This window comes from Acipenser ruthenus, chromosome 1 (genome assembly GCF_902713425.1).
Source record: "Acipenser ruthenus chromosome 1, fAciRut3.2 maternal haplotype, whole genome shotgun sequence".
In the NCBI taxonomy this organism is placed as follows: Eukaryota; Metazoa; Chordata; class Actinopteri; order Acipenseriformes; family Acipenseridae; genus Acipenser; species Acipenser ruthenus.
This window is the reverse complement of record NC_081189.1, coordinates 104,292,625-104,364,713: the sequence shown is the minus strand read 5'-3', so window position 1 is coordinate 104,364,713 and position 72,089 is coordinate 104,292,625. Positions and strand designations below refer to the sequence as shown.

Below are 72,089 nucleotides of genomic sequence, written 5' to 3'. Positions count from 1 at the left end.
GGTAAATACAAGATCTTGTCCAGTTCGTCAGCTGTCTGTCTGAACTGTAGGATTTAAACAGAAATTGTCCCTATTCCCACAGCTTTAACTCACGAGACATTTAAAGAACATATATGTTTTGTTCAATAAAATACAGTTTTATCAATAACATAGTTTAATATACATGCTGGTTTATTTAACACTGAAAGAATGTCATTGTTACACGGTTGCAATTATGATGAATGACATTGTACTTGGTTTGTATATTAATCACATAGTAAATGCAACTGTTAAGTATTAATGGACTGTCCAGAAAATACCTATTTTCAAAGTGTTTTACTTTCAGTGTTCCTTACTTTAATTTGTAGAATATCAGCCAGCCTCTTCAGTGCACATCATTTTCACAATACGCAGGTGTTAAACCAACTATGGTAAGCATAAATTCACTATCACTTTTTTATTTTTTTTATCTGTAAGTGTATATAAAGCACAAATAATTCAATGCATTTACTACTATATGTTAGTGCTTACAGTTCATGGATTCTGCATTGTATACAGTATTTCGTGTAGCGTTGTTTTTTACCGTATTGATCCAGAGATGAAAAGGAAAAAAACAATGTTGGTGAAATAAAAGGTATCAACATCTGCACGGTAACTATGTATAACAATACAATATTGAAAAAAATAAAACAAATGCCTCTGTTATGTTTAAAATAATAGCTTTTTTCAAAACACAGTGAATTAACTTGCACAGAGATGCAGCAGATAAATGGCTGTGGATATGTAGGTCAGCACATCACATGGTGGGTGTAGACTTGTAATTCAGTTCATACGAAGTTCAGAGGCTCCCTCTCCAATGGATATGATCTGTGCTGGGTGGCTAAGTTGTTTCATACTGGAATTTGAAGGTATTTCACCTCTGGCTGTCTGATTACAGACCTGGTCACCATAGCGACATTACATGTGAAAATAAAAAACAAAATTCCCATGCTCCTGTGTCTAACACTGTGCTACCGTATGTTTTATGAGAAAGAAAGTGATGGTTTTGGAGAACAGAATAATAAGTATACCCCACCATCCTTGAAAGAATTAAAAGTCATATTTGAGAAATAGTCATGCATCCCTCAAGAACAGTTTAAACACCTTGCAGACTCATCACATGGAATCATATTGGTCTATGGAGGTCTACAGTCTTTTGACAGTGTTATGGCAGGTACTTATAGTTGTGTTTATGCAAGTTAAGCACCATAACCAATCACTACTTTTACAATAGCTAAATGTGCTTTCAATGTCTGGTTTCATTCATGTGACCTATTGTAGAGGAATGGAAGGATGCGATTCAATAAATCTGCAAGGAGCAATTGGGTTTATTTATTTTTACACAGTGTATTTGTATCTTCTAACTAACGTCTAAATCTCATCTGTACGTTTCTTTCAGTTTGTTGCCATCTACAGTTACAGTCCCCTGAAAGACAGCCCCAACATTCATCCGAGTCGAGAGGTGGCCTTTAAGGAAGGGGACACAGTCTGGGTTTTTGGAAAACCCAGACGGGATGGCTTCTGTGATGCAGAGGTGGGTGCACTGCAAATAACACATGTGTATAGAATGGCTGTCTGTGATAAGATATCCTAATGATAGAATTTGATCTTCCTGAACTATATATATAGTCCTTCTGTGAGTGCCTGAAAAGTAACTGTGTGGATTCTTGCATCATTGTATTTTATCTTGCTCTTAATTGTATTAATACTTGTACTGTGATTCTTGAAATGTATTTTTCTTTACAACTGTAAGTCGCCCTGGATAAGGGCGTCTGCTAAGAAATAAATAATAATAATAATAATAATAATAATAATAATAATAATAATAATAATAATAATAATAATAATAATCCTGTATATTTACTGATGTGAATGAGCACACATTACTTTAGTTATATCTCATTCATAGAATGGTGATAAAACTGATAGAACAAATGATCCTATGCAGTGACCACGTAGGTTTTTTTAAGTTCTAAGACTTATATTACAATGTCAGACTGCAATTTAAGCTGATATTGGGCTCTCAAGTGCATTTATAAAACCAACATTGATTTGTATATGTTTCATTAAAATATAACATTTAAAACATAATTAATACTTTTGTTTCTCAATACATTATATTTACATTATGTAACATCCCCCCACCCACCACCACTACATGATACAGGTTGCAGACAAATTGCACCTGTGACACAATGAAATAAGTCTTAATAAATTGCAAATGAGTGTGTAAACAAACATAGAAGCTCTTAATAATGCCTCAAACACCTTGATAATTCGTGTGTTTCTATTTGTTTTTAAAACATTGAAAGAAAAGGACAGTGCAACTTCTAGAATGTTTTCACTTGATTGCAAAGTGATAGTCCAGAATTACGGAACTAGAATGGTAAAGCCAGACTAACTCTCTTTCTGGTGAGAGCTGTGCAAATAACAGTAGGAGCAGAAAAAAAAAAACACATCTATAATCTTATACATGAAGGATACATGTAAGTGAGTAACAGGCAAATAAACAAAGCATTTCTGCTTAAACTGAAGATCCTTAATTCATGTAAGTAATGTTTGAGAAATGTAATGTCTTCTATTGTGTGCACACCTTGTGTGTCTGTAGAAATAAACTAATTGGACAAATAGAACTATTCTCCAATAGGAAAAAGAGTACTGCTGAATGAAAGTATACGTTGACATGGAAAATTAAAAAGAACAGCAAGTAGTTTCAAATTTACAATTTTTTTGCTGTCAGACGTGTTTTATGATGTGTTACGTATTGCAATTACTCAGGTATTGATACAGTCTCTATTAAGGTGCTTTGACCTGAGTAATACAAGCCAGATGAGCCCAATTGTCTTTATATCTAGTGAATGCCTACTGTGTAATTCCAACAATGCAAAAGGAAATTTGATCCACAGTAGCTAACAATTATAAAAGCTACAGTGTGGCTAGCAACTAGAATTAAGGAACATCATCTGCACTCCTTAAAATCACCTTAAAAAATAACTACTCAGAATAATTACAAACATCAAAATGTAAAAATAAGGACAGTATTAGAGATACAATAAGTAAACAATCTTGAAAATAGTACATTGTTTTGAAATTGTACGGTTGTTTCTTTTTTTTGGTGTTTTTTTATTTAATGTTTGCAATAATTTGTAGTACTCCATTTATTAGTTGTATTCATCTTTTTAATGTAGCCTGTGAACTAGTCTTCCTGTCTTTTTTTTCTGTGATTTCCTTATTTCTTGCAACCTGGTACAATCAGATCATCAGCTCATATATTTAATCAATGTACAAAATCTAGACCAGAAGGTGAGAGACTAATGCATTACACAAGAGAAGCTGTGTTTGTATAATGCAATGAGGTATCGGGGATCTGTCTGTCATTCTGGTAACCTTAGGGAGACATGTTTTCATTTAGATCTAGGACAAAAGGAGATAATCTTCCAAAAAACATTTTCGATAACATGTACTGTAGTAACTTTGGTTTTACTACTTCTTACAAGGATGGCTTTGTATTGTGATTGGACATTTCCCAGCTTTATTGTAAGGGCAACAAGTTGGCAAGGCAGCTTAACTCTTAGTTCCATTATCAAGACAGAAAACAGTTAGGCTCCCTCTGAGACTTTGTATTTTAATTATGTGTTAGGACTAGCAATTACAGTATGCATTCAGTTTGGATGTTTCCCCATTCTGACATCACAAAGGTAGCTTTGTTTGTGCTCAGTGTCTTTTGGACACTTTTGACAGTAAATCATTGCACACTGCACAGTATTATGTTAGGCATGCAACTTTGCCGGTAATGTGCAGATTGTTAATGATCTACCTGCATTATTGTAATGCATCGTGTTAAAAGCCTTGTACCCTACAGGTTAATCTGAAGAAATATAATTGTGCAGTCAACCATGACAACCAGTTTTATACAGTACACATTACCAGGCAATACACCATATTTGGTATTACAGAAAGGAAATAGCAAGGTTGAGTTATGTTTGGTTTTCCTTGATCTGAAATTTGCATCTGAACAGAGCTGATTCAAGCCATTTGAGACCCACGGTGTAAATGATTTATTTAAACTGTGAGAGAAATGCAAGCTTTGATGTCACATAAATGTTTGTGGTCTCTTATTTCTGATACAGTTTTGTGCTCTCTGTTGATTTACGATTTACGTTGAGTGTCTTTATAAGTTATGGATAGGCATTCCACTGACTTCATTTTAAAATTGTGATCAACATAAAATTAGCACTCTATAAGGAGGTTTGTAAAATGTAATATTAAAGCAAGAATTGCTTTCCTTGCAAGGAAAAGTAGCTCATTTACAGTAGTCCCATTTAGACTACTTTCAGATTTCTGTGTGTGTGTGTGTTTTTTTTTTAAACTTGACTTTAAATCCCTTTGAAGATAGCAGAAGTTGATTGGAGTTATTTTGTTCATTATTTCATGGTACTTTTTGCTGGCATTTTTTGTATTTACTTATTTTTTTTATAAATGTAGAGTGACCAATTATTCTTTTCATTTATTTCTCCCCCAATTTGGTATGTCCAATTATGTTTCTTGTCCTCACCGCAGCGGGTCCCCACACAGCACAGGCATGTGAGTGTCCTCCAAATTGCTTTGACGCTAAGTAATCCAGAGCAGAGGCCGGCGGGCTACTGATCCTGGAGAACAGAGATCAGCCCTGCTTTTTATCCACTCTGAATGTGCTTGGTGTCTGGCCAGTAGGGTTTGCTGTTGCGCAATGAGAAGAAAGAGTCCATGCCGGTTTCCCATCCCCTACCCCAGGAGCCAATGTGACGCCCCATCGGAGTCCCCAGCAAAGTTCAGCCTCTTTGCACAGACTGGATGTGAACTGGCACCGTCCAAACTGTGTGACTCATCCTGCGCGCCCAGCGGCAGCGCTTTATAACTGGATGAGCCACTTGGTGACCCTCTGACATTTTTTATTAATTTGCAGCGAGTAACATAAAAGGCAATAAAAATGGAATTATATATCATATAGTCTTATTTTTTATAATGCATACTGGGATACTGTGTGTTGACAATACAGCTTGTGCACACAGATTAAATATGATTAATCCTAGACCTCCGAGCATATAGTCTCAGAACGGACACTGATAAATATGTGTAACCCTCTGAATCGTTTTAGCTTCTTTAAAAAATATTCTTCCATATATATATATCTATACCTTACTGCAAGTATAGGATTGTTCGAATACAATTTATCTCGAAACTGCTGCCCCAGGAGTTGCTGAATGTCTCATATAAAATGTTTACCCACCAGAATTGAATTAGACCTATACAAATTCTTATCATTGCAAGTTAGACTGGCTTTCTGATTTCATTAATGTAGATAAACACCTTGGATACAAAATATTGTCCATCTATTAAAAGTAGCTTTTATAATAATAATTCAACTCTTAAGCCAATGAAACACAGCATAACTTTTTATGGAAGATGCTGCCAGGAATAATGCAGATACCCCAGTTTACTCATCCAGACTTTAAACAAGAGACGCTCCTGATGTGGAAAAGTTAAACTAACATTGTTACAGAACATCATTAGCCAGGTTCCCATGTAGGCTATTCAAAGTTTGGATAAACAAACTGTCATTGCAAAAAGAACATTACACTATTCACTGTGTTTATTAACTGTCAGTGTATTTCTGTAATAGAACAAGCAGCCTCCTCACCATTGCACATGGCAGGAATAGATAACGAAAATCAATTGTTTAGAATCATGGAATGATTCTTGTGTTTCATATGTTCAGCAGATTTGTTCATTAAGCAAGACAGAAAAACAATATCTTCTTGTGATCCCTCCTCCTGCCATACAGCACTGTGTACTATAAAATGCAAAATGCATTCTAAAGCCAAGAGGATCTAAAGTGCACATACATACTGGCAAGGAAAATTAAAACTGTAAAGGCTGTCATCCAGTGAATCCCGCAGGCATTTCTCTGGCATAATAAATCAAACACAGCAGGGGAGTAACAGACCATGTTACATAGCTCTGACACAATAGGAAGGTTAGGCTTTGTTTTTCATTCAGAATCCTTGTTGGTTGCAATTTTGTACGTAAAGGTTGTTAGAATTTTTTTTTTCTCCTTTGCATGAAATGGCATACTGTATCAGATTTTTTTTTTTTTTTTTTTTTAAGGCTAATGGAAGACGAGGTCTGGCCCCTATAGCGTTTCTCGAAGAGGTTAATTTTGGACTGCCAAGGAAGTTTAAGGAAAAAACAGTAAGTAGCCAAGGTGCTTTATTCATGTCAGCGACCTTGTTTAAAATGCACAACAGCGGATATAAATCTGATACCACGGCACTCCTGAGACAGTGGTTAGTTCAATTGTTCTTTTCATTTTTAGTCAGAAAACAATCTCTGTGTGTTCTCGAATCCAGCTCAGCTCATCTGTCTCTGAAATAGTTGCAGGATATATGATGGTATTCTGGTAATCGGCTTGCTTATAATGATAATGGATAGCAGCTCTCCAAGCATACTTCACATACTGCACCATGTGTGGCCAGGATATAGTGTGCAATAATGGAGTGTAAATATTCTGACATCAGGGACCGAGTGAGACACCATGTGCATTGGGGTGAATGATCTGGAACATACATTAAAATAAAACTAACTACTTAGTTTTAATAGGTTATGCTTGTACGGAAAGGAAAAACCCAAGCCTAGAACAAAAACACACTTTTCTGTTTAAGGATTTCTAGTACATTGTTGGCTTTGGGATATGGCCTGGAACATGATTTTGGCATATATGTTATTATTATTGTTGTTGTTGTTGTTGTTGTTGTTGTTATTGTTATTAATTAGTCATTTAGCAGACGCTTTTATCCAAAGCGACTTACAGAGACTAAGGGGTGAACTATGCATCACTTACAATAGGACCTTGGTTTTACGTCTCATCCAAATTTTAGATAGCATAACCTCAATTTATACAATGGATGAAGTCTAAATCATTAATCCAGTTACTAGTAATTATGTAAATTAAGCTAATTCCTAAAAATGATATGAGTGATCCCACATTTATGTGTTCTTTATGATTTAAACAATTCACTTTTTTAAGTAATTACATCATTGATTAAAGATATCTGCTATATATGCTAAATAGGCTTGCTTAACAAATATGACATCAAGAATAATTGCAATTAGCACTACCATGTACTGTTTTAACACATTCAACTCCCATCTGTTAAGCAGAGGAGCCAATCACATCTGAGCTCAGCTTAGTCATTCCTTTACTTATTTCTGTATGATTTGTATCCAGGATGTGTCTAACCATCATAAATATATTTGGCTTTATGCTTATTAAAAACAAAACAAAACAAAACATAAAAAACTCTTAGCTAACCTACAGCCAGATTCTCAGCATCAATAATGCTGTAAACCCATTTTGTTTCACATACACTATGTGACAATAGCAGAACAGTGAACCTTGCATGTGAATTAAGTGATAAACTTTAATTGGTTGACAAGGCCTGTGTGTATCTCTTAATAAAGCTGGAGATTTTGCAAACTATAAGTATGTATGTTTTAATGCCCTGTTTCATTCAGCTGGGGCTTTGCTGCATGCACGATAAAAAGCAGGGAGCTAAGTGCAACCTGAATCAGAACATAAATAAATGTAACCAAACCTTTTGCTTTTACTCAGAGTTCATCCTGCAATTAATGAAAATGCTGAGCATCTGCTTGTGTGACAGCAATGCTTTAAAGATTTAACATGGTACTATCTTTTCAGCGAAGACCATCAGCTCCCACACCAGGGTTTGATGAGATTTACTGTGTGGCCAGCTCCTCTGAAGTGCCATCGATTAAAGCCCTAGAACATAAGTTACACAGCAGAAAGATATAGTATAATTGGGGTAAGTGTTTTTATTTGTTTGTATACACTGCTTCAAACAAATCAATATTCTACAAGGTTTATACTCTACTTGGTGCAACAGTTTCATTGGATCATTCAACTCAGCTCTTGGGATTGCAAATACTTAATCAATTTGCATTAACAGAGTTACTGCTTTGAAGTTAGACCTTAAAAGCATATAGTTGTGCTAGTATTGATTCCCAAGGGCTTTAGTGAATGATTAACATGCACAACATTGTTTTTTTAGTTGCAGAGCACATTAATAGGACATCTTTTACAGTTAAGTGTCTAATGGTTATGAATGATTTTTTAAAATTTTTTATTTTTTTTATTGTGATTATTAATTCTGCATTATTTTTGGACAGCCTCCAAAAATTAAATGGGGTTGAAAAATGAGTGGAGAACCTGTGAACACACCAGTCTATGCAGTCCTCCATGCTGAGGTCCACTCCTGCCCCTTCATGACTGCTGCTTTGTGTCTATACAATGTTTCTGACCTTCATTTGACTCTAAAGCTTGGTGCTACTGTTCAATGGCGATAAAGGTCTTGTGCTGGAGCTTTGCCTCCCCTACGTGCTAAAACTGTGTTCACACAAGTGTTGCCAACTTACCTTGACAAAGATTACATTATTATTCCAACTGTTATCTGTTTACTGAACTTTACCACTGCTTGTGATGAACTTTCTGCTCAATGCATTGTCACTGTTCATATACTTTTTAGTTAAACCATTAAGTAAAATTGCTGCTGTAACCATCGTCAGGGTTTTAGTATGTTATTAGATAAAAATGCAGTCTTTTTATTATTCGTACAAGTTTCAGAATTGGAACTAAAATATAGGTACATATTTACCAATATGAGCTGTCCTATTGGGTTTCAGCACACCACAAGGCTCTTGGGTTTATCTATCACATTGTTTAAGAACAGTGAGATTTGTGTCCAGATGTTCACATTTGCTGTCAGTTTCATATTAACTCAGGAATGCCTGTGTTTATCTATAGCATCATGACCTAGTATGTATACTTTGAGAAGTGTAGAGAATTGAAACAGATCACCCAATTGTTAATATAATAACCTAAGTTTATGTACCTAATAGGCAAATCATTGAACTGTGAAATAACAACCTATACAATTATAAAGAAAAAGAAAACCTAAATTAATATACTGCATTCCATTATCTTGGCACGATTTTTTGGAACCAACAAAAATACTGCAGGTTACCAGTTTAATACTAAACTAGTTTTAAATGATTCACGTGCAAAACCTCTAAATTCGACCTTGTCTTGAATCACTTACATAAAAAAAAACACTGATTGACATTATATACACTATGCCACCAACTCAACAAGCCTTAAGTGGATTCAAAACCGTTTGTGCTCCAACATGCAACATTTGAAACGATGCAAGACAACTGATAGATGCAACTGTCTGTTATTGACAAAGAGAACTGATATGGTGCTCATTTTAAAACTTAATTTACAAACTAATTGAAATGAGACTAACTGAACATAATTTAATATGTCAATATTACCCTCTTGAATTGACAGTAAAAATTATAATAGATTGTTTTGTCATTGGCACACAGTTAGCATGGTTTTCTCACAGTGGCCTTTCTTAGTAATGGCGTCCCTTAACATTAATCCATTAATCTGGCTGTAATGCTAGTTTTTGGTTATACCAAGCAGAGTGTTCATTTACATAATGGATTATCGGTTAAATCCTTTGGAAATCCTTTAGTGCCTTATGGAGGCAGAGAGTGAGCAGACTTTAGGATTACACTACAACACTGTCATGCTGTCCATTATTCAAGAGCTTAAGAATAAAATACATCTGGGGCAATTTTTGAAGCTTTGCACCTTTTTTTCTAAAAGGAGAAAACTTCTATTAAAGTTACAAAACTACAAACGAACAACTCAAAAATTATATTTAAACACTGTTATTAATTATTGAGTTATACGGTATGTTGGTAATTCTGTAACATTTAATGAATATTATTTTCTACTATCAAGAAAGTAAATGGCTTTAAAAATATCCCCTATTGTGCCTTGGGTTTTTGAAATAATATTAGTATTAAGAGTTTTTTTTTTTAAATTTAGATACAGAATCACCTATATTTAACCCTACATATGTAGGTATTTGTTATAATTCAGTGTCGTTTTTGTATGTAAACCCCATTTCCTTCACTGGATTGCTGTTTAGTACTGCAATGTGCTGAAAATATGTATATACATTTTTTTAATGTAATGAGTAAATCTGTACCTTCATTGTTTTTAAGTTTTGTATCACAGATGTATAATTAACTATGCCTAAATGAAATGCAAATGTGTGAACAATGTACTTAAATCAAATGTATTTTTGTATGTTGAGTTGTAAATGATTTATATATACATTTTGTAAAAACTGTAAAAGTATGCATTTTATTAAAATACAAATCTAAAAAAAAAGAAACCAATTCAAATTAAACCAAGTTATCATGTCTTACGTAATAATTGTTTTTAAAAAGTTAGTTCTTTCTGTCCTGTACCATACACATGACCCATCTCTGTATAAAACACAATATTTATAATAGTAATAAAAACACAGTTTTAATGAATAGATTTGGGTACAGAAAGAACTGTGCTCAAAGAATCTTCTCAATTCAAAAATATGTATATTTAATAAGAGTGAAATTGCTCGCATCACTTGATTTTCATGGTGTGGTATCCGAAGCAGAATCAACAAGTACATTATCTGTAATTGACAAACCCAGGACCTGAAGACCCAAAAAGCTGTCTAACAGGGATGAGCAATACTTGAAGATAATATCCTTAAGGAATAGAAATAAAACAAGCGTTGAATTGATAACAGAACTGGCAGAAGGCACAGGTGTTGTCCATCAAATCAATCGACTTTTTATATGAAATATAGTATATATATTTTTTTATAAGTAATTATAAAAGTGTTACGTTGTTCCCACTAGTTGTATTGTATGTATCATTTTCATACTCTGTGCCGCTTCGGAACCCAGTGTTCCAGCCGGTTTTGTCTATACAGCTGTTTATTGCACGGAACGGGAAATGAAAGGTCGGTTTGGTTGTTTTTTTTTTTCAATAGTGTTATGATGTCCTCACTTAGTTGTATTGTGTGCATTATTTTCATACTCTGTGCAGCTTTGGAATGCCGTGTTCCGGCCGGTTTTGTCTATAAAGCTGTTTATTGCACGGAATGGGCAGTTAAAGGTCGGTTCGGTGGGTTTTTTCAATAGTGTTATGTTGTTCCCACTTAATTGTATTATGTGTATAATTCTCGTCGTCTTTGCACCTTCAGAACCCAGTGTTCCGGGAGCTTTTGGGTGATAAAAAGAGGGTTCTGGCCCGGAACGGGTTAATGACAGCGCGTTATGAATCGGTTCTGATTGTTAAAATATTCTCCTCACGTGTGTCTAACTTTTTATGCTGTTTTTAAAGCAATTGCATTAATTAAAGTACCGTTCCGGGCCGTTCCGTCTCGTTCCGGCTTTTACCCCATCCCTGATGTGAGCGAGGTCTCTGGGTCTCTAATCAACTCTCCCGGTGACAGGGAGGACAAAACGCCGGGATTAGGAATCAGTTACCCGACCGGGAAAGAGTTTCTGCAGGACTAGGAGAATGGAAAGTTACGATCCAGACACAAACTGATTTTTTTTATATCAATATTATATAGAGCATTCCATTGCAGGCATGTGTTTGATTGTATTTATTGGCATTTTTCAAGTGCAAAGATGTCATATGGAAACGTGTTTGGAATCATATTGATCGAATTCATTTCTGTATTATATCACCTCTTTCACCCAGTAATGTGCTAACCCTAAAGGTAAATGTTTCCTGATTTTAAAAAAATGTAATCCTACTGATTAATCCAATTGAGAGTTTCCTTTCTGTACCAAATGCAAGGAATATTTTCAAACACCAGTATATTACAACTGAGGAAGTCAGCACTTCCGGTCACTTTTTTTTTTTTAAGTAACAAAAACGCTTATTCACTGCCAAACATGAACTACTTTAGATGGCTGCAGTATAGGATACTGACCTTGGGTTTAGGGTTTCGGCGTTGGTAGAAGTTTATTTATTGTTTTTATTAACGATAATATGATAACCATTCAGAGTGCAGTGGCCTGACAGGAACATTTGGTGGTACCTTTGTAAGACAGCTAATAAAAGACTCTTAAGTGCCGTGCGTCGTAAGTCGAAGCGTCATAAATCGAGGAGCAGAAAAACGTGTATGTGTTAAGGTAAAAGTCAGAATAGAGTAATCCGTTGCATATCTGACTGCGGTGGGACCAGAGTAAGGGCGGATATGTAAAAAGTTGGATGAATGAATCCTGTTTTAAATACCATTATACACAGCTGTAACAATTACTGTGTTCATATCATTATTGTTTTGAGATTCAGCTTTTATTAGGGAGCTCCCCTAAATTCCTTGTTTAGAAAGATACAGGGTATTAGCTTCTGACAGAGTAGCCGTCTGCCATGTGAGTGTGCGTGCATTAGCTGCTGAGTGACAGGCAGGAGATCAAGACTGAGGTTGAAGTTGATACGCCCCGCAAACAACAGGATTTATTTTCATATCAAAACACTGAACAGCTCACGTGACACTACCAGCAATGGCAGCGCATGGAGCACATAAGAAGAACATAAGAAAGGTTACAAATGAGAGGAGGCCATTCAGCCCATCTTGCTCATTTGGTTGTTAGTAGCTTATTGATCCCAGAATCTCATCAAGCAGCTTCTTGAAGTGTAATAAACTCAGTAACTTTCTAATTATTGACTCAGAGAAACGGCACACGTACACTTACTCCAATTAAGTGTTCTTTTATTTTTCTGTACAAGAAGGTGCTCATGCTAGCCTGGACCGGAACTAGAATCTGGGCAGGACGTGGCTCCCCATGACCCATGACCCCTTCAGCTATTGGAGCTGTACCAGGGATCATGTTACAATAACTCAACTGGAATAAAACGTAACTAAAACCCAGGGGACTAACTATCAATATTCCACATGAAGGATCCCAGAGTTTCTGCTTCAACAACATTACTGGGGAGTTGGTTCCAGACTTCCACAATTCTCTGTGTTAAAAAGTGTCTCCTATTTTCTGTTTTGAATGCCCCTTTATTTAATTTGCATTTGTGAAAATATCTTTTCAAATTTTGAATGCTTGAATCAGATCGCCGTGTAGTCTTCTTTGTTTAAGACCGAACAGATCAAATGCTTTTAGCCTGTCTGCATATGACATTTCTTTTAAACCAGGAATGATTCTGGCTGCTCTTCAACACAAACACAGGGTACGAAAACTTTGGTAGGATTTACAATCTCCAAACTAATTTTCTCTGTTCAATAATAAATTAACGTTGCTGAAGAGCTTGCTCATGGTGTATAAACAGTTGGGGCGGATATATGATGGGCGGATGCGACTGATTACTGTATTGTCAAAAACTGGTAAAAGTAGACATTTACCAAGAAAAACGATAATTGCCTGAAATACACATAATGCTTTATTTCAGACATTTACTGGTAAATCTCAAGAATGGCCAAGTGGCTTTGGCTAATGACCAAATGTCTAGCAAGAGTCTACATACTGCTGTAAGTAAGTACATAGATCTATTTAGTGCCTGTATTTGTTGCATTTTGTGTCATATAACAGAAAGTGTGATTTTCTGTTGAAAAAATGAAGGTCCTAAATGGTTCAATTTGTATTTAACAGAATGTTATTTTTCATTAAACTACTACGTATTTGGAGTACAATATCCTTCAACACCATGTGAATTGTTTTATATGCAGATTTACCAGAATGTTTATTGTTCTTCATAAGTGTATCACAATATTGTTCACTACCATGCTGAGTTGCTAAATTGTGCATTACTGTAAGCTCATTAGTGATTATTTTGTTAATGGAAAATGTGTATGCAGAAATAAATATATTGTTTGACATTCATGTTTTTTTTGTTAATGGAACATTTGTATGCAGAAATACATTATTGTTCAACATCAGTGTTTTTTGTTAATAGAAAATGTGTATGCAGAAATAAATATATTGTTTGACATTAAAGATTATTTTGTTAATTGACCATTTATATGCAGGAATACAGACATTGTTCGATGATATACCTGCATTTACCGATACGCTTCGGTAAATCATACGTTTAACCGGCAAATGTCTGAAAAACAGTTTATTTCTTCATAATTACGGACATTTACCAACTTATTTGGTAAATGCTGACATTTACCGGTAAAGCTTAAGATTGACCAGATTCTGACTTTCAACGTAACATATATATTACATATGTAGGGTACGTTTATAATAGGTTTATAATAAATATATGTGGAGTCAGAAAAATGGTTATCAATTAATAATAATACATGGATAATACACAGTGCTTTCTTATGGAAGGTTCCTTTTTTATTATTATTTGTGTAAGGCTATGTCTGTTTTTTTTGGTGGCCAAAAGAGGCAGGCTGCACTGTGTTTTAAGACAACCTAAAGACTTGTATTATAATCCAGGCCTGTCAATGGAACGTGAAACAAGCAATGTGATTGGTCGAGCAAGGTTCCAGCTGTTCGTATATTGGATAGATATGGACAACTGGAGCCTTGTCACATATTCAAAATCACTGCACTGCCTCACAGAATTTAAAGTACTGGTAGCCATCTTGTTTACAGTTACAGATGTACAGCTGTAAGTTCAAACTGAGTGACCAGTTATCAGCAAAAAAATCCCTAAAGTACTAAGCAGACATGCCGATTTGGATGAAGAACTATTTGGATGAACTGGAAGATAGCAAAACGTGAACGCTACAGAAAATCACAACAGACATTTCTGCACACTATCCACCCCTCTCTGATACAGACCTTGAAAATCACCGTTCCACTGAAACATTAGCATCTGTATTTTTGTTTATGACTAAGTCGCCCTGGATAAGGGCATCTGCTAAGAAATAAATAATAATAATAATAATCTTGCACTCAGAAAAAAATAAATAATTCAGTGACGTCTCAACTTCACCTCCTGGTGGATCTTTTCAATGGCAATGTAAAATTCCACACTTTAATTCAAAGTTATAAATGAGACTACTTTTGTGGTCCCTTTATTGGTGTAAGGATATTTAATTTTAAAAAAATAAATAAAAAATTTGCCCTAAAAAGTATTTCTGCGGACACTGTGTTGGGCCTTATTGCATAGGCTACATATACCCTCCCGAATTTTAATATTAATTTGGTTATCTGCATTTGGAACGAGAATTTCTCTGGCTAAAAGAAAACTACACGGAAACACACTTGCAACCCAAAAGTACTACCAAAACAGTGTGAGAAAAATGTGAGACTTATTTTTCATTTTTCAATGAAATTGCCCCGAAGTGTGGCTATTATGTGTTAAGAAAACGAGTTAAGAAAACTGGCAAAAATCGGTTTTAGTATGCAAGAAGCAATGTGAAAGATTGAATAGTGTCACTTTTAAAAGTGACTTTAAAATAACAATAAAAAGCATTACAAAACTGGGTTTAGAATATTCCGTATGATTTATGTCTAGTTCTTAACTATTTCATTTAACAGTGAGGCATACGAATAAATGATGAGATATGAATATGCATTATACATACACACCTTGTAACTTTTTTAGTCTGATGAATGTATAGGTTTTGTGGTAATCCAGTGTCGTGTGTTCTATTTTTCACTGACCTGCAGTGCCAGACATCTATCCTACAATTATAAATAGACCACTGCATAACATATTTGTTCTAAGGGCAGGTGGGGGGTGTACCTAGCAAAAATGATCTCAGCAGAACGCCACAGCATTACAATCAGGTTTCTGGTGGATAATTGTGATTAATTTCCTATATTATGAAATGAAAAAAAAAAAAAAACTGTACTGTCGTAGTATCCTGCAACATTTCTATCAAGACGACAAATATAATTCATAATAGGTAAACGTATTATTATTATTATTATTATTATTATTATTATTATTATTATTATTATTATTATTATTATTATTATTATTATTAATAATAATAATATTAATATTATTATTATTAATAATAATAATAATAATAATAATAATAATAATAATAATAAAGTATGTATGCATTTGTTTATTTTAATGAAAGAGAACACAGCGGTTGCTTCCATACTTCACAACTAACTTTACAGCCTACAGCATTCAGTAATATTGTTCATGACTGTAATATGACGGGGACTTTGGAGCGTTTCTTTTATTAAGTTAATTTTGCTACTGCTAGTTTTTGTACACGATGCTGATATGTCCGAATTTGATGTCATTTCTTTACAATAAGTACCACAAAGCAGAAGACCAATACAAAACAAGGCATACGCACATGCATGCAATTTGCTGAATGGAGGCTTCTCTGGTGTTTTCTATCCAACATGCCAGTAGTTTAGCGGTGCAATTTCAGTGGTATGTAGGAGTGCTTCAATATTGGGACTAATACGGAGCATTTGGCAGAGGATGGTTTAGATGTCATCCAGCACCATGGACAGCAACCGTAAACCCGCTGACAGTTTACAGCGGTTACTTATGAAGTTTAGATACTGTTTTGGATTATGTTCCAGTTTGGGATACTGTTGGTTAATTCTTACGTGACATTAATAAATAAAACGTGTTTTAGTGGGTTTTTTTATGCTGCCTCGGTGGCGCGTTATTGTGTGCCGCATAGTGTTTTTTCATTTATTGATGCTTACCTGCCGATACTGAAGGCATGCTGCAATAATCGCTGAGAGAAATGGTGCGATATAAAAGTACATCTGGAGCCCGAGATTACACCATTAACACTGCTTATATTACTGTTAATAAAGTGTACCGCACACTAAATGCTGCATCCATGTTGCGTCACAATGAAGCTAATAAATAAATACTCAAATAAATACATACATATACATCAATAACGTTAATGACAAATAGACATTCCAGTAGTTTGTTCGCACTGTGGGTGGGTGCCGTGGAAATGCTGGAAGAATCATAGACAGGCCTACTATGTAGAAAGCGAGCACCGCTGTTGGTGAATTGATGTGAAATGTTTGTTTGAAGTATTCTTCATGAAGAGGGCGCTGCTGCCTCCAGTATATAACCCCCTGTAGAGGAGTCGCGTTCTATTTATTATTTCAACATAAGGCGGCAGCTTTACGGATCTCATGTTTGAGAGGCCCCTGACATAATACAAAAGACACGTTTTAACTGATGTGGGGACTTTATCTGAACATTGGACACAATGTCAATGTCTGGTTATCAAGGCAAGAAGAGCATCCCTCACATAACGGTAAGATACATTTTGATGTATACGTTGCCTCTCCTATCGTCTCTTTTACTCGGATTAAATGTTTGTGATGGCCTTAGTGGAACCTATGTGGTCAATAAGCAGTTATAGTAATACCTGTGGAAGATGTGAGATTAGATTCACAGTCATTAAAGGAAGCAGCTATGGGAGTAATGCACGCCAAGACAGGGTGTTGTGACGACGGCTGTTGATTGCGTTTAAGAGAAAGTTGAGATGTGTCAAAAGGAAATTGATTAATGTGTTCCCGGTTTCGAGAAAGACATTATTATTTCTCTATTTGAGTTTTGAAAAGGGTGTTAATTAAAAGCTGAAAGCTAACACTGGTTCACAATGCCTGATTATACATATACACATATATATATATATATATATATATATATATATATATATATATATATATATATATATATATATATATATATATATATATATATATACTGTTAAAGGTTCTCTTCTCGGTCAATATATATTCTATTACGTCTTAAATCACAGTCGATAATAAAAGAATAACACAACCAAAAACATATCGATGTTTTTTGAGGTTCAGAATGCAACGACATACAAAATAGAATTGCAGTAACTAGAAGCGTAAACAATTTAGATTGTTCTGTCGAATTCAACATGAGGTTTGGAGTTGATACAATACAGGGGACAGAGGGTGAAATAACCATAAGCAAATCTTACTGTATACCCTCGTATTTGTTCTTGAATATAGCACACAGGAATGAGAAAATGTAATTTAAAACAACAGAAAATATGCTAATGTGTTGGGTATTAATAAAAAAAGTGTAATACAACATTTTGGCAATATGCATTACCATGGACAGAAATCGCCATAGCAAAGGCAAAACCCAGCTCGTCTATAGAACAATGGTTCCTGCACAACACAATGCTTAGCCACATTTACGAATGAATGATGCTAATTTCTTCAACCAGAAATTGATGTTTTCATGATGAATGTCTTCAAGATAAGACTGCAACCTTGGTTAACGTTGAATCGCAGCATGCATTGTTGGAATGTGATCATACACTGCAGCCCCTTTATTTACGGTTGGTCGCTCGATTTGGGATTATGGTTGTTGGAAGTTTTTTATCAGTCTGTGAATGGGTATAAAGACAATTCATTAGCTGTTGAACCACGCCGCTCTATCGGGTTATCTATCCAACCGTTTGTTTAACGATCTTTACTTGATTTGCATATTATACGAATACATAGTATGAATTTCTCTTGGCCCATATTGTGGTTGGACAAAGGTTGGACACCTGCCGTAACACTGTCAATACGTCGTAGTGCTAATTCATGCGTTATGCTATTGATTTCATATAGTCCTGGATACGGAAACAACTGCTTGTCAGCCTTCTTTAATGTCTGTCAAAACTGATGTCTTGCAAATGGTAGATGCAGCTTTCTTATATTAGAGAATACTTCAAGGCAATCTATTTTGCATGGCAAATGAATCAGTCCTGGGAGTCAGTGAAGCTTGCATTTGGTCAGATTTGTATTTGTTTGACACGTGGTAAAATAAACTTTCCTCAAATCTAGAAAATCTACTGCAATAGATTTAGATTATTTATTGTTTTCTTTTTTTCTCTCTATTTGTTCATATTTTTTATCTAATAAACCTAATTAGTAAGTGCTTCTGCAAGACGATTGACTGTAGCAACGGAAACTGAAATATTTTCTGAACATGGTTGTTTTGTAGGGATAGTTAGTTTTAATTTCCTAGCTGCCAGTAAACTGCTGAAGGAGCCTGTCATCATTTTGTGCAACGTCTGTCAGCCAGTCAATTACTCTGCCTGTCTGTTCCCTTTCTGCTATGAATAACAGCTTGTACATTAGAATTTACAGTAGTGTGGCAATTAGGTTTTACCAGAATTTTTATTGTACAAATGAGACAAAATCAGTTTTACTACTGCTTTGATTTTTGTATAAAGAATGAACAGATTTACTGATTTTATTCTGTGACTGCTGACTTTTGCCTAGGTCGAATTTATTTGTGAAGCTGTACTCTCTATACAGTATCTTAGATAAATATCAGGGAGGAGTTACAGTGTGATGCCTGATTAGGTGTGCAGTGAAGCTGAAGGCTGCGCTTACCATGTAAATGTAGGGGAGGGATTACAGTAATCAATGTCAATTGGATTTAATATGAGATTATTTAAACTAACTAAGGTTGCTATTAGAATATAAAAACCAGGTCACACCCTGTTGACTGTCTGCACAGCATACTGCACAACATACTGTATCAACATGATTTAGATTTGCTTAAAGATATTTCACACCTAAAAGAAATAGATACCACCAATATTCTGTGAGTCGTGTCAGTGATTAAGAAATATCTTTAGACAGTTTCACTCTTAACGCACAGGTATTTGTGTGTTTATTTTTTATGGATTTGTTTGACTATATTTTGTTTTTGTTTTCCTCTTACACCTGCATGGATATTGAAGCATTTTTCGGCAACCATCAACCTGCACTTAACAAAGTTATTAAAGTGGCTGTACACCTGTCAACTAATACAAGTATATATTACAATGTCCTACAATGGAACAATGAAGATTTATGTGTTTTTCTCCCAGGTATTACTCCGTAAAACAACTATACCTACAGTGCACTGTTTTCTTTAACCTGTCCTGATAAATTCTCTGAATCACCCTTTACACTCGGTACACTCGGTACAGAAAGAGGAAAGCATTATCCAAAAGGCTCAGCCTGTTGGGGATATATAAGAACTTTTCTAAAACTGAATCACTGACTGTGTGACTGTAACCTTTTGTCTTAATTCTGTTCTTGTCAAAGCCTTAATGTGCAGGCAGCATTCCTTCATGCTGAAAGCAAATTGGGAATTAGACTAGTGCAACATCCAACCATGACAGTTGAATTGTTTGTTTTGTTTGATTCTTGACTCTCTTTTCTACCTTTAGTTACAGCTTCATACAATATATGTGCTTTTTTCACTACTAACCCTTGTGTAGCTCACCCCCAATTCATTTCTTTGATCTTCCATTAATACATGTAGAATTTCAATTTAATTTCATATTTACAGTGTTAATGAAACATGGACACAACGTTTTTAATTTTAAAAAATACAGAAAACAAGTGACAAAAGGGCAGATTTCCCTTCAACCGGGGTCAAAGAATGTGAAGGATTAATATACAATTAAAGGGCTGCTGCATTTAGATCAATGGCTTTAATCAATAGACCTTCATGAAAGCCAATCCAAATAATTGGCTGATCTCACAGACTTTGATTAGCACTAATCGTAGACTACCTTGCCTTCAATTTGCTTCTCTGAAATTACAGTAGAATGTATCCCAGATATTAATGCAGCATACAGATGCAATACAGCCTGAATTATAAGCATGTGTACAAATGATGTTCGGACTTGGTACAAGGTAATTCCATTTGGAAAGTAAATAAGAACAGAGGTGGATCAGCAAGCCTGTGGAGCAGGTTGAGCCATGCGACCATCAGCATAAATTACAGCCTTTTAAACACTGTGAATAAGAGCTGTAATTTAAAAAGCAGCAGGAGTGAAAGGAACATAATCTGGGTGAAAAGAACTAGGTCACCAGCTGGATAATGATAGCATCATTCCTGAAGTAACTGAGATACTGGAACATCCCACAAACGATTCGAAGAACTTCATGCATTTTAACCATATTGTATCTTGCCATTACTGAGGTTTATTTTCCTGGCATACCGTACTACTAGCGACTGTTTCATAACATCATGAACTTCGTTTTCTGTGGAACACCTTCTGTGGTGGGCACAGTTTGCGAGCTAGACATGCTGGGATTTCTAAAGGAAATGTGCTTGACATAATCACGTAATGTTTCATTTGGAAGTATTTCGGGAATCCTCCTATCCTAAATAAAAGCCCTCTCAAGCTTATAATATGCAGATTTGTCTCTACATTAACATGAATTGAATAATGTATAATCATGTGGAATGTGGTAGGCAGTTTTTCTAAGCAGAGGCCCATGAATTAAACACTCTGTTACCAGTGCTTGGGTTAGTCCTGTCTCTTTGAAGGGATTAAGCCAGTAAATATCTATGATCTACTGTATACCTGACTAATAGAAAATGCTGTACTTCTGTTATCTGTAGCTATCAGTTCAAGATATGCAGAGATATCATTAGCTTATTAAGCACCTGATGAATGAAATGACTTGCTACTGGCAAATTAAATATTGTGTTCAGTAAAACAGACTTCAGATTTTGACTGTTTCAGCCAATTTGTCTTCTACTCTAATTAAAGTTTATCTAAATTATTTATTTTCTAAAAATATAATTTGTTTCCCATTGAAATTCAGCATTTATTTTTAAAAAGTAGCAAGTACCTTCAAATTACTTTTTGACAGTTTTCTTTTTACTTTGCCTTATTATTTGTTGCCATGGTTATGAGTAGTTCTGTGTGATTGCTGAAATATTGAGTGTTTTTTTCTTATAACCTGGGAAAGCATTTTGCACGTCCTTATTCCGGTAATGCTGTCTCCATGGCTACCAGTAGCCTCTATTGACCGTCTCAGTGACGTTGCATAAAAAAATCCAACTCAATCAGTTTCTGCCTTTTCACCTATTAAATCCAACAAGTACAACCCAGACCATACAGTCAATCTGATAGTGTAAACACAGTGTTGTGATTACTCATTCAATTGCTGTGTTTATAAAACCAGCAAAAAATACATAAGCTCCATTTTTGAAAAATAGACAGATAAGAGGCTGTGCAGGCCATGGTACAATAGGTATGTTCTGGATAAAGAAGTGTTAAATCTAGAAGATACTGTGCTTTATAGTCAGGGGCCACAGCTGAGAATGAAGGTGCTAGGGTAACCACGCTATGGGTATCATGACTCTATACCACTTTAAAATCGATTCTGCGCTATAATAAGCTCCCTTATGGCACAGCAAATTAAAATATCCCTGTGATGATTTGGAGAAAAAATATACCTGGAAAAGAATAATGATGATGATGAATGCATTTCTTTTTGCTTTCCAGAGTGACCGATTGCTTATTAAAGGAGGTAGAATCATCAATGATGATCAATCCTTCTATGCAGATATCTATTTGGAAGATGGGTTGATAAAGTAAGTTCTTAGCTACCTGTAACTCAGTGATTTTTGGATGATGATGATGATGATGATGATGATACAGTATATGCATCTTGTAAGCACTGTGTCTGAAAGATGTTTACTATTTAATCTGTTTAAAAGTTGAACATGCTGTAAAATGTATTACTTGCATAATGTAGATACAGTTTAGGGGTGAAGAAAGAATATACTTATTTCAACATTTTAAGTACAAGTTTATAAATCGCTCTTAATTTTAAACCTTAAGAATTAAATTGATCTAAAAAAACATATGAGTTGAAATATTCAATATAAAAATCACAGACAAAATCTATTAAATTGGGAGTTGAAACTGGACAAAGTAGTGCTAATTGCTAAATCATATTTCCCCTCCAGGCAAATAGGGGAGAACCTGATTGTCCCTGGTGGAGTGAAGACCATAGATGCCAATGGGCGGATGGTGCTCCCTGGTGGGATTGATGTGAACACTTACTTGCAGAAGCCATACCATGGAACAACAACTGTGGACGACTTTTATCAAGGGACCATGGCAGCACTGGCAGGAGGAACCACCATGATTAGTAAGATTAGAATAGTGTGCCTGATTCATAAATAATACAATTTAAAAGAAATGGCCCAGGGGGAACTTATATATACATAAATCACACATTACATAAACAACGTAACTCGACTGAGCAAAACAGAACATTAAATTCAAGTTGAAATGCAAACGCAAAGCAGATTTTTACTTTCAAAATTAATAAAAGTGAGTTTTGAAAATCAGATCTTTAGACAAATTTCAACACCTCTCAATGTATGCTACTAACAACCAAACGAGCAGGATGGGCTAAATGGCCTCCTCTCATTTGTAAACTTTCTCATGTTCTTATGTTCTTATTAACTTCCCCTAATTTCTGTCATTATCACATTAGACAAATTTGTTTTATACTAACATTATCAAGGCAACTATTTATTATAGAATTTCAATTAAATATGTATGAAGTGTCTGAGAGACAGTTGAAGAAAAAAGCAACAGGGATAATTCCTGAGTAACCAGCTGGACCCTAGCAACAGGACACTATGAAGCAAAGCTTTTTAATTTTTAATTTTTTTTTTACAGTGCCTCTGTTGCATATTTTATTTGGCTATTTGTTTGATTGTAAATGTTATTGTTATTTCTAGGGATGCACCGAATCCAAGTTCTTGGGATTTGACCGAATACTGAATCCATCTACAAGTTTACTGCATAACTTTACTCCATGAAAAGTGTGATGTGAATGTGCTGTTTCACACGGGGGTATGTTTGCATTCAGCAGCTGCATGTGTTTAGTGTGTGTTTGCGCCACCAGTAATTTAGGGAGTTGAGAGCTGCGACAGAGTTCATCAAACGTGTTCTTGTTATTAAATACAACAGTTACGTTCAATACCAGATTCGTGTCTTTTATTTAAAGAAGAACTGCACACATTGGAGGGATCCTAAGTATTTGGCCGAATCCGAACCCCGCTCAAAAAGTAGGTATTCGGGCTGAATCGGAAACCGAATCCTGGATTCGGTACATCCCTAGTTATTTCATTGTTACAGTGTTTAGGAAAAACTAAGGTTTATATTGGCATTTATCAGAGGCATTTTATCAGAGGCATTTTAAGATTAATATGTTGTTTTGGGTGACTGACTACATCTTTGCAAAAACAGTGTTTTTATTCACTTTTTAAGAAAGGTATTGATGCGTGGTTCCGCCCTGTGTAGTCTGACAAAATGAATTGTGATACTTTAAGGCCACTGCCCCCATATACAGAACATTTGCCACTAGTATTTAATGAGTTCTCCATGTAGAGTCTCTTTACATTTCTTGAAGAACTAATAATATGTAGTGTTTGAGAGAGACTGGTTTCTGCTGTCCATTCAAAAATAATTTCTGTGTATTATTATTTTAACTATTAATTGTGCGATTAAATATTAAAGTGTTTATTCAGAAGAACAGTATAGCAGTCATTGCACATTGAATTTGTCACTTTTTCTGAACTTAACCTATAAATATATAATAGTAATAATATTGTGGCTAAAATGATTTCTTGTTGTATCTTGCACATCAAATACGTAATAGCTGTGCAAGAGTGATGCTCTGATTTACTTTATGCTTTTATGGGGTTGCGTCCAATGAGCAAAGGCCAAATTAATCTATGTAGCATCATTTAAAGCTAATTTGTACACTGGTTAAGTGCTCACTTGGGTTTTAGACTTTAGGTTCTGTCTCCCTCAGCAGGTGTAAAATAAGTACACAAAGGGTTGGTCCAGGTAATCCCCTATCTTAAAAAGTGCTGTTTGAAAAGCCTTGTGAAGTTGGGGGAATACAGTGGTTGTTATGTAGTTATAGGCTAACACAGAGGTTTTTGTTGTTATTTTCAGTTGATCATGTTGTCCCAGAGCCCGGGGGGAGTCTGCTGGCTGCCTTTGAGAAGTGGCACGAAGCCGCAGACAAGAAATCGTGCTGTGACTACTCCCTCCACGTGGACATCACACAGTGGCATGAGGGGGTCAAGGAGGAGCTGGAGATCCTTGTGCAAGATAAAGGTTAGTACACTGGGAAGCTTATAGTGTCATGTCAGGTGGAATGAGACTTATTAACCTCTGGGAATTAAGCACTCCAAAGAGTACCTGTGACAGGGTGGCTGGGTGGTGACGTCAGGTCAGAAGCAGGAACGAAAAACTGACACCAAATACTGCAGATTTAAACAGAAAAAGATGCGGCAACGCCGTTTTATTTAAACACAAAAATAAATAAAAAGTTTAAACAGAAAAAGACTGTGCTCGCAGAGCAAAATAAAAGGTTTAAATAAAACAATTCACGAACACAAAATAATAAATACAGGTCAGGCTGGGTAGTCGCTGTCACTGTTCCTGTACGTTTCTTGTTTTAGTTTCGTTTTCTCTCGCTCCTCGCTCTCTCTTTCCTCTCTAACACCCACCACGAGTGCAGCGAGCTGCAGGCTTTTATACAGGTGACCATCTGCCGATTTAGCAACAAATTAATCACTTAATTCGGGAGATGGCCACCTTCTTGACAAGGTTTTCTAATTATTCCTGGCAGAGGACGAGTACCCAATAACAAACAAAACACACAACTTTCGTCGTCATTTAAAAATACAATAAATAAATCATAATAAACAAATACAAAATAACACAGGGGCGGAGGGGGAGACCCCGTTCTAAAAATAAACAAACCCTGTACAGGGCTGCTCGCCCTGTTACAGTACCACATACAGTGCCGTTAAAAAGTATTTGCCCCCTGTCTGATTTTCTGCATTTTTGCATATTGTTGACACTGAATGTTATCAGATCTTCAACCAAAACATAACATTAGATAAAAGGGACCCTGAGTGAACAAGTAACACAAAAATGTGATACATATTTCATTTATTTATTAAAGAAAGTTATGCAACACCCAATAACTGGTTACGCCACCTTTAATAGCAATAACTGCAACCAAATGCTTCCTGTAGTTATTGATTAGTCTCTCACAGCGCCGTGGAGGAATTTTGGCCCACTCCTCCATGCAGAACTGCTTCAACTCAGTGACGTGTTGGTTTTCGAGCATAAACTGCTCATTTCAGGTCCTGCCACAACATCTCAATGGAATTTAGGTCTGGATTTTGACTAGGCCATTCCAAAACTTTAAATTTCTTGTTCTTCAACCATTCTGATGTAGACTTGCTTGTGTGTTTCGGATCATTGTCTTGCTGCGCTTCAGAATTCATGGTTCCTTCAATGATGGCAAGGCGTCCAGGTACTGATGCAGCAAAGCATCTACAAACCATGACACTACCACCACCACCATGCGTGACCGCTGGTATGAGTTTCTTACTGTGGAATGCAGTGTTTGGTTTTCGGCAGACATAACGGGGCCCATGTCGGCCAAAAAGTTCCACTTTTGACTCATCTGTCCATAGAACATTGTTCTAGAACTCTTGAGGATCATCCAGGTGCTTTTTGGCAAACTTGAGACAAGCATTCATGTTCTTCTTAGTGAGCAATGGTTTCTGCCTTGCTACTCTGCCATGAATCCCATTTTTGCCCAGTGTCTTTCTGGTGGTGGAGTCATGAACACTGACCTTAGCCGATGCGAGAGAGGTCTGCAGATCCCTGGATGTTGTTCTAGGGTTCTTTGTGACTTCCTGGATGATTTTACGCCTTGCCCTTGGAGAGATTTTGGCAGGACGACCACTCCTGGGAAGATTCACTACTGTCCCAAACTTTATCCATTTGGACAATTTGGCTCTGACTGTGGTTGGGTGGAGCCCCAGAGCCTTAGAAATGGCTTTGTAACCCTTTCCAGACTGATAGGCATTAACAACTTTTTTCCGGAGGTTGTCAGGAATTTCTTTTGTTCGTGGCATGATGTGCCTCTAGAACCTGTGTGCTGACAACTTCACTCTGATGGTAAGGGCCAAAGTTAGTCAGATTTATATTGGGCAGGGCTGGCCCAAATTAGGCCTGGTTGTTAACCAAAGTACTCAAACAGCTGACCCTAATTATCCCTTTAATTGGGTTGAGCTAACTAGGGGAGCAATAACTTTTTCACACCTGAAGATTGCATGTTTGATTACCTTGCACACCAAACAAATGAAAGAAGCACCAAATTTTGGTGTCATTTTTTCTCAGACTCCCTCTATATACTACTACAACCCACAAAAAAATCTGACCAAATACAATGTGAAAAATGTGCAAAAATGCAGAAAATCAGACAGGGGGCAAATACTTTTTATCGGCACTGTACCTCACCTCACCTCTGTTTCTTCAACAGCACATATCATATAAACCGACTGAGAAATCAATTTTATGTAACACCTTGTGGAAAGTGTACCTTTGACATATTGGGGTCAAGTGAAATTTCTACTGATTCTCCTATTATGACTCTGCTGTTATGAGCCTTAGAAACATTTTATTTCATATACTGTATTGATAATACTTAAAAACCCTAATAATCTGAAAGAAGAGCATAATACTCTACACTATCTTGAAATATCTACAAATATTAATTCCAGTATAATGTAGTTTTAAATGCTCAAATAAATGTTTTTGAACTCAGTTAAATACTTGTTGTTAGCTAGGAGCAGTTTGCAGACAATCATGGTGTTTCCATGCAGGTCAGTTTACACGTGAAATGGTGATGCGCGTGCACGTTTGGGAGAATTACTCGGGTAAATGAGCGAGGGATAGGGTAAATCTCATTTACTAGTGTAAATGATGAAACACACGGGAAAACCACGCCCAGTTTCGCATAGAAACCCGCATTTCACATGTAAATGTTAATGAGCATGTTTATCCTTAACTATAAATATTGCAAGGGAGCAGGTCAGTTGTTACTGTGGATTCCAAGATGGCAGAAAGTAGTGGCTGATGGGTGATTTTATGGTTAGCAGTGGAGTAGTTCACCTTAATGCTAATGCGGGCGGCCATTTTTATTATTGTTTTTTGCTGTGTCTGGTCTGTCATGTTGTATATATCTTGTGGGTTTATAGTTCTGTATAAAACCACTTGCCACGAACTGCGTTATGCATTTGTTATACTATTAAAGCAGCTGTTTGAGAATACCCTTGCTTCCCGTCCTTTTTTTGATCCCAGCTATGTCCAAAGACAATGCGGGTCTGCCCTCCACGTTAATAAATATAGTTTGTGAACTGGATGTCGTAAGCCAGCTCGATCGCCCAAAACAGCACAACAACATCCAAGTTGTTGATGCCCTCTCAGAACTGACCAAATAAAATTGCAAATGAACGTATTGATTGTGTTTTATTTGTTTGCATCATTAATATTTAACACAGCAGTAAATCCAACACAACTTAAAAGAAAGGAGAGAATCTCTGACAGCAAGAGCCTCCTCAAATTGAAAAACAATTTTGTCAACAGCAGTAAAGCACATTATTAACCAAGCAGGCACAGGGTATTTTGCTTTATTACAGCAGTTTAGATTCACTTGTGTACCTGTTCTCTGCACATGGAAACCACATTTTCACAAAATGTCACTAGTAATCTTCAAAAACAGCATGAGTACTTTACGCATAGTTAATTTACATATCAATCCCCACCTTTCCCATTCATTTGCATGACGTCGGGTGAAAAGCCCGGTTTACTCGAGTAAAATAAACTGAGCGAAGGAAACCCAAAAAAGCATTTTACACGAGACATTTTTCTCGTGTAAATGTCTCGAGTTAAAAAAAAAATTGCATGGAAACCCCATGAATGTAAAAAAAAAATAAACCAGAAATACCAGTGACTGAAATGATATGATGGCCTTGACAAGTCAATAAGACATCTTTACCTTACAAATCTGTGTTGTCTATCTTTACCTTACGAATCTGTGTTGTCTATATCTGTTGAGAGGTTCAGAGAGTTACCTGGCTGAGCCATTGCTTTGTTTCCGTGATGTCATCTGCATTAGTTGATTTTTACCATTTCCATTAATAGTAATTAGAAAAAACAAGGTTATTGGCAATTAGCATTGTCATACAAAGGTCCCAACACCAGATTAAACTGTACATGAATATTTGTACATTGGTGTTGGGAATTAAAAGAAAAATGTTGATTTACTGAGCAGACTGTTTTGTTTTCCCTTGAACAGGTATCACCTCCTTCCAGGTTTACATGGCATATAAAGATGTGTTTCAGATGACAGACAGTCAGGTAAGGAGTAATGTTAAAGAAACATGTCTTTAAAACATGTGAGCCTTTTACATCCAGTGTGGAGACTCCTTGAATTTCCTCTTGTGGCAACTTTACAGTTGAACGCATTGTATTTAAATAAGGTAACCCTCAGAGGCTGTTTACATATGTATAAAGGGTTTGCTTTTTCTAATACCACTAAATGGTGCATGTCTCAATTATTGCGCGACATTGTCTAGTTTAAGTGGCGACCCCAGCAGATCAAATGCGAGCTCTCTCCTCCTGGGTTCTATATCTTTATCTCAATTTTTCAATCTTTATTACGTATATAGAGCCTTTCGCGATAAATCGCCTTAAAGTGCTTTACAGATAAAAGTAACAAAAATGAATAACATACAAAACTGCTTAAATACGATTGGCTTGAAGGCAGGATTTGGGATCACCCACTAATGCTTAGTTGTCCTGTGCCAGTGGGTTTGGCGTTTCAAATTGGAGAGAAAAAGGGACCCTGATTGGACATCCATTTGAGTCAACAGAGCTTCAAAATCTTCTCACAAGATACTAACATTTAACAAAAATAAATAAATAAATAAAGTCTCATTGCTTAATAGTCTGTTATTATTTAATATTACCAGACAGGTAATATTATTTTTATTTAAATCCCTGAATGTCATAACAAATGTAAACTTTTTATTTTACTGTTCATTCATATGGGATATGTATAGCCAACTTGTAATTGTGCCTTTTAATATTTGTTATGTGAAATTCAAAAATCTATTAACGTCTGTATAACTGAGTAACTGGAATCCAACCTTAGGGACTGATGCAGGATCAAATAAAGCGGATTATAATCTAGCATGTTTTAACTCTGATGGCAAGGTTTAATGAGAATGCCAAATTAAATGTCAACAGTCAAGATACAGTCTCACTATTCATATGAACACAAAAGATGAATGTCTGCTGCTCAGAATTAATCTGACCCTCTGGAGATAGCTAACCCACCTCTTCCCCTCGGATTTGTTTGGAAGGCCAATGAATCAAGTTCAAGAATGATAAAATTATACCCTTTCATTGACTGCACTGCTCATATGCACTCTAGAGCTCTCATCCACAGATATTGTGTGTTGATTATGATTATGAATAATCAGTAATAGTTTGCGATTAAGTAAATTAGGTAATTATCGCTGATATCACAGAAGCAACGCTCATGCACACGCAGCTGTTAATTAACATAAAGTAGGAGGGAGGAGGGGGCTATGCTTAGTCATCTATGAAATTATATTATGTCCATGGGTTACTTCCAAGTCAGTATTTAGAAGCCTTTTGCGAACTAGTGTTATTTAGCAAAATATTGCCTTTGTTTATTTTACAACAATAACAAAGGGTGGCCAGTATTGGGTAGGAAAGTAATTTTTTTATCAAGTCCTTTCAAACTCAGGATTAATATAATGCAAATTAAAAAAAATACAGAGTTGTTTTATGATGCACATTACTGCTCTTTTTATTGAAAGGGTTTTATAATGTGTTGATGAAGTATTTCTTGGGGCAAAGCCACCACAGCATTCCATGCAAGTTAGTTAAACTGAGTCTAGGTTGAGTCTAGGTTGAAATCTCTCAGACACAGACTGAACGATGATCCAGAGGCATTAATCAAGAGAAGCAAAGGGGGAGAACTCTGGGTATGTGGAACAGCAGGGTCCAGGCTTCGGAGAAACCAGCCAAATGATGAGCAGTTGCTTGTAGCTCAGGTGGTATGGAAGCTGCTGATTGGTGTTTAGAAGCAGAACCACAGCTGCAGAGTAGTGTTAATAATGGACAGCAGTTGAGTAAGAAGGTCTAGCAGCCAAGATGACCCTGGGAAGCTGCACACCATATTATTCATGGGCTAAACTACTACAAATTCACACACCTGGGAGGCTCAACTGTTCTATTCAGTAATACTAACAACACATCATAAAGGCTTTGTTATATGATACAGTATTATGTTGTGTCTGTAAAACATACAAAAGGCAATTGGTTTAAACTTGGTTAAAATGAGAAATGCAGGCCAATCAAAACAAAACCTGACAACAATTGGCAACCTTACTATAAATCATGTATGAGGAATTAATCAATCACTGTTAAGGGTTTGTCAGAGTTCCAGTACATTTTTCTTGCGTACCGATGTCCTCTAAAGTTAATGTTCTAATTATATAAAAACAACAACAACACTTTTTTTGTTTAATAGTGGTTCCTGAGTATAATACGCTAATACATTGTGTGTAGTCCTCTCGCCCAAAGCACACGAGTTGACATCTCTGTTAACTTATATTGTAACTGTGCATTGTTGCCACGACACTGCAATTTACAGTGCTTGTTTTTTTTTGCCAGCTTTACGAAGCTTTCACTTTCCTGAAGGGCCTTGGTGCTGTGGTGCAGGTGCACGCTGAGAATGGAGACTTGATTGCTCAGGTAAGAAAATGAATGAAACTGTACAGCACTCTTAATTGAGTCACCCCGGGAGTACAACGGAGAACAGGTTTATGCTTAAGTACCACTGTGCTTATACAGTTCATTCAATCCGGTAGTATTTATATATACACCTAATCACAGATCCTTAAAGAACCTGCTGCACAGCTTTTCCATTCTATTATTATTATTTTTTGTTTATTTAGTAGTCGCCAATTGATTTTACCCCGTTTTTCTCCTAATTTGAAATGGCCAATTGTATTTAGGCTCAGCTCACCGCTACCACCCCCACGCTGTCCTCCCAAACGTGTGCCATCAGCCAATCGCTACTTTTCACTCTGCAGGCCTGCCATGCAGCCAACCCAAAGCTACAGCGTCGGAGGACAACGCAGCTCTGGGCAGCTTACAGGGGTTGCTGGTGCGTGAGCCGAGGACACCCTGGCCGACCAAAGCCAGCCCCCCACCTCCCGGGCGGTGCTCGGCGCTCGGCCAATTGTGCACCGCCCTCTGGGAACTCCCGTCCATGGTCGGCAGTGGAATAGCCTGGACTCAAACCGTCGACCTCCGGCTATAGGCTGCATCCTGCACTCCACGTGGAGCGCCTTTACCGGATGCGCCACTCGGGAGCCCCCGTTTTTTCTATTTTAAAACCAAACCAAAACAAACAAACTTAAACCTATTTGTGTTGCATCCTCTTCCTGCTGGTGATGGAACAAACATATAGTGGAGCAACAACAAAATAAAAATGATTAGATATTAAGAAAGAAGGCACCGCTGTATATTGTTCAGAAGAATTTTAGTTGTACCATTGCTTAACATACTGTGAAAAATGGTTTGCGCACATCTTTTCCATGTCCCTGCAACCATTGTCTTTCCCAATGTGCCAGCAGTTCTGGGTCTTTATTTCCTATTTCCTGATATTCAGCTTTAAGTAGCTTTGTAGAGATGTCTTATCTGAAGCTAAGAAGACCACCAAAGAGGTATTTCTTTCGTAACTGTGTTCAGTGATAACCTGCTCTCAATTTTACAAAGGTGAATTCTTACCTCACATAGGAACAAAATAAGATATTCGGCATGGGAATAACAGGACCTGAAGGACATGCTCTGAGCCGACCTGAAGAGGTAAGGGATTTGGAAATGGCAAAAGCGGCACATTCGCTACAATCCACGACTTGTGGTAATATCTCTATATATGAAAAGCAACAGGGTTGAATTAAAATCGGAATAAAGTTGTATGCCTGACACTGATTTTCCTTAAAAGCAACAATTAAAAAAACGTAAGATGTAATGCTTAGTGAATCTATTTTGTAATGTGTATGGTTATAGACTTTATACCACCATTTAAATTTGATGAAAAGAGGTCAAACATTCAGAGCTATACATCATGAATATTTACTCGATTTGGTGTTTTAAGAGTAATGTTGCACTTTGCATACTGAAGTGGTTATTTCTGTGCAGCTGAAGTAGCTCCATTATTGGTAATTAGTAGTCTAGACTAATTTGTGTGAATAGAGTTGAATGATCCTTTTAAATTTGAAAAGCCAGTTTACCAGTAAAAAGGAGCAGACAGTACAGCTCCACATCTCTGTGTCACATTAACAGGGTAATGGCAGCGAGATGAGACACATTCAGGGAAACAGCGCTTGCATGTCTCTGTCTTGCAGTTGGAGTCTGAGGCAGTTTTCCGTGCCATCATGATAGGCAACCGAATCAACTGCCCAGTGTACATTACCAAGGTGATGAGCAAGAGTGCTGCTGACACCATTGCACAGGCGAGGAAGAAGGGTGAGTTCTGTGAGCCTGTCCTCGTGGTGAAGCTGTGTCTATACATAATGGTCTGCACACAATTTGACCCCCATTTGAAAATTGTTATATAAATGTTAAATTATCGTGTGCCTGGGTTCTGCTATGCGTGTGACTAAGCAAATAGCATTGGATGCAATGAATGGGGAATTAGTAAATTGTAAAAGTGCTCTGGAGCATTTAATTGTGGATTGTTTAGTGAGATGTCAATATGTTCTGTGGGTCATAGCCCAGTTCTTAGTTCCCATGAGTCATAAACAAAAATCTCCCAGTTGGGTCTATTCATTTGCAGAGCCGTCAAGGATTGGATAAGTCATATTGCCTCTTCTTGCCTTGTGGATACAGGATTTCAGTTTACAGTGCCATCAATCCAGAAATGCATTCATCACAAAAAAACTAATAAAAAAACACATTGGTACTGTTTTTTATTACTCAAAACAATAGGAGCTGTTGCTTTTGGAGAGCCACTGACTGCCAGTCTTGGGACAGACGGGACACACTATTGGAGTAAAAACTGGTCGAAAGCGGCAGCCTTTGTGACATCACCACCATTGAGCCCTGACCCTACTACACCTGACCACCTCAACACGCTCTTGGCTTGGTATGACATTGTACTGTAAATGCAGTAAAAAAAAGGTTTATTAACCTGTGAGGTTCTAGACTGATGATATTGGATACTGAATGGTTTGATTTACTACTTTTGTAAAGTGCTCTGGGATGGTAGAACATGAATGATTCAAGACACAGTAGGTGTAACTGGTATGGTATTTACAGAGATATTTCTGTAACAGGACGGCATAAGCTGGGCGTGAATACATTAATTATTTGTTTCAAGCTTCTTGGATCTGAGCCAAGTTGGTACCGCGTTCAGACTGTAAGATTATACAGCCCTGCCATTTTTCAAGAAGGCACACATTTACTTTCTCCTCTAGAAAGCTGATATAAGTATCCTTTGCAAATGCAACAAACAAGACTTTGCCATTGAAGCACTCAGTAATACTTGTGATCTTGACATACATTGTAGGGCATATGTTTTTAACATTTAACAACTATTAATACTAATTATTGTCAATCAAAAGTTAAAATGGATTTACCTATAAAGATAAAGTATATACATCTGTTTTTTTTTTTTTTTTTGGCTTAATTCTGAAATGAGTCATATCAAACAGGTTCATAGACCACATGCCTAGGATTGCAGTGCATTTACTGGATTGCTGATGGTTTTTGAATACAGACCATTGTGCTGTACTGTAAATCTACCAAACCTCAGCTGGCCACATATCTGGCTATCTATTTGTGTACACATTTACCATGTTAATAGAAGTGAATATTATTGTATAGTCTCTTATTGTATAGGCAACGTCATCTCGTGCAGTTTGGTTCTGGCTGCTCAAACTGTACAAAACAACGTCTCTTATAAAATAAGAGACACTCTACACACGATGCAGTAACGTATTATATATCTCCCAAGTTTTACTAGGAATAGCTTTAAAACAACAGAATGTGCAAAGGCATTCTTCTGTACAGACGTTAACTCTTAGAAACTAAACTGGGTTATGCTTCAATCTATTCTTTACTATGCCCGGTATTTCAAAGACTAGAAGGATTTTCTTGCGGATTCGTATTCCTTTTGTATTGCTGTCTTCTACTTCACTTCTTAGGAACATTCATTTAGTGAAGGTTAAACCAGAGAGTAACTTAACACTGATACAACCATTATTAAACTGGATAAAGGATTTGCACAATATAACTAATTCAAACATTAACATAGTATGACAGGGCTGCTTACACTGAGCTGTGCCGTTTTAGAACCCAACTCTGTTCTATTACTTTCCCAGTGGGGATCTGCAGGTGACAGGCAGTGCACATTGTGCCTACAGCACTTCCCAGAAAGCCATTGGAAAAGACAACTTCACTCTAATTCCAGAGGGGACCAATGGGATTGAGGAGAGGATGTCTATCGTCTGGGACAAAGCAGTAGTAAGACCTGTTTTACATTCTGTTACTAACTAACTACTGTAATGAACTGCTGTGTGCTTCATGCCATTGTGGCATTTGTAGAAAAATATGACTACGTCACAATTAATGGTTGCCGTCTGGTTTCACAGATTAGCACCAATCATAATGCTACTAAAAAAGACACTTCGTTATAAAAAATAGGCAATTTTTTTTTGTGTTACCTTATGCTAACCAAAGTGTTTTTAATTAATCATTTACAACTCATTTTAAGATATATGCAACCCCCAAACCTGGGATTGGGGAATATAATGGGTGGATGACTTTGTCTTCCACAATAAAAGAAAAAAAGAAAATGTTTCTTGAAATCCACAGACTAATCCATGATCCCTTTTTTCAGGCTGTAGGTAAAATGGATGAAAATCAGTTTGTAGCTGTGACCAGCACCAATGCTGCCAAAATCTTTAACCTATACCCCAGGAAAGGACGGATAGCAGTGGGTTCAGATGCTGATATTGTCATCTGGGATCCAGACAAGATAAAGACCATGTCAGCCAAAATGCAGAATTCAGTAAGCAAATTTTACTGTGCTAAGGTTACTGTTAGTTTGGAAAGCCAAAGGTAGATTTTGTTCAAAGGAAGAAAAAACTAGGTTTATTGATGTTTTTTTTTTTTTATATTACTATAAGAACAAAAAATATAAGACAAGAAAGATAAGTGACAAAAACTCATTTTACAGTCAGGCAGTGTCAGCAAGCATGACCACGAATACTGTACAGTCTTGACCTGTACACCCCCTTCCATTAAGACCTTGTTGTCTTTAGAAGAGACTGCCAATTCCACTAGCTTGGTTTGACCCCTCAGTTTATGAAAAACATGTTTATTTTCAGGCAGTTGCTTGAATTAAAATCAGGCTTGCCTGAATCACATAAAAAAGAAAAATCTAACCTGCTTGTCAGTTGTGTCATATACCTTTTTGTTTGTCAAAAATAATAGAGCCTATATTTTTGATAAGAACCTTTGACACACCTGGCAACCCAACCGGTGGCACTGTGGCAACAAAAATCAGATTTTGAATCCTATTTATGCGAATATGCCACGCAACAGATAGGGGCAGAACAATTGCAGCTCTCCATCCAGGAACGTGCTGTACCAGGAAAAAATGAAGTGTTGTTTTGCCGCACAAGAAATCTCATTGTGTCCAGTGTGTGGCAGTCTTTACTCCAACCCTAAAGCACAGAGCCTCAGGATTAACTCATTTCTTCATAAGCACTTCAAAACTGACGATAATTGGCCTAAATTAGATTTCCAGTATTAAAGGATTATAATACCTGTGCCTTGTTTAACAAAGACTCTTCCCTTAATTCTTTCAAGGCTCTCGAATACAACATTTTTGAAGGAATGGAGTGCCATGGGGCTCCCTTGGTGGTTGTCAGCCAGGGGAAGATTGTGTTTGAAGACGGCAAATTGCACGTTCTCCAGGGAATGGGGCGCTTCATCCCCCGGAAGCCTTTCCCTGAATATGTCTACCAACGCATCAAGACCAGGAACAAGGTAATGCAGTCCCACACACAGATCTGATAACTCCATAGTCTGATTAAATGTTCGCCCTTCATTCATTTATGAAGTTTTTTCTACAATGTCTTTTTTTAAAATGCTTTTTGTAATCCTTCTGATGGCTTTAGAAAAAGATTTTTTGCGCCATAACGATGTTTCTGAAATCCCTCAATTGACTATAAATCTACAGTATCTAGAGATAGATTTTGTTCATTTACCTTCAATATTTGAAATCATCAATTTGTTTTGCAACGTATTCACACCATGACTGAAATACAAACATAGGGGAGAAAAATGTTGCACTTACAAATAAATGCTAAATATATTTATTTGATATATGTACATCTATGGCCAAATGTTTTGCATCACCTTGTAGAATGAAACCTGCTGAATAATGCTATGTTAACATAATGAATTGCATAACGCTTTGTAGTTTTCTAATATACTTAACGAAAAACTGACAAAAATATAAAAATGTGACATTTCAAAATCTAACATGGAATACTGTACTACTATTATGGCTTCCAGTAGCCTTTTGCGATATCATTTAGCAGTTTCTTTGATTACACAATATTAAATAAAATATCTAAATTATGTTCACATATACCTGTTTGTAATTATGTCTCAATCCTAAAATTCTAGGTGATGCTAAACTTTAAAAAATTTTGGGGTCCTGAAGCCAAATCATTCTTCTTAGTTAAACTTTGTTTGCGGTGTCACTTCAGTACAAATGACCAGGCTTGACCACCTCAATCTACCCTTGTTTACAACACCAGATACATGTGCCCTTCCTCCTTACAGAGATCGGTGTTTGGCAAGGGCCTGTTTCAGTATTTAATCTTTTCTGTAACCAGCCTATAATATGAGGAGTACTATGTAACAAAGGCTTGCTTTTTGTACCTCAAGAGAATGGAGATGCTTGGAGTCTCCAGAGGCATGTACGATGGGCCTGTGTATGACGTTCCTGCCACTCCCAAATATATCACACCTTCACCATCTGCAAAATCATCTCCCGCCAAGAACCAGCCTCCACCTATCAGGAATCTTCACCAGTCCAACTTCAGCCTATCAGGTAGGACTTAAGTCAGTTACTATCTAGCTCTATTGGATAGACAGGCACCCCTCTACAATAGCAAGTTTAAATTCAACCTGATTATATTCCATTTGGCTGCACCCTACCACGGTGTGTGTATGTCTTAGTGTTGTGCTGTGCTGTTAGCGGTGCTGTCCTTCAAATGAGATGTTATACCATGTCATGTCAGCTTAATGGAGGTTTAATGTCCGATGGCACATGTTGAAAACAAGTATGTACTTAGTGTTTTCCCCCCAAAAATATGAAAAAAATAATTAAAAAAAATGTCTGCACTATTAATGCAGTCAATTGCTTTAGAATCTAAACAAATTATAAGTAACATTTTTTTGATTTTTTTTTTTTTTGATTGACTTAATCTATTTTCATAGCAATAAACAGTTTAGTGATACATTGCAATAACGAGCATAACTAATATTATCCTTGGCTGCAAAAGGCATTAGCTCACAAAGTCTTCAAAAACTCTCTCTCTCTCTGTAGGAGAAACACCATTGTCTGCCATTCCCTGTAAGTTCTATGCATTCTGCTTTAAATTAAATGACTTAATTTATTAGTTGGTTACTGGGTTTTTAAAACCCTAAACCTTCTCAGAAACACCCCATCAATTTTGCAGAGTGCAGCTGTTTTGTTTAGTGTCCAGTAGGTGGCCAGGAAGTATACAGTATACTGCTACACAATATGAATGTGGTCATGTAATAGTACTGCTTTACTTTGCCCTTCCTAACCCAAAACCATAGCATCACCAGCTGCAGGATAACTCAACAAAGAAATGCTGTGAAAATTACATATATATATATTCAGCAGCATCGCTCACAATACATCTACATAATAAACAAATTATACTATTAATTTTCGGATCATGTTTTATGCAGGACAGCCCTCTCATATGCAACGTCTTATATATTTCCAGGGGCAGCTTCTCGGCAGTTGGAAGGGTGCAATAATACAAGCAAACATTACAAGCACACAACAATAATAGGTTTGTGAGGTTAACAATAATTGCAAAAAAATTCCTTTGTAGATTAAAGTTCTTAATAATAGATGCCCATTGTAGCCATGACATGGGTGGGTCTATTTAATTGATCTAAACAGCGGTGGATCTACATGTTGCCACTTCATATCATTCAAATAGAACCCTTTGTGTATTAATGTTATGGCAAACATCTCTAACATTGCATGTGTGTCTCTTTTTAATGTTTTTCTTTTCCATGTCAGTAATTTCAGTGGTTGTGTTTTATTATTTTATTTTTTTTTAACATCTGCCACTGTTCATATCAATTGAATAGATGCTTGACTGTTTATAAAAGCCCCCTTTCCTTCCCCGTTAACTCATTCCCCTTGCCATCTTTCTAAATGTGATATACACTGGGCTTATCCACTAATAGTCTACCAAAAAGCCTGCTGTCTGGCATAATGAACCTAAATGACTTTCTTAGTCAGAATAATTCACTATGCCTGTTGAATTCCAACCGCTATACTGTAGAGTAGGTGGAAATAACAAGTGGATAGGTCAGTGTTTCATTTGTTTCTGGAATGAATTAAAAACACAATGGATGGTTCCAATTTCATAGTGCTCAGTAATCTGAAACCTAGCTAGAACAAATATATATATATATATTGGAGCAAAACAATAAAAAAACATTACAGTACTGTTCTGTATGAAAGCCCAAACTGGGATTTAACTGGTGTGCATCCTATTAAAAGGAACTTTACAGTATTGAAATTCTGTTTCTATGACTGTCAAATCACTGTTTAGTCCATGTTTATTGTGCCTACTCCACATTCTGCTTCCAGGTACCCAGGTTGATGACAACATTCCAAGGCGTTCTGGTCATCGCATTGTGAATCCCCCTGGTGGCCGCTCCAACATTACCAGCCTTGGTTGAACCCTTGAACTTGAAGATTGTGACTTTACAATAGATCATTGAGGGAGACTGTTCAGTTACTTTGTACTGTATATCAGTGTCCTTGAGTCCTCACATTCTCTGGTATTACTGTGGAAAATGAAGTTTCTTTTTGTCTAATAGGAAGAGGTATAAACAGTGTGATGTCATTCCTTGAATATGATTGCCTCACCCTTGTGCTGTACTTCTTACCATAATCACCTCAACAATGGTGCTTCCATTACTCTTTTAGTGAAATAACTAGAAATGTGTTCTTTGCCCCTTTTTAAATGTGGTTGGTTAGTTAGTTGCATGTAGTAACACATTTTGTGGAAACGTCATTGAATACTCCAATTTTAAACACACTTCTTGGTATAAAATGCCACCAAGCACGTGCATAGGTCTGCAAGGCTTCTTACAGGTGTCCTTTCAAAAAAGGTGCTAGTTCTGATAGGTATAATATTCTGTGTTAGTGACTGCACTCAAGATCAGTAAGGATGCAATTTAAAAGTTATGACAGGCATATGCAAAATATAGTTTAGCATTGTAAGTGAATGGAAAAACAAAATAGCATATCAAATCAGTGTTCATTTCTAGCAAAGTAACACACAGTATTGTAATTTAACAAGATGGTACAAAAGCAAGTAACATTTGTACCTGTGTAATACCTGCATGAAATCAGAACCCAGTCAAATATCTTTCAGGTTTTTTACTGATTATTTCTCATATTCACCTACGTTTTTACTTATGTTTAATTACTGTTGTCTGGTGATTTAACAATTAAAACTCCAACTGTGAAATAAACCATGAAAAATATGATAAAAACAGTAAGCTCTCTAGCCATTGTTTTAATTATTGAATTGTTTGTTTATTTGTGCAAACTGGTAGCTGTACCAAGCTTTGATTAACATGCATGATTTGCAGGAATAAATCACTAAAAACAAGTACAGACAAAATTTACTGAACAAATGCAAAGTATATATGTTAAAGACTCAACTGTAAAGCAAATTTAAATTAGAAATAATGACATGTTAAACAGAATGATTGTGTTGTCAGATACATTTTCAAAACACCTGTGGTATTTACCGGTATACAATAATAATAATAATAATAATAATAATAATAATAATAATAATAGTTAAGTTTTAAAATCTACTTCAAAAGACAACAGCTAAAAAGTTGCTGTTGCTTCCTGAAACCGAATCACCTTGTGCAATTAGACAAGCAAAGGTACCAGCATGCAGCAGATTATGATATTCATAGGGTTGTAAAAAAGCAAGTGAAAAGTCAAAAGATTCTCACAATGATTAAAGGAAGACAAGATAATGTGAATACAGCTAGGATGCTGCAAGTACATTGATTTTAAAGCAATAATTAGTAATCCTCAGAAAACAGCGGACAGAGGTAGAACATCACTTTCATAATAAAATAAAATAAAAAACCATTTCATAAAACTTCATACAATTTATGAATTCCAATGCTACTGTACCATAACCCTTTCAGAGGTCTGTATACATTTTTTTCCAGTAGATGGAGCCAAAAAAAAAAAAGACAGCCAAAGATTTGGATCTACTGGTTCTCTGGACCGGACGACCAAAATCACAGGCGTTAATGTGAATATTTATGAAAAGAAAACATGCACAACCTGCATAGTATGAACTGGACTTTTATATTAGAAATATGATAATATCCACCAGCAAAAAAAAGTACCTTATTTAATTTTAAAGATTCAATATGTATATATATTGGACACAAAATGTATGTGTCGACTTAACATTTTCACAACACCCATGACACATGGGGGCCCCAAAAACTTGTTATAGAACCTTGATTGCTTTACAAAATATCCCAACCTCCAATTCTGTTTTAAGCACACATTTTAGTCATTGCTTTTAGGTAGTTCAGTATGCGTTGTCTGAGGGAGTGATGATTGGAGATTTTTCCAACTTTTCTTTGGCTCCTCCGAGCTGTGTAAAGTAGCTGACCTTTTTTTCATGTCTGAAACGGGTAAAAACACAAAACAGTGGAAGATTATACCTGAATAAATAACTTAACAATTTCAAAGCTGGTTGATGATTGTAGGGACATTTCAATGTCACATGACCTTTACTTTCAGTGGATTGACAGGATGTCTGTATTTCTATTGCAATAAAGAAGTGATTTCCTAAGGGGTATTTAGGGATTTTAGACCAAAATCAGCCTTTGTGCGTGATGTGCATTCTTTTATGAATTTGTTACCTGGGAAAGCCTGATCTTTGACTTTGAACAGCCATCATCATTGCCATCATGATCATTGGAGCTGGGCTGGCTTAGGATTGGAGATCTTTTCTTTCTTGACACTCTCTTGTCTTCTGCCAAAACACATATTTTTTCAGTTTTACTTTGCACACTTGATACAGGGTTTGTAGATGGCATTGTACATTGTGATTTTATTTTTCTTTTAGAAACAAGATGGAAACATTTTAATGTAAAGAAATATATCTTCTTGTATTTTACATACAGTGCCGATAGAAAGTCTACACACCCTTGAAATTTTTTCACATTTTGTTGTGTCAGTGCCTCAAGAGTTTCATGCATTTAAATGAGGATTATTTTCCACTTATCTACACACCATACTCCACACTGTTAAGGGGAAAAAGTTTTTTATTGAGAAAAAAATGATATATTAAATATCCAAAACTGAAAGATCATAATTGGATAAGTCTCCATCCCCCTGAGTTAATACTTGGTGGAAGCACCTTTGGCAGCAATTACAGCGGAGTTTGTTAGGATAGGTCTCTACCAACTTTGCACACCTAGATTTAGCAATATTTGACCATTCTTTTTTACAAAACTGTTCAAGCTCTGTCAAGTTCCTTGGGGAGCGTTGATGGACAGCAATCTTCAAGTCATGCCATGTCATTTAGGTCAGGGCTCTGACTGGGCCACTCAAGGACATTTACCTTTTTGTTCCTTAGCCACTCCAGTGTAGCTTTGGCTGTGTGCTTTGGGTCGTTGTCATGCTGAAAGGTGAACTTTCGTCCCAGTTTCAGATTTCTTGCAGAGGGCAACAGTTTTCCTCAAGGACTTCTCTGTACTTTGCTCCGTTCATTTTCCCTTCTATCCTGACAAGTGCCCCAGTCCCTGCCGATGAGAAACATCCCCATAACATGATGCTGCCCACCATGCTTCACAGTAGGGATGATGTTCTTTGGGTGATGCACTGTGTTGGGTTTGCGCCAAACATAACGCTTTGCATTTAGGCCAAAAAGTTCCATTTTAGCTTCGTCAGACCACAAAACGTTTTGCCACATGGCTACAGAATCTCATGAGTGTTTTTATACATACTTCAAAACAGAATTCAAGGTGGGCTTTCTTGAGTAATGGCTTCCTTCTTACCACCCTACCATACAGGCCAGATTTGTGGAGTGCTTGGGATATTGTTGTCACATGCACACTTTGACCAGTCTTGGCCTTAAAAGTAGCCTTGCCATTGGCCTCTTGGTAGCCTCTCTGATCAGTCTCCTTCTTGCTCGGTCATCCGGTTTGGAGGGACGGCCTGATCTAGGCAGGGTCTTGGTGGTGCCATACACCTTCCACTTCTTAATAATCGTGCTCCAAGGGATATATATTTTTTATACCCATCCCCTCATCTGTGCCTTTCAACAACTTTGTCCCGGAGTTCTTTTGAAAGCGCCTTGGTGCTCATGGTTGAGTCTTTGCTTTGAAATGCACTACCCAGCAGAGACAACCTACAGGAACTGCTGAATTTATCCTGAAATCATGTGAATCGCTACAATTTAACACAGGTGGAGGCCACTTAACTTGGTGTGTGATTCTGAATGCGATTGGTTACACCTGAGCTAATTTAGGATTGCTATTACAAGGGGAGCGGACACTTATCCAACCAAGCTATTTCAGTTTTTATTTTTAATTAATTTTCTACAAATTTCTAGAATATTTTTTTCACTTGGAAGTTGTGTGGTAGGCTGTGTAGATAAATGAAAAAAAAACTATTTTAATGCATTTTAATTCCAGGCTATAAGGCAACAAAAGGTGAAAATTTTGAAAGGGGGTGTAGACTTTCTATAGGCACTGTAAGTTTACAGAACAAAATTAACTCAACTGTACAACTTTATAGCTAAGTATTCAAGTCACTCAAACTTCTTGATTATAATCTACTACATAGGGAAACAGCTCTTCTGTCATCCAATGCTAAATGTTTCACATGTAGCCAGATTCACATTTAGTATACCACTCTTCTAAACACCACTTAATGTACATGTATGAACTAGCGATGAATCGTCAATATGCTCACATTTTTAGGAGCTATCTTGTTCCATTGTTGTTTCCTGAATGAATGAAAACACAGCTACCAGTATCTACCTGAAGATGTGTCCTTAGTGCAGGAATCTGCCCTCCCAAGAGAAACTCTAGCTAATGCTGCAAGCTGTGTCATGAAGGTCTCCTCTGCTTCCTGTGAAACAAGACCATAAGAGATAACCAGGGACTAAATTATCAAATTTTGAAATAGCCTTTGGACAAACATACAAACTACAGTAATACTCTGAATCTTTATTGGGCAAATACTTTTCAGCAGATGCAAGAACCAGTACTGCATTTCTCCTATTTTTCAGATACTGCATTTTTTAAAAATCTGAAATGAAGAAATGTCTTCCTTAGAAAAAGGTACACAAAACCGTTCTGGTACCCAAGTTTGAAACACCCCCACTTCAATAGATTTGTACCTGCAGTTGTCCATCAAGGTGTTTTTCCATATGATCAAGAACAGACTTCTTTTGCCTTAGAAACTCAAGTGTTGCTTCATGATTCAAGTCATACTGGGTCAGGATTTTTTTCTTTTGCAAAACTACTCTATAGGGACAAAAAAAAAAAGACAAATCCAATACCATTCAAACCTGTTAAATACATTTAAATGAGTCTTTTCTGTCATGCTACTGACAAAAAACCACACACAAAACCTCTTATCAGCGCGTCAGTTTATTTTCTTGCAGCTGCTTCTTGGGGTAAATGATTATATTGTTTTTTCAATTATTTTGTCATACTTGCCTGACATGTGGTTTAGAATTAGGAAGTCTATAGTATGGTGACACACACACACAGTACAAGCTCAAGCAGCCAAGTTCACATTGACCAGTTCTAAGTAACCAAAGTATTATTTGATATTTTTTATATGAAAGAAAATGTTATGTCAAATTAAAATCTAGGCTACTTTCACTCATACGTGCAACTGAAGTTCTGCATGCTCTTGGTGGACATACCTTTGACGAAACTCAGTCGATGTTGGTTTTTTGCTCCAATTGGCAAGCTCCTTCTGAAGGGATTCATTTAGCTGCTTTTGACTTATCTGTTTATTTTTACACATGTCTGATAAAACATAATAGTTTGGGAAAGCTTATTACATGCAATAACAAGCATAAACTAGAAAATACTATCAGAAAATGTTGTCATTTGTATAGTTGACATACTGTATTACAATGGCTCTGTGATACGACACAAGCTGTTTTCAGATTAACAGTTTTAAAGGTTTAATGAACAACATGTTTCCAGGGTTGTACGTTTACTGATTAACAGAATAGTTGAATAACTTAGAAGTTCATGACAGCTTGAATTCTATATGCCTGAACAAGGGGAGTTCTGAAACCCGGGACTTGGTGCAAGGCTAGAACTGGTTCATAACCCTGCCATTGTTGCCCGATTCACCTACCTTCTAGATGTCGTAAACGCTGCTGTTTATCATGTTCCAAGGCTTCTGTGATGTTCTGTATCTGAGTAAAATAGTTCTGTGCGAGTCTATTAACAGATTCCCTGGTCACATACACACTCTCAGTAGCAGCTTCTTTTAACAGGTCCTGTAAACATATTCAATTTTCACAGTTGGTTCTTTTTTAAAAACCAAAAAAGCCCCTTTTTTTACTCAAGTAATTATTTTTTATTTTTATCTAAAAAACTATCAATTTGTTGAATAATTTGGGGATTTTTATGCAAGTGTTTGTTGATAATATATGCTGATGTGGTGGTTTACAAGTTTTACCTTACTATTTTTTTTTTTTTTTTAATTCACAGATACACACAGTAAGCAATTATGTTTGCTGCAGTGGTAGAAACACGTGGGATGCTGTATAAAGTGTTTTAAAAAGGATAATCTTTTATATTTCAAAAGCAAGGTCACAGGAATTAGGATAACAATACAGCTCCCTTGGAGTTGAAACAGTTAAACCTGAGAAAAATGAAAACCGATGAGGGGCCTTGCTTCCCTCTCAGTATATTTCCAAGGCAATACAAATGGATTGTCTTCAAAATTCTTTTCATTCTAAGAGTTGACTGTAACCTCGCCTTGGTACTGAAGAGAAAGACCGACATCTCAAACTGTGTTCAAATGCACACATCCCTCTGCTCATTCCCTTTTTGTTAGGCTACAATAATGATGCTGGTGCATTTCTGATAAGCATTGCATCTATAAAATGCAAAAAGCATGCAAACCCATACTTGTCAAACAATGCATGCATGTCAACATTTACTGTTGTAAGCAGTGTTTGTTGAGCTTGTATACATTCAATTGTAAAAAATAATTTCAAAGCTGACTGGAAAGAAAATGATGGAACTTACAGACCTAGCTTTTAGAATTACCTTGAAGCCTTCATTCTCCTCAGAGGTGGGTTGTGCTACTTGCTGACGTGCATTCAGAATCAGAGCCCGTCCAATCACACACTCCGTGTGGTCTTGTAAAAGCTCTGCAGCTGTACAGAGCTCTGAGATAAGCTCCTGTTGAAACTCCAGTCGTATCTGCTGTGTCTCCTGCTCTAGTCTCCTCTCCACTTCAGAAATGCTGGTTTCCTTTAAAAATACAAACAAATCAGATGTCTAAAACACAAACTAAAGAAATGGTGTATATATATATTTAACCAAATCTATTATTTGTAGATTAATCCTAGACAAACACCACCTTATCCTGCAACTTCTGTTGATTTCCTGGCGTTTTACTCAGGTCATCACTTTCTATTTCTTTAGTGCGTTCTTGGCGGAGTTCATTCAACAAGCATTTCAGCCTTGACAGTCTAATTTCCTTCAGTGCTCCGAGGCTGAACTGTCTGGCTGAAAACTGTTTATTAACACACTGAAAAAATAAGGAATGTTTCAGTTGAATCTGTTTTCCATTTCTGCAATAAACATAAAAAAGGTTGTTACTTACTGTCAATAACTCAGCACGGTGACAATCCTCTATTATGACCACAAAAAGCCCTATTCTAGCTGCAATTAGACCATGTAACTAACAGCAAAGGTACCAGGATGAAGCAGCTTATCATTGAAATAAATTATTATATTTGAAATAGAATTATAAAAGTTAATAAGAAAACTGATTTCATGGATGGATTGTAAAACTAGAAATCGCCGTCAATGAGGACCACTTAATACATATATCCTCTCTTAGGTGCTGGAAAAACAAATCTAACTGCTCAAGCTAGAGTTGTGGCTCGACTTGAATGGTACAACAAACTGGATGATTAATTCTCAAAATATAAAACTAGTGATCATTTTACTGTATACAATATGTATTGTACTTTATATTTTTAATTACTGTAGTTTACTGTCTCCAAAAGTATATATAGATTTTTTTTTTAATAAAGCTCAAATTACACCAGCATGCTTACAGGGCATCGTACAGTGCAATTTGGTACCCTTACCCATCGTGCAGATCTCTCTGTCTGACTAGAATTCCCTGGAGAAGCTTCTCTTGCTGCTCAGCGAGGTGCTTTAGCCTAGCTGTGGACAGCGACTGTTCTTCAAGCCAACTCTTAAAGTAACATAAAAGAAAATACTTTATATACTAGTATTTGAAAAACAAACACAAATAAATAATAAACTTAAAGAAAAAACAACATGTATCTAATAGCATACAGCAGTGATGGCCAATACAAACACTACGATCCATTTTGGTGGATCTCAATGGGCTCCGCGATCCACCAGTAAGCTGTGACCAACAATTATTAGCGGGATTAGCATCTTCCTCAGATGATCTGGCTGACATTTCTGGGTGTATGCCTCTCCGCACATTGTGTGCCGTTTTGAAGCACTGTGTTTTAATATATTTTCACGTTTGACCTCCTGGCTCCCTGTTAAAAATGCAGATCTCCGCGTAGTCTTCTTTGTTCATGACTGAATAGATTCAATTCTTTTAGCCTGTCTGCATACAACATGCCTTTTAAACCCGGGATAATTCTGGTCGCTCTTCTTTGCACTCTTTCTAGAGCAGCAATATCCTTTTTGTAACGAGGTGACCAGAACTGAACACAATATTCTAGATGAGGTCTTACTAATGCATTGTAAAGTTTTAACATTACTTCATTGCTACCTAATTACCTTCATTGCTCATTTCTTGTAAAAATGTCAACATATCTGAATTTTGTTCATAACGGTTTTCTTTTGAAACTTCTCCAATCACATGAAAATAATTTGTTATTTTCCTCATTTTGGTTTGACAAGTTTTCAGACTGCCTGGAAACGAGTAGCCATCGCACTGATAAATCAGTGAAATTGGCGGGGTATGGGATTTGTAACATTTTAATGTGTGATTAACAGTGGGCAGTGGACACCAATAAACTACATTCCCAGAGTACATTACGATTGAGCTGTGAGAGTTTAGATCCAACTGTGAGATTATTTTTTTTTTCGTTTTATACCTTCAGCTGAAAAAAAATAAAAATAAATCATGGTTTATGTTTTTATAGTTAACCTTTAGGAATTTCTAGTCGCACACATGCACCTTAATTAAAATGTATGTTCGCACACACATTTTTTTAGACTCATGCAGAAACTGTCAGGATATTTTCATCTGTGCTACTGACGACACAGAAAGCTCTCCCCATCAGCTGTAACACTAACGGTTGTATGCTTATATGTTAGTGCTTGTTCTGATTTGTCCCGAGATCCACCAAAAATCTTTTGCGATCCACGTATTGGCCACCACTGGCATACAGTATATATAAGGGGTTTTAATCTTAATATTCTCTATTGCTCGATTAATCACACCTGTTTGCTGGTGTTAATAAAAATTGTATTGAAAGACAATTACAAGTAATACAAAGTATTAACATAATGCATTTACATTATGCAAATGTTTCATAATGCCAGCTAATGTTTAATATACATATATTTACGTACATGTAATTTGACCAGTTCCCCGAAGTCAGTTATCCTTAACACTTGGTATGACGACTGTGGTATGAGCTACACGGGTAGTACAGTTTAATTTAATGAAGACTGATCCGCCAGTATCATTTACATCTGTATTTTAAAGACCATTTTACAGCACTGGGGAAATCACAGATATCATCAACCTTCCCTCCTTTCTTTGGTTATCCCAGGAGTAACCCTAAAATAAAGTACGAGGACTGTAAAATGCTCTTTTAGCATTTTGCTCTTTTTTAAATTAACAATAAAATGAAATTCACAATGATACTGACAGTTTAGAAATATATAAACGAACAGTAAGATGATATACCTACTCTCATGGATTTAAACTTATACTGCTCACCTGTCTCCCCCGTACAAGTTGATCTTTGAAAAGCTTTAAATAGGCTTTTAGATTTGCTTCTTCGGTTTGCAAATGAACACTTAAATCTTGCCTTGCTTCTTGCCTCAGCAGTTCACATTTTTTCACAAGCAATTCTGTGCGGCTCGGTAGGGTTACGAGGAACATCTCTTTCACCATTTTCTCCATCTTCTGGGAGCAAGACGAATGCTGCCTCTTAAACAACCAAAAACTATTAATAGTATGAACTGAACCTCAGAGGCAAGCTTCATTTGTATTATACACCATGAAACATTTTCAACTTTCCAATTTAAATGTAAGGTTATACACCATGTGTTATTGGAAACAGCCAGTGTTATTGGAAACAGCCCCCCCCCCCCCCCCCAAAAGCAGGTTTCAACTAAAGCCCCAAAGCCATGTGTGAATTTGCCAAAAATACTATGAAACTAAATTCCCACCTTCCACAAATCAGTTATGCCATCAAGGATTCTCATGTCCTCCGCGCCCTCCATATCACTGCAGTCCTGCCTCTGCTTCTCCAAGAGACTATGGTAGGCCTTAAAAACAACAAAAAAAAGATCAATGTTTATTTTGAAAAAAAATGAAGTCTTTATGTCACATTCATTTCTTTATTAAATTACATACAAATAATAAAAAAAAATGTACTGTATGTGTATACAAATGACAAATTCTGTTTTTCATTAAGGGTGTAGATTTACATAGAGAAAACATGCTTCAGTTATAAGCCTGGATGATATCAGCCTACCAACAAAACCACAATTACATGGCTTTAGCAGCGGAAGAAGCGTATATTAAAATGTTTACGCTAAAGAATATGGATGAAACTGTATTACTGAATTACACCTGAGGAACGTGTAAATGGATGGACCTACTGGACTGTTCCAAATTAAATTTTAGTAAAACAGTTTACAGTACATTTTAGTATTAAGTAGAGTTTGCCAGCACTACCAAAAGGTAACAGCATCACTATTTGCAAGCTGATTGGCACAAAAACTCAGGGTCTAATTGATATTATAACATGGCATATTAGTTAATTTATTCCAAACTGCTCTATATCTCTTAATTATTCATGTGAAACAGGCCTTTTATTATTTAACCCCGAGCTTAAACCAACATTCACAAACTCCACGGCATCACAGATCTGCTGCACAGTATCTTGGACACGCGTTTTCTCCTTTTCTTGTCTCTTTTTGAGTTTCTTCTTTTTGACATCTATCTTCTTGACCATTTCATTAACAAGGCCTTTGGTGTGCTTGGTACACTCTAAAACACAAACGGACATTAACAAAAATAATTTACTGGCTCGAACAGTACAGAGACACTTTGAACAAACACACTAGCTTTCAAAGAACTCTTGTTCAAAGTGTGCATGGAGATCCAAATGATAATTAATCAGGTTGCCATTGACATTATAAACTAGAACTACTTACCATTGGTGTACAACTTGATTTCCTCCTGGAAGTTACACTGTAGATCCGATAGCATGTGCTCCATTTCTTGAAAAGCAAGTTCACCATCACTGGTAAGATGCTCCAAGACCTTTGCTGCAACCCTTAGTCGACAGGTACCTTCCCGTTGCACAAGCCACACCCGAGATTGAAGTGTGCCTGCCATGTACTCCCACCAAATTAGTTTTTCTTGAATATTCTTAAACATGACAAAATGAAATTCCATGAATATGTACGGTATATAAAATACATATACAGAGACACACTAAATGGAGTCATTACTTATTACACAGCAGATCGCTTTTACATACCATTATATGCATACCCTGGGTCTCGTTCATTAGGCTCTCCACGTGCAAGAGATGCTCAGTTAGTTTCACAATTAACTCGTTCACTACCTCATTTGTAAGTGTGAGTTTGTTTTGTAAGTGTTGACAAGCACCTTCAATCTGTTTGTTGAAACCTGCTATCTGTAGAAATCAAGAAATCGAAACTTAGTAATACATTTTGTGTTTACATTTATGGAGAAATCAAGAACTGTATGTGGAAAAACACGGGTCCAGATCATGTATTAGAAAACATACTGCAGATAAAAAATACATTAACGTCAAAAAGAAAACACACACACACACACACACAAAATACACGGCTGGACTAAACTTGCTTATAGTTCATCACAATGTAAATTGTAATAGCTACCATTCGAAGTCCATTTTCCAAGCAGTGCTTTTCTATTTTCTCTATGTCCTCAGAAGTATAATAGCTTGCATCAGGATCCCCAGCCCTTTCCATGTTTGGCTGGTTTAAATGTAACTGATTTTTTAGCTCTTCTAATTCCTGGAGAAAAAAAAAACCCATAATATTATATATTTACTTCTAATTATTTATAATGACTTTGTTTTTTAAACTTGTATTTATTTTAGATGAAGTTATGTTATACTATATCTTGATATATCCGCAGCTTGCCTTTTGGTTTTATATATTTCAGATAAAAGCTACCACAGCTGCTTTTCACTGAAGTCGCTGGAGGAATCAAGATAATTTACTATTTAACTCAGTTAGCTGCTTGCATTTCCCCATTGCCATTTATTTTACTGGTAAGTTAAGGAATTTTATGTTTGGAATTTACTGTGCACGGGTTTACACTCTTAACAGATTTGTAAGTGTAGTTGTTATTGTACTGGGGACAAGACATGATATAATGACTGTTTTAGACTTTCTTATACTGTAGAGCTCTTTTTTGGGTTTCAACAATATAGCAACCCCACAAACCAGAAAGAAAATTTTATTTTGCAGATCTATCAGCCAGAAACTTATTGTAGGACTGAGAAACTCAAAATGAACAGCGCTCACCTTTTCTTGCAATAAAAGAGTACTGCTGTAAAAGGCTTCATCAATGATCCCCTTATGAAACCAGTCATTCAGGAGAATTCTGAAGACCTGAAGAAAAAGCTAAAAAAAGGTTTTAAAATAAATATCTCCTTTTAATTGAAAAGTAAAAAGCTTAGCATAATGGGGCACGGAATCCACCATACCATATGTCTCTCTTCCCTCAGTTCTGTGTCCAATTGCTCCAGACATTGTAAGCCCAAGTTGTAAAGGCTTATCCGAGAATCAAAACTGTAGAAACAAACATTGGAAAGGAGAGATGCATATTTGTGATGATTACTTATGTAGGATATATTTTCTGGTACAGTGGTGCAATTCTGTTTATCTGACTGAGCTGTCTTATTCTTATTCCTACTTGCTGTTATCTATATCCAATTTTCCAACTTAACCAAATATTAGGGGTTGATTTGATCAACCTATACCCTTTTAGGATTACCGGTAACTAAGGCTGGGATTAAGTCACAGGTGTCATGGACTATGTTATTTTTGCTGGTGTCTGTGATTTTGACAGATAGCATTGAACTTTACCAACTCTACTTGAAATTCCACCCTAAAAAAAAAGGAAAAAAAAATGTATATTATATTGATGCACAATGAAAACGCAAGTGTCTAAGTTTTACATCAATACCTCATTGGGAACATACATAATGTTATTTACATTTTAAATAGTGAGCAGATAACTTTGTTGATTGTTTGAGTAGTATTGTTCCTTGGGATAACAAAATACTGAGCTCAAGTCATCTAATTTCATAAAAACGCCAGGTGCTCGTTTGGTATGTGGAAATCACTGTCTTCTGTGGGCCAGAGGACATCCAAGGTGGCGGCAGAGAGAGTGGTGGAGTGTTTTATTCACTGATGAATGCCGTTTTGCCCTTGACAGACCTGACGGAAGACAGCGTATGTGGAGACGTGACAAGCGTTATGCTGACTGTTGCGTTGTTCAAGCCAACTGGTGGGGCGGTGGAAGTGTGATGATGTGGGGAGGAATCTCCTTTAACACAAGAATGCCTTTGGTGCTGATTGAGGGCAATCTTACTGCTCAGCCATACATTGACGAAGTCCTTGAGGCAACAGTTTTTCCGTTCCTGCAAGCCAATCTGGAAGTGTCGATATTCCAGCAGGACAATGCAAGACCACACAGTGCTAAGATTACAATTGTACGACTTCAAGAAAACAATGTAGAGGTCTTGCCGTACCCAACTTTTTCTCCTGACCTGAGTCCAGCAGAACATCTGTGGGACCAAATCGCCAGTGCCATCCACAGGAGACAACAGCAACCAGCCAACCTTCACCAACTGGCTGCAGATGCACAGGAAGAGTGGTGGAACATCCCACAGCTGTCTATCCAGAGGCTGATCAGGTCTATGCGTCAACGCTGCCAGGATTGTGTTAATGCTCAGGGAGGTCACACCTGATACTCACTTTGTAATGTTTTCATTTTGACAGTGTGTCATGTTTCATACTGAAAACTTATGATTCTTTGATTTGTATTTTTGTTCATATTTTTTGTGATTTTGTTTGATATCTATGTTTAAAATATTTGTATTAAATCCATTAGACCTAAGTGTTGTGTTTCTTTTGTGCATCAGTATATACAGTACACCCTCGCTATAACACCCTCCATTATAAACGAACCTTCGGCTATAACATACCTTGCCCCTGGACCCCAAATTAATAAAACCAAAAAAGATAATATAAACAAACACGGTCAACATCCTGGTCTGTACGCACAGGATGCCACCTCCGCAGTGAAGTCTACTCTTGTCTTAAGACGCACATGCTGTGTAACTGCCTCTGAAACTAAAATCATTTTATGTTTCAACAAAGCTGGAAACTATTGGTTTTTTTTTTTAAAAAGGAATAATGCAGGCTTCTCTCATGAATATAGGTTGTCAAAAAACACTCTGTTTTTTGGCTTGTTCAGCAACCATGCGGCAAAGCAAAATTGATTAAAGAAAAAAAAAACTTGAGGATCTGGTTAACTTTTCATGTCGGGTTGTTTTGAAATGAAAGCTCAGTTTGGGATTCTTGCATGTTGGATTAAGATTTGGTGCACTTTGAAATGATTCATGTCATTGATTTTGAATAAAAGTTTAGCTTCAATTCTGTATTTTTGCTTTTTGTACTGCGTTTTAATTCTTTAACGAATTAGATAAAGCAAAGGCAGAATACTGCATACATGAGACGGACAGGTACATGTAATTCTACTTTTATTCACAATATCATCTCATTAACTTACTCCAACAGTCATTCATTTTGATTGTCCTTTCACTATAACAAACCCCTCGATATAACGGACAAAAGGCATGGACCCCAGCAGGTTTGTTATAGCGAGGGTGTACTGTATATACTGTAGAAATACAGTCACCTCCAGAATTATTGGCACCCTTGATAAAGATGAGCAAAAAAGGCTGTATAAAATAAACAACACAGGAAATGAGCTATATTTAATGCTCAAATATTTGGGAAACCATATTCTATTATTCTAATATAATTGCTCAGAGAGAAAGTTTTTTTTTTTACCAAGTAATACAATTATTTCTCAAAAAGATAGGTGTCAGAATTATTGGCACCCCTAAAGATTCTTATAAATAAAATCAAACAAAATTAAATCTGCATTAACATTCTACTTCTTTAAGTTCATCTCAGTCTTAAGGAACTGTATTGTGGCCTTCCATGGCTTCCTGTTTCACTGGGGTATGGAAATGAGGTAACACGCATATGAAATCCATTTGTCATCCATCACCATGGGGAAAGGCAAAGAACTCACAAATGAAGAGAGACAAATGGTTGTTGACCTTCATAAATCAGGCAATGGGTACAAAACAATAGCTAAAAAACTAAATATACCACTTACCACTACTAGAGCAATAATTACGAAGTTTAAAACCACTGGAACAGTGGTAAACTTGCCTGGTAGAGGACGCAAGTGTATCTTGCCCCCACGCACAGTGAGGCAGATGGTTTGGGAGGCAAAGGGAAATCCAAGGGCCACAGTTGCAGAATTACAGAACTTGGTTGCATCTTGCGGTCACCAAGTCTCCAAATCTACAATTAGATACCACCTCCATGCAAATAGGCTATTTGGAAGGGTTGCCAGAAAAAAGCCTTTATTGAGAGCAACCAACAAACGTAAGCGCCTGGAGTTTGCTAATAGGCATTGGCACTTCGATTGGAACCGGGTGCTATAGTCAGATGAGACAAAAATAGAGCTCTTTGGCCACGCACACCTGTGGTGGGTTTGGCATCAAAAGAAGGATGCGTGTGCAGAAAAAAACTTCATAACTACCGTAAAATATGGTGGTGGATCTTTGATGTTATGGGGCCGTTTTGCTTCCACTGGTCCTGGGGCCCTTGTTAAGGTCAACGGCATCATGAACTCTACCCAGTACCAGCACATTTTAGCCAAAAACGTGGCTGTCTCTGCCAAGAGGCTGAAACTTGGCCGCAAGTGGATCTTCCAGAAAGACAATGACCCCCAAGCACACATCAAAATCCACAAAGAAATGGTTAATTGACTACAGAAATCAACATTTTGCAATGGCCATCTCAGTCTCTGGACTTGAACCCCATTGAAAACCTGTGGTTTCAATTGAAGAGGGCAGTCCATAAGCGCAGATCGAAGGATATCAAGGGTCTGGAAAGATTCTGTATGGAGGAATGGTCTATGATCCCTCCCATTGTGTTCTCCAGTCTCATTAAACATTATAGAAAAAGACTCAGTGCCGTTATCCTTGCAAGGGTGAAGGTGCACAAAGTACTGAAAACAAGGGTGCCAATAATTCATTTTTTTGGAAATACATTTATAATTTGAGAAATGTGTAATTTTGGTTGATTCCATTGAATCATTAATAGTCAAATATATTCCACATGTTGAAAAATTACAATATAGCTCAGTACTGGTATTATTTATTTTAGACAGTCTTTTTTGCTCATCTTTATCAAGGGTGACAATAATTTTGGAGGTGACTATATATATATATATATATATATATATATATATATATATATATATATATATATATATATATATATATACACACATAGTACTGTGCAAAAGTTTTAGGCAGGTGTGAAAAAATGCTGTAAAGTAAGAATGCTTTCAAAAATAGACATGTTAATAGATTATATTTATCAATTAACTAAATGCAAAGTGAGTGAACAGAAGAAAAATCTAAATCAAATCCATATTTAGTGTAACCACCCTTTGCCTTCAAAACAGCATCAATTCTTCTAGGTTCACTTGCACAAAGTCAGGGATTTTGTAGGCATATAGTTAGGTGCATGATTAAACAATTATACCAAACAGGTGCTAATGATCATCAATTCAATATGTAGGTTGAAACACAATCATTAACTGAAACAGAAACAGCTGTGTAGGAGGAATAAAACTGGGTGAGGAACAGCCAAACTCAGCTAACAAGGTGAGGTTGCTGAAGACAGTTTACTGTCAAAAGTCATACACCATGGCAAGACTGAGCACAGCAACAAGACACAAGGTAGCATCAGCATGGGCTCTCCCAGGCAGAAATTTCAAGGCAGACAGGGGTTTCCAGATGTGCTGTCCAAGCTCTTTTGAAGAAGCACAAAGAAACGGGCAACGTTGAGGATCGTAGACGCAGTGGTCGGCCAAGGAAACTTACTGCAGCAGATGAAAGACACATCATGCTTACTTCCCTTCGCAATCGGAAGATGTCCAGCAATGCCATCAGCTCAGAATTGGCAGAAAACAGTGGGACCCTGGTACACCCATCTACTGTCCGGAGAAGTCTGGTCAGAAGTGGCATCCATGGAAGACTTGCGGCCAAAAAGCCATACCTCTGACGTGGAAACAAGGCCAAGCGACTCAACTATGCACGAAAACACAGGAACTGGGGTGCAGAAAAATGGCAGCAGGTGCTCTGGACTGATGAGTCAAAATATGAAATATTTGGCTGTAGCAGAAGGCAGTCTGTTCGCCGAAGGGCTGGAGAGCGGTACACAAATGAGTGTCTGCAGGCAACAGTGAAGCATGGTGGAGGTTCCTTGCAAGTTTGGGGCTGCATTTCTGCAAATGGAGTTGGGGATTTGGTCAGAATCAATGGTCTCCTGAATGCTGAGAAGTACAGGCAGATACTTATCCATCATGCAATACCATCAGGGAGGCATCTGATTGGCCCCAAATTTATTCTGCAGCATGACAACGACCCCAAACATACAGTGAAAGTCATTAAGAACTATCTTCAGCGTAAAGAAGAACAAGGAGTCCTGGAAGTGATGGTATGGCGATTGTAAGTCGCCCTGGATAAGGGCGTCTGCTAAGAAATAAATAATAATAATAATAATGGCCCCCACAGAGCCCTGATCTCAACATCATCGAGTCTGTGTGGGATTACATGAAGAGAGAGAAGCAACTGAGGCTGCCTAAATCCACAGAACTGTGGTTAGTTCTCCAAGATGTTTGGGCCAACCTACCTGCTGAGTTCCTTCAAAAACTGTGTGCAAGTGTACCTAGAAGAATTGATGCTGTTTTGAAGGCAAAGGGTGGTCACACCAAATATTGATTTGATGTAGATTTTTCTTCTGTTCACTCACTTTGCATTTTGTTAATTGATAAATATAAACTATTAACATATCTATTTTTGAAAGCATTCTTACTTTACAGCATTTTTTCACACCTGCCTAAAACTTTTGCACAGTACTGTATATATAATTTATTTATTTATTTTTTGACAGTTGCGCGAATGATGTTGAACTAGCTTGGCTGCCTTACCTAGCAATGTAGCCATTGACACCTCAACTCAGCACTTTGCCACATTGAAAGCATATTTTAAAAACTAGCAAAACAGCAAAAATAAGCACAAAAGCACGATCTGCACAATACCCCCAAAAAGTATTTCATGAAAGCGGTCTATTGTTTTGTTCAATGTGCAACATACCAGTAGATTACAGTCGTAAAGCAAGCTGTGAAACAAACAACCAAAAAAGTAAAATAACTGCAAATGTTACCACAGTCTGTATTAACTTTTGTTTTGTTTTGTTTTAAATTCAGTAGTCGCCAATTCTTTTTTTTTTTTTTCTCCCCAATTTAGTAGTGTCCAATTATTTTTAAGCTCCTCTCACCGCTACCACTCCTCTGCTGACTCGGGACGGGTGAAGACGAACACACGCTGTCCTCCGAAGCATGTGCTGTTAGACGCCCGCTTTTTTTACACACTGCAGACTCACCATGCAGCCACCCAAGAGCTACAGCGCCGGAGGACAACGCAGCCCTGGGAGCTCCCGTCCGCGGTTGGCAAAGGAACAGCCTCGACTCAAACTCGCGACGTCCAGAGTATAGGGCACATCCTGCATTCCACACGGAGTGCCTTTACTGGATGCGCCACTCGGGAGCCCTGGGATATTTTCCTACTTTAACATGTTACATGTTGTAAGGTCTTGCTGTAAAATAAAAGCACACACACAGGGGCCATGGCCACGGCCCCCTCCCCCCACTGCTATGCGGCCTTTGCCTGCGTTCAGAAAAATATAATGGCTTTTAATGCTTCATTGAAAAATGAAACAAATATTCAAATGAATATTTAAATATGAGCGAATATCAGAACATGAAAATCCTGTGTTTGTCCCAGCGCTAGTTTATAGTCACAGTAAAACTGCAAAATTCTGCACTTCAAACAGATATAGCTACTTATAAAATAATAATAATAATAATATTAATAATAATAATAATAATAATAATGTATAGGGTGCATTCCTACAATTGAAGTCAGTACCTGGTGTAAATGAGTGTTTCTGGAAACCTTGTCAGTTTCATAACCTTTTCATTCTGAAATTCTTTAGGGACTGGTGATGAAGATATAAAATGGCTACTGTCATCTTCATCATCTTCTTGGCTTAGTGACTCAAGGCTGGATGAGGTAGAACCCTCCTGCATCTGATTGGGCAGGATCACAAGCTTAGAGTTCTCATGCAGCGAGGGATTGGAAGCTCCGTCTGCCAAAGGCTGCATTGGAAGAAAAAAAGACATTTTATTATCTCTATTCATAAGACAACACAATAAAACATATTTCATGAAGAGAATGCATACTCTTACCCAGTGACATTTGGTCTGGTTAATCAAGGTGATGAAGTTCATGCAGTAAACATAAAAAGGCTATGGTTTTAACTATAGAGCTAGCTGGATAAAGCTGTGACTCATTTTGTTAACTGTAGAGCCAATGTATATCTCTGTGTAATTAATAACACAAAAGCTAAAAACAAACACACACACATGACGTGACCATTACAAATAACCAATTTTAAAACTGCAACGTCCCACAATCATGATCATGTTTTACATTTCTTAGTGTCTGTTTAGTACATTTTACCATAGTTTGGTTACTGATACAGTTTACAGGAATTGCATTTTCAGCATGGGCTTATAGGGGAACTATATTGTTAAAAATAAACTGATGTTTCCCATAACTAAGTTAAATCTTTACATATGTGACCCACAGTTAAAGAATATTAAGGCATGACTTATTTAATGTAGCAATACAATTATGCTAATCCAGTTTCAGTAAATATACTTGTTTCACATTTCAATGATTGATACATTTCTCTTTGAAAAGGATGCAAAGTGTTAAATAAAATAAAATAAATAACTTACTCTGTATCTTTGGTTGATTGGATAGACAACTTTTGCCCTTAATGCAAAAGCAGCAACATCACTGTTTAAAGGAAGCTTCCTTTCCTAAAAATGAAACAATGTATTGTTAGTACAAAGTACAGAGTGCAGCAAAAGTCCCAAATAGAAACAGCAGAACTGTACAACTTTGAAAAATGAACACTTCTTATCTGCCATTGGGTGGGGGTACTCTGTCAGGATTTCTTTGGAAGTCCCTGTTTATTGCACTATGTTACATTTTGCACCATAGTAAACCACAGAAAACATTACTGAGGGTGAATACAGGTAACAATAAAATACACACCTTATCATTGATGAAATTGCTATTAGATTGTTTCTTGGCAAAACTGGCGCAATCACTTTCATTGTCTTCTTTGTCCAGGTCTGTGTTCTCAAAAAGTTTTTTGGAATCATACTCCTGAAACTGAATGGCATTTAGAATTAAGATGTCAGCAACAAGTAGAAACAGTTCTGTTTTTTCCTAGAGTTTTGTGTTACAATAGGCAGACACATATGACAATGTTACGTTACAGGATTTAATGCGGTGTGAGGCACACAGAACAATTGTTAACATTAGGTTCATTAGAAACTGAGGTTTCCATGGATACAAGACTTTTCAGTTCAATAATACACATTAGCACTTGACAAGACCAAAGATTCACAATGAAAATCTTTCAATTCGAACAAGCCTAGTTTTCTTGAGTTCATGGCCACGCAATGTTATTCTATTCACCTTAGCTGATAAGACCATACAAATAACAACAACAGCAACAGCATTTTTATTCTTAGCAATCATTTTAAACACTACTCCAAGGCTAGTTGTCTGTACGTCATTTTGGAGTTTGGGATATTTGAGGATAGACTATTGAGGCACCCGCTCTGTCAATCTGTAGGGGTCTTAGTCATTCTGTCACAATTCAATTATTACACACATCCGAAGAACAGCAAAGAGCTCCACTTGATTTATTTATTAAAATGTATATCCAGCTCACAGAGAGAGAGAGAGAGAGAGAGAGAGAGAGAGAGAGAGAGAGACACAGAGAGAGATTTTCAAATTGTACGTTGCATAAACAAATATAAATAATAAAAAGGGCCGTCTGAAAGCGGAAATAAGTGGACACCTACCTTTTCTCCGAAAAAAGCTTGCTTCAGTACAAATATGTACAATAGAACTGCTACGCCGATTCCAATGATCACTCCGATAACTATGGCTAAAGCCAACAACCCTGGAAAAACTTGGAAGGACTCGGCAAATTCGAGAAAAACGTGACTAGAACATGTGGAAAGTAAATCCGAGTCACTCATATCTAAAGGTTTACACCTTTAACCTAAAACTAAAAACACACCGCCCAGTACTGTAGTGTCGAGGTCTTGTTTTCGAAGCACGTCTGATTGTGAGGAGACTGAGGCCAACTGCATACTGCTCACGTACGTATGTGCCGCAACAATGTCTAAACAAAACAAATACCATTGCACAATTCAAGAACGACGTTACCACCCTACATGCCTGCACCGTTTAGAAAGAATGCTTTCCAAGAAATTCCAAATCACTGTGTCGTCTGAAGAAGCAAATACAACTTTTAAAGTAACAAGAACCGCGATGGGAAAAAAACTACAACTACAGTACCAACAAAGCTCATCCCCATAGGCTTGGGAAATGTTAAAATGATTATTTTTTTTGATTGATAGGTCATCAACCTGTCAAAACACAGATTTTAGTAAAACCTCGAAGAATACTTGCGGCCCAGCACCAATAGGAGCGTGATGGAGGCGGGGCATTTAAAGTTTGGAAGAAAGTTGTCAAGGAATGCATTGCAAAACATGTGATTGACAGAAAGCGTTACTTTATTTTTTTTGTACATATTATGGCCATATATATTTCTTTGGATCTTTGTCGTGAAGTATTAACCGGGCACTTTTAGGAGGCTTTTAACTATGATTTTGAGCTGGGCGTGCGGGGTGATCACATTTCAGGATGCTACTAAAGTAGAACTGTTTCGAGCGGCACAACAAAGTTACAAAACCTATAAATGGAACCGAGAGGGCTTGTTACATTATTTAATGCGCACATTTAATTACAGTGGAACGTTCTTGGCAAATCGCATTTATTCTACAAAATACGAGAAAAAATACCTGTTTACTACACATACCGTACTAAACATTTTTACTGTCGCTTTTAATTATAACTGGTGCAATATATATATTTTTTACCCATCTCTGAACTGTTTTTCATTATACAATGGCTACCGAAACAATTTAACAAAAATAGTTTTTTAAGGATGATTAGTGGTTTATTAGTGGTTTATTTTTCCACTATTAAGATAATAGTATGCAAATCTTCATCATAGGGTCGTGTATATTTTTTTTTACTTCTGCAACTTCGGGTGGACTTCTCATTTTGTCTTGCTAGTCATTAATTGTTTTGTTTTTTGTTGTTGTTTTTTTTTTTAGAGAAATTGATTGTCTGTTTCCAGTTTAAGTTTGCAAAAAAAAGGTATAATTAATGGTACATGTACCTCTGTTTGACAACAGGAAAACACCCATAATATTGCAATTGATTGCACCTATACCAAAATGTGACAGCATACGACTTTCAATGTGACAGTACACCCCTTTCTGACATTAAACAGGTCAGGTTTTGGTACATGTACCACATTCTGACGAGGTACCACTTTACAACACTACACCATAACTAGCTATGAGGACACTGAGGTCGTGTCCTCGGTTGTTTTTTCACATCATAAATGCTGATTCTCATGTATGAAAAAATTCTGGTACAGTACAAAATACTTCTTAATTTTCCCTGTTGCATTGCTGTGTAACATAGATTTGGAGGTTGAATAGTAAATACCAAGCAGTCATATAAATACTGCAGCTATAGCTTGAAACCCAAGTGTGACCTCGGTAGAATGTCAGCTCTGATTATGGCCCTGTAACCCAGTAACCCTTTTGTAAGCGTTGACAGAAAAAAAAAAAAAACAAAACAAAACAAAAAAAAAACGACACGACTCGAGTGGATACATTCGGTGAAGACCAAATGCGCAGAATTCAATTTGGAAAACGACCTAAATTGTTTGAAAGCCATTCAGCTAAGATAAGAATGTGATATGAGATCAAATTTAAATATCCTAGATAAAAACCGACTGGACTGTATGTGTGTATATGCAGAACAACAACAATTACAACACATTTTAGTATGTGATAAATACAAAAGTTTGTGATATGTGGCCATACACTTATATATAAAGTCTGTTTTATAAGCTTTTTTTCTGACCTTTCTGTTCCGTACCACATCATGGATTGTTATCGCTGTGTTACCTGTTTGACAATGTGGGCAATAATCCTTACGCTATCAGAGCACTAGAGCGGCCATTTTGAAAAGAGCTTTGAAACAGACTTTAAAGTTTTAGTGTAAAAACTAAATGTAACAATGAAAAGAAAAATGACAGGAATGTTATTTAAACAGTTGTAGCAGCACGTGGGGATGTGGAACGCTGGATTTTTCGGAACCCCACCACTTGCTCTTTAACATGATCTGTAAATATCAGGTTGCTTCCCCCAATGACTGAAATACATTTAAAAACCAGTACCGGATATTCTTTACCACCCAGTATAGTTCTGCATGTGTAATGTCACTAGCATAATATCATGCAGGGTGCTGTATGATACAAGTTAATATCCACAGATTGAGAAGTCAGAGCAGATACCGAGTGACTTTGACCTTGAGAGTTTAAAAATAGCTTTTATCTTACACAGCACCCTATTCTATATTTATTATAATATATAGTTAAAGTAGTTGTAGCTAAAAAGATAAGTTGATAAACCTTATCTATCATGCTCTTTTATTCACTGTATAGTTTAAAATGTGCACACAATCTGCAGTATGTTCACTTTTAAAACATGATGTGTGGTACCTAACAAGGCTATATAAAAGCTTCTTGCTGTGCTTTCCACGAAGTCTGTTACTGCTGTACCTCCTAAATACTTTTACTGGTGTCTAGTAAAGAAATCTGTTTGCAATCCTTGGTTCAGATAGTCTTGCACTAGAGGAGTGAAACTGTCCTGACCTCCTCAGGATGTTCTGTTCCTATTAGTAACCAATCAGCTGCTTCCCCCTATAACTGACATGCTATGCAGCCAGTAAGATGACTGATCTCAAAGAAACTGCTGAGATGAAAGTTGAATTGCAAGTGTAACAGATTATAAGGAATGCAAGGCAAGAAAACTGAGAAATGCATTTAAATGTTTGCAATATTGTGCAATAAACTTTTTTTTACTGCTTGTGTTTATCTTGCACGTTTTAAAATTCACAATTCCTATTAGTCTGACAATTGTGTCAAATTTTGTGGTGGTTTTATAATGTCACCTAGGGTTTGTTTTTTTCCTTTCAGAACATTAGTTTGTTTGGTCCTCTGATGGCAAACTTTACCCTGTGGGAGTATTCAACTGGAAGGTAAACATCTATATTATGTGCAAAGGTAAGTACTGCTAAACTCTTCAAATGGTTTTGAATGTCACCTAAGACTAGCCACTAGAGGGCAGCATTCTACAACAGTAGGTATTAAGCTATTATAACATTTTATGTTTGTTCAACAACTTTCTTTGGGGAACTGTATACATACAATTGTATACAATTATGATATTTGAAATCTGTGTAAGGTGTTGTAACTAAAGTAAGGAATGTACAGAACTTTAGAATTACCCACAACTTCAAAAACAAAATAAAAATATGAGGTCAAACTTTATTAATTGGATTTAAGAAATTTTGGAAGAATAATGAGATATCTGTAGGGTACATAAGAAATTCTAGAACGAGAAAAGGCCATTTGGCCCACCTATGCTCGCTCACTTTGGTGCCAGTGCAGTCCGTCGCACTCAGGACAGGAAAAACAAAAAAAACCCTAACCAGTTTAGTAGGGGAAATGAAACCTCTGGGAATCCGTGGCTAAGCGGACCACCCTTCCTCCAGACTGCTAGCTAATGGCTTTATTATGGTCAAGGGTTATACAATATTGTTCATGACAGCATCCAGTCTATTCTTGAAGAATCCGATAGTCTCTGCTTCAACAACTCTGTCCGGCAGCCTGTTCCAATGGTTCACCACCCTTTCCGTGAAGAAGCTCCTTCTCCCCTCGGTTCTGAATATGCCCTTCTTCAGCTTCCACCCGTGGCCCCTGGTTCTGTTCTCTGTGAAAAATAATTATCAGCAGTTACTTTGTTAAACCCCTTGACAATTTTAAATACCTCTATTAAGACACCTCTGGCTCTCCTCCTTTCATATTGAATGCAAATTAAAAAGTATATTATTATTATTATTATTATTATTATTAATATTATTATTATTATTATTTTGAAACCACATAGAGTCCTATTAGGTAACAACAGGCCCTACTCACAGTGTAATATTCATTAAATCCCTCTAAACTGTTGTGAGAAACAGACGTTGAAAAAAATATGTTTTTAAATAACTTATGCGGTGCAACTTTAAAAATAGGGCCCAGTGCTTCAAGTCAACTTGTAAATTATAATGTCACAACTATGTTTCCATGGCTACCCATAGTTTCCTTGTTTCATTCTGAGAATTCTATTGGTGTTCAGACAACCCAAGTCTGAAGCTGTTGATTAATAGGTGTCATGTTTGTCATACTTGTGTCTGACATCTGTATAATTGTTGCCTGCAGTGTTTCATATATAGAGGGTTTCTAATCAAGTAGTTTATATATAATAAAAAAATAGTATATGTTCAGTTCAGTAAAGGTTAGGCCAGGGTTGTCCTGGAGAGCCTTTTGAAGATCACATTAAATATTCAAGTACTTTAGGGCCTAGATGGAGGTATACTTTGTTCAATTAAAAAATGTAGAACATAGTTGGAACAAAGACCTGGGCTGCGTGTGACACAACACACACAACACTCTGACTCAACTCTGAAAGTGCAGAATATGTCAGTTAGGAACTGAGGCAATTCACGAGGATATCACAATCAATTTGACCTACACAGAATATAGGTATGGTGACCTACATCTTCAAGTTACTGAAGCCTGTAATGCTATTTGTCTTCTGATGGCGTGGCATATTATCGCCTGATCCGTTCACTGTGCAGATGATCTATTCTGTACATTTCCCCTCTTCACAGCATACATTTTGTAGGATTTCCGGTAGCATTCATCATCTCATTTGTCCTGGTCTGTCTACTTCTCTTCATAGTTTACCAGATCAGAAAATCGAGTAGGAAAATACCTCGTCAGAATATAGCACATAACCTCAGATACTGTACTAATTTTCAGCATGCTGGAATTCCTTGAATTATTCAGTATTATTAGCACATCATGAAATTCTGGTTTTGGCCTATACAATCAAGAATTTGAGTAAAATTCCCAACAGTTACACTTACACATCTAGACTCCTCTGTACTTGGTCACATGTTAGGTAAAGTAAAGCGTTCTTTGAAAAGTGCATTGAGAAATGAAGAATTGAAACAGACTCTTCTTGCATTAAGTCTACCCAAATGAATTGTGCTTGGCATCACAAGGTTTTGAGTAATGAAAACATTGCTGCATTATCCTAGGAGAATATGGAACTGCAACTGCAAGTATATATTAAAAAAAAAATAATGATCTGACATGGTATCTGGTAATATAATTAGGGCTTCTGATTTTCAGTTTTAACCGAGAAAAAACGAGAAAATAACCCCAACACAAAAAAAATTAAATCGATGTATAGCCAACAAACACCGGAAAAACACTGGAAATGGTTACTCAATTTGTTGATTTGACCCCTTTCTCCATGAAAAAAAAAATTAACTTACAAAAAAAAAAAATTCCCCAGTGCAGTTGGGCAATGTCCCTCCATCCTGACTTGTGTCTCGGACTGATTCGTTCTGAATACTTTAAACCCGCCCCAACTTCCGAGTGGCAGCACATTCCTACATTTTTGTTGGAGGATTGTAACATGCTTGCGAGATTTAAAACGAGATTACAATTACTTGAAGTGGAGGGTTGTTCTTGTGCACGAGATTTAAAGCTATATTACAGTTCGATAGTATTTACACGTTTGTGGAATTTAAAACAGAATTGCAGATTGTGTCAATGAACAAAATGCCTAAACACACAGAAAACTCAGATGAATATGCCTGTTACCATAAGGATTTCGTTGTGGGAGACAGCAAAGGAAAGAAGGTACAATTGAAGTGTGCAAGTAATGTCAAGTTAATATTGTGACAGAAAAAAAAAAAACTCCTACGAATTTTGGAAAGTAACCAAAAACAATAATTTCATACAGTATAGCAAAAGCGAAAGCCCCAGAAAAAAACAATTTACATAAAACACAAAGATAGCTCAAATTAAGCACAGAAAAATGAAATTAATAAAACCTGAAAAACAGAAGCCCTAGATATAGTCTGAATGATGCAGTATGCAGGGATTTGAGAAGCAAACCATTCTAAGATGGAAGGAACCTTGTCCATGGTGAAGCAGATGACAGGAATGTGCCAGTGCCTACAGAGAACACGTTGGTAAGAGTACCATGTTGACTATTTAGTGCTCATCGGATCACATTCACATCACATAGTAAAGTGGTGCCAAAAATAAAACATCCCGTATTCAGCCAGCATTAGTTCAATTTGGTCTCACTGACATGTCCAGGTCTCCAGACTGGACTCTGGCGTGCAGTGAGCTGGAATGAATTGGAGTCCATGGGCAGCCTGTCCTCACCCCATATCACTGGTCCAGCAAAATTGGATGGGACAAGACTTATGCAATTTTAGAATGAGACAAAGTGCAACAGCTCAAAGTTAAAAAAAAAACAAAAAACTTTGAAGTCCAATAGTGACAATACCTTTGTAGCTAAATAATGTGCAGCGTCTAGTGAAAAAAAGTATAAAGGGAGACAAAAAGATGAACGATGGAAAACATATTAACGACTGAACCACATGACTGTCCTCTTTTGCAGTGAAAACAAAATTGTATTATTTTTTAGTTCAAGTCCTTTCAGGCATTTTCTATTTATTTACACAAGTGTTTTTTAATTCTTAATTTATTCTTGGCACGCATACTGAAAAGCTAAGGAATGAGAAATACCCATGTAGGTAAATAGGTCAGTTGTGTTTCTAGCATGTGATGAAAAGGAACAGGATTATTATTGGAATTATGGATTTTTCACCCTCGATTGATTACCATTAGAGATACTGATTTTCACTAAATTCACTTATTTTAAAGACTTTAACAGTGGCTGTATTTAAATCCTCCACCATTTACATAATTTAAATTGGCCACTATTATCTGTTAACCTACTATTTTCCAGTAAAAACACAGAGCAGACCATTGCAGTGTGCCCTGTATTCACCTGCACCCTCAAACATAGTTCATCATAAGCACCATGCCTTCCTTAATGTACACAACTGTTCTGGAGTACTGTTACCTAACCCAAGCAAGTGAGCACTAAGCCTTTCAAAGTACTCTTTTCCCAGGATACTCCAATATAAGGGAGAACTCGAGTAGCAGCAACATTTTACTTTGACTTAAAACTAACAGATTTCAGGGGAATCCTTTTGACCTGTCAGGGTAAATTGGTTACATTCACAGGAGTAAGCTACCATTAGTGGCTATTTTCTCAGGATATTCATGAAAAGTGCATTGCCTTCCAAATGATAAATGAGTTACTCCCAGCACAAGGCAGTGTACAAATTGCTCTCATAGAAGAGTGTATTGCATTTGACTACCTTTTTTATGATGAAACAGCAATCCTCTAGTGCTCATTTCCTTTATCACTATTAACCTTTAAAAATATTTGTAATTCCTTTCCATTAGCTAAGAGCATATTTGCTGACTGGTTTGGTCAAGGAAGAATATCAAATGGTCTAAACTGCAACAGTGTGGAGTAGTGGTTAGGGCTCTGGACTCTTGAATGGAGGGTTGTGGGTTCAATCTCTGCTGGGAGACACTGCTGCTGTACCCTTGAGCAAGGTACTTTACCTAGATTGCTCCAGTAAAAGCCAGCTGTATAAATGGGTAATTGTATGTAAATAAAAAAAAAAAAATAGTAATTGTATGTAAAAATAATGTGATATATTGTAACAATTGTAAGTCGCCCTGGATAAGGGCGTCTGCTAAGAAATAAATAATAATAATAATAACCTGTATACTAATGCTACTGGTGTTTTTCCCTATGGGTAAATTATTGACCACCTTTTTAACATCCAAAAAATATAATTTTAACTTGTGATCATTTCTTATTATGCAGACTTTTATTATTCTATATTTACAACTGTGGCAAGGGATAAGTACATTCCTGACATACGTATTCTTGTCTACTTCTCTCTTCAATCTTAATTGACATCACAGCGATCAACCCTCATTCAATTTTACCAACTTCTTTCCTCTAATCTACTTTTTTATGATTTCAGTAAAACCTTTGGGGCTCGATTTTCAAAAACTACAGCGTGTTTTGACATGAGATGCTGCCAATCAGTATTAACAATAAATGCAGGTCTGCACAAAGTTTACTTCTGTATTAATCCAGACATGCAGCACATCTGACAAAGTGGGTGTCACCATATGCAGATGAAGTCTTCCCGAAATTAGACTTAAATCAGATTTGAATTAACTTTCTCACGCAGGGGGAGGGTTGTAACTCTATTTTGCTCATCTACACCTATTCTGCAATCGTATTATGTTTTATTTCAGATCACATATCAGGTGTAGTGTATTACCTTCTTAAAATGAAATATCATATAGTATTGATATGTTCATTTTCACAGCGGATGGCCACTAGTGTTGCCAGAACAGATGATTGGTGATCTTATAGGTGTGGAAGACACAGAGGGCCAGGTTCTAAACTATGATTACCAATTCAAAGATCAAGTAATAAGGCCATGAAAAATGTTTTCAGTATTTTTTCAAAACAAATTGAAGGCTTTCAGTCAAAATTGAAAAAGCAATTTCTTTTTTCAACATGGTCTCCCTGGGACCATTCATAGCGACATCTCAAGATGTTAGCTGATAACACGAAATGAAAGATTTGTTTATCATTATAATTCATTCAGCGTAGATCATAGACTACAAAGAGAAGACTTATTTTGAATATGAACACTGCCTGGAGTGATGACAGCTATATTAATATAACTTGGCATGAGCTTCAGCAACATTTTTACTGTGCATGTTTATGTATTACCGAGAACTTGAAATAGATGGCAAACAACAAAATCCTGGTCTGGTTAATTATACCAACAAGAAGATAAGAGTCTCATTACTGGTGGAATAAACATATGATACTTTAAAGCAGTACAGTCACATTATTATTATTCTTTATATATAAAATCATTTTCTGTTTATAAATACCCTAACTGCCAAGGTACTCAACATACAGCCCTTTTAATGATTTCCAGTGGCCCAAGGTTGGAAGTGTGTCAGAGGGATGAGAGCTAACTTATGGAGTGCTTTGGTTTTCTCTCTACTGTGAAACACACCTGGAAAGTGATTATGTTACAAATATACAATCTTATAAAATCTGACCTAATTTAATGAGAATAAAATATATATTTATTTTTAGATTTTCTCTATCTGCTGGTTGTATTTGATTATGTTGCCTAGGCCAGTGGTGCGCAAAGTGGTTGGAGAGTCAGTAAGGGAGGGGGGGCGTGGTTATGACTATGACTAAGAGGCAGTTCTGTAAAAATTATAATTTTTTTTTTAAAAGGATAGACATTTTTTAATAAATACATAAATGACTGCTAATTAGTCGAAGTTTTTAAATTACCTTTTAAATGAGCTGTTGACGATCACTGTAGGGCTTGTAGAACCAGATAAATGATGTTTGAAGTGGCGAGTGTGTCAGCGAAACTGCAGTGAACAGAGCCGAAATGTGGCTTCCATGTATGGGGAGCGAAGTGTAAAAAAAGAAAGCACTAATGTTTTTACAGTGTTTTTCCCAGATTTAATGTAAATCATGTATTTTTTCATCGATTTAACCAAAAAAAGTTCTGATTTAGCTTAAAAGTTTTCAAATGTGTACATTTTTTGGCATTGTAGTATGCAGAGTATGCGGGGAAGCAGAGATTGGCTCTAGGAGTTAAGGGCAGCTCTGCAGCATATAGAAATGCTTCAATGGGCTCATTTAGCTTCAGATTAACCCAGATTTATTTTTTCAGATTTACCGGTAATTGTGGCACGATAATGTTTTTCAGATTTATCTGATAGGTAAATGTTGAATTGCCAAGTGTAAAAAAAAACATAATAATAAGTTACATGTATTTTTTCACTGATTTATTTGTTAGAAATGTTAGCTAATGATGACTCGCCAAGTGTAAAAAAATAATTAATTCACTGATTTATTTATTAGAAACCCAGATTTAATGTGTCGGCTAAATGTTGACTCACCAAGTCTAAATGTGACCTCCTTTTCCCTCCCTCCTCCTCCTCCTCCTCCCCCTCCTCTGATCTCTCTATCTCCATTCCTCTGGAATCTACCACACTCCCTCCTCCTCAGCTAAGAACCTCAGAGTCACCCTGGACCCCTGCCTCTCTTATTCCCAGCACATCTCCACTCTGGCATGCACTTGCCCATTCTTCCTTAGCAACATACGAAGAATCCGACCCTTCCTCACCAACTCTGCCTCGCTTCTCCCACGCAACTCCACTGCTCCGCTCGCATCCAGTTCAAGACTCTTGTACTCACCTACAGATGCCTTGACCAGACTGCACCCAGTTACCTCCAGACCCTCATCTCTCCCTACACCCCCACTTGACCTCTCCGCTCCTCCTGCACTAGAAGACTGGCTTTACCTCCTCTACGCTCCCCTGCCTCCAGAGCCCGCTCCTTCTCCACCCTCGCCCCGCAGTGGTGGAATGACCTACCTACAGATGTCAGGACTGCCCAGTCCCTGACCATCTTCCGGCGCCTCCTCAAGACTCACCTCTTCAGACAGCACCTGTAGAAACTCCTCATTTCCATCTGTACAGTTATCACTCTTCCTTAAATGCACTTTACTTGATATTATCTGCTCCCTATTTTACTGCATTTAACCCTGCACTTTAGAGTACTGTAATCTGTCAAGTGTCATTTAATCTGTAGTATTTTGTATTTAATTATATCCTGATGTAACTATCACTGACACTGTTATCTGCTCCGTTATTGAATCATATTTTGTCATATACTTGTACTTGCTAGAATTGAAGTGATTGTATTTTATCTTGCTCTTAATTGTATTAATACTTGTACTGATTCTTGAAATGTATTTTTGTCTACGACTGTAGGTCGCCCTGGATAGGGGCATCTGCTAAGAAGTAAAATAATAATAATAATAATAATAATAATAATAATAATAATAATAATAATAATAATAATAATAATAATAAAATATACAAAGTTTGTGCACCACTGGCCTAGGCGACTGCAGGCAGTCTCGG

General features: G+C 36.7%; 3 protein-coding genes across 9 annotated transcripts in view; 2 read left to right on the top strand and 1 right to left on the bottom strand.

The window, feature by feature from the left end:
* The window catches only part of LOC117421228 (centromere protein F-like), a 42,371-nt gene extending 28,464 nt beyond the window's left edge, over positions 1 to 13,907 (top strand). The window contains exons 24-28 of one of the 2 annotated variants that reach the window (XM_034920736.2): positions 348 to 410; positions 1,418 to 1,552; positions 6,166 to 6,249; positions 7,757 to 7,880; positions 8,245 to 13,907. In XM_034920736.2, coding sequence (XP_034776627.2) covers positions 348 to 410; positions 1,418 to 1,552; positions 6,166 to 6,249; positions 7,757 to 7,870 — 396 coding nt within the window. In that variant the 3' untranslated portion in view covers positions 7,871 to 7,880; positions 8,245 to 13,907. The remainder of the gene's footprint in view (positions 1 to 347; positions 411 to 1,417; positions 1,553 to 6,165; positions 6,250 to 7,756; positions 7,881 to 8,244) is intronic. The other variant, XM_034920738.2, reaches the window with a different exon arrangement.
* Positions 13,908 to 16,922: 3,015 nt separating this feature from the next.
* LOC117421163 (dihydropyrimidinase-related protein 1) lies at positions 16,923 to 41,176 on the top strand. 3 transcript variants are annotated; one of them, XM_034035193.3, is made up of 16 exons: positions 16,923 to 17,162; positions 22,185 to 22,273; positions 22,652 to 22,836; positions 24,663 to 24,827; positions 28,876 to 28,937; positions 31,287 to 31,367; positions 32,418 to 32,486; positions 33,029 to 33,149; positions 33,612 to 33,768; positions 35,006 to 35,147; positions 35,524 to 35,694; positions 36,498 to 36,677; positions 37,587 to 37,752; positions 38,251 to 38,277; positions 38,681 to 38,749; positions 39,565 to 41,176. In XM_034035193.3, exons 1-16 carry the CDS (start codon positions 17,115 to 17,117, stop codon positions 39,654 to 39,656), a joined length of 1,824 nt encoding a protein of 607 aa, XP_033891084.3. In that variant the 5' UTR covers positions 16,923 to 17,114; the 3' UTR covers positions 39,657 to 41,176. The 3 variants fall into 3 exon arrangements, with proteins under 3 accessions (XP_033891084.3, XP_033891085.3, XP_033891086.3); XM_034035194.3 differs by lacking the exon at positions 38,251 to 38,277 and having other exon boundaries at positions 16,925 to 17,162; XM_034035195.3 differs by lacking the exons at positions 38,251 to 38,277; positions 38,681 to 38,749 and having other exon boundaries at positions 16,926 to 17,162.
* LOC117421162 (evC complex member EVC-like) lies at positions 40,496 to 61,354 on the bottom strand. Of its 4 annotated transcripts, none has more exons than XM_034035191.3 (21): positions 60,814 to 61,354; positions 59,993 to 60,112; positions 59,671 to 59,754; positions 58,796 to 59,025; positions 52,190 to 52,274; positions 52,008 to 52,106; positions 51,354 to 51,491; positions 50,966 to 51,124; positions 50,637 to 50,853; positions 50,321 to 50,469; positions 49,644 to 49,742; positions 49,189 to 49,401; positions 47,339 to 47,448; positions 46,600 to 46,813; positions 46,284 to 46,490; positions 45,361 to 45,505; positions 44,915 to 45,020; positions 44,381 to 44,507; positions 44,019 to 44,109; positions 41,892 to 42,001; positions 40,496 to 41,651 (listed from the first exon to the last, which is right to left on the bottom strand). In XM_034035191.3, exons 1-21 carry the CDS (start codon positions 60,991 to 60,993, stop codon positions 41,646 to 41,648), a joined length of 2,889 nt encoding a protein of 962 aa, XP_033891082.3. In that variant the 5' UTR covers positions 60,994 to 61,354; the 3' UTR covers positions 40,496 to 41,645. The 4 variants fall into 4 exon arrangements, with proteins under 4 accessions (XP_033891082.3, XP_033891081.3, XP_033891083.3 ...); XM_034035190.3 differs by having other exon boundaries at positions 41,892 to 42,004; positions 60,814 to 61,353; XM_034035192.3 differs by having other exon boundaries at positions 41,892 to 42,004; positions 49,189 to 49,395; positions 60,814 to 61,353.
* Positions 61,355 to 72,089: the final 10,735 nt, after the last annotated feature.

Bases quoted from the DNA above. Each gene is read 5' to 3' on its own strand.
- LOC117421162 (XM_034035190.3), bottom strand. From the start codon at position 60,993: ATGAGTGACTCGGATTTACTTTCCACATGTTCTAGTCACGTTTTTCTC. The intron at 51,492-52,007 runs GTGAGCGCTGTT...TTTTTTCTCCAG, and splicing joins CTCTTTTATTGCAAGAAAAG to GAATTAGAAGAGCTAAAAAA. The intron at 44,110-44,380 runs GTACAAATCTAT...CTTGTTTCACAG, and splicing joins ACCTTGATGGACAACTGCAG to GAAGCAGAGGAGACCTTCAT.
- LOC117421163 (XM_034035193.3), top strand. From the start codon at position 17,115: ATGTCAATGTCTGGTTATCAAGGCAAGAAGAGCATCCCTCACATAACG. The intron at 22,274-22,651 runs GTAAGTTCTTAG...TTTCCCCTCCAG, and splicing joins TTGGAAGATGGGTTGATAAA to GCAAATAGGGGAGAACCTGA. The intron at 33,769-35,005 runs GTATGACATTGT...TTACTTTCCCAG, and splicing joins CTCAACACGCTCTTGGCTTG to TGGGGATCTGCAGGTGACAG.